At 39.1% G+C, this 72,089-nt stretch overlaps 4 protein-coding genes across 6 annotated transcripts; 1 reads left to right on the top strand and 3 right to left on the bottom strand.

Annotated features, from left to right (window-relative positions):
• Window positions 1-15,148: 15,148 nt before the first annotated feature.
• LOC122011375 (mitogen-activated protein kinase kinase kinase 17-like) lies at window positions 15,149-16,494 on the bottom strand. Its single transcript, XM_042567759.1, has one exon. It carries the CDS (start codon window positions 16,420-16,422, stop codon window positions 15,199-15,201), a length of 1,224 nt encoding a protein of 407 aa, XP_042423693.1. The 5' UTR covers window positions 16,423-16,494; the 3' UTR covers window positions 15,149-15,198.
• Window positions 16,495-45,843: 29,349 nt separating this feature from the next.
• LOC122008250 lies at window positions 45,844-46,763 on the top strand. Its single transcript, XM_042563916.1, has 3 exons — window positions 45,844-46,069; window positions 46,138-46,398; window positions 46,492-46,763. The coding sequence occupies exons 1-3, from the start codon at window positions 45,980-45,982 to the stop codon at window positions 46,546-46,548; spliced, it is 408 nt and encodes a 135-aa protein (XP_042419850.1). The 5' UTR covers window positions 45,844-45,979; the 3' UTR covers window positions 46,549-46,763.
• Window positions 46,764-46,848: 85 nt separating this feature from the next.
• Window positions 46,849-55,145, bottom strand: LOC122008249 (peptidyl-prolyl cis-trans isomerase CYP21-4-like). 2 transcript variants are annotated; one of them, XM_042563914.1, is made up of 8 exons: window positions 54,968-55,145; window positions 53,253-53,413; window positions 53,082-53,121; window positions 52,810-52,860; window positions 50,439-50,524; window positions 48,648-48,785; window positions 48,389-48,539; window positions 46,849-47,213 (listed from the first exon to the last, which is right to left on the bottom strand). In XM_042563914.1, the coding sequence occupies exons 2-8, from the start codon at window positions 53,402-53,404 to the stop codon at window positions 47,127-47,129; spliced, it is 705 nt and encodes a 234-aa protein (XP_042419848.1). In that variant the 5' UTR covers window positions 53,405-53,413; window positions 54,968-55,145; the 3' UTR covers window positions 46,849-47,126. The 2 variants fall into 2 exon arrangements, with proteins under 2 accessions (XP_042419848.1, XP_042419849.1); XM_042563915.1 differs by lacking the exon at window positions 54,968-55,145 and adding an exon at window positions 54,761-54,945.
• Window positions 55,146-58,605: 3,460 nt separating this feature from the next.
• On the bottom strand, window positions 58,606-63,674 carry LOC122008248 (probable glucomannan 4-beta-mannosyltransferase 9). Of its 2 annotated transcripts, XM_042563912.1 has the most exons (9): window positions 62,944-63,674; window positions 62,753-62,851; window positions 62,155-62,407; window positions 60,482-60,592; window positions 60,226-60,362; window positions 59,978-60,091; window positions 59,699-59,898; window positions 59,336-59,527; window positions 58,606-59,177 (listed from the first exon to the last, which is right to left on the bottom strand). In XM_042563912.1, the coding sequence occupies exons 1-9, from the start codon at window positions 63,256-63,258 to the stop codon at window positions 59,015-59,017; spliced, it is 1,584 nt and encodes a 527-aa protein (XP_042419846.1). In that variant the 5' UTR covers window positions 63,259-63,674; the 3' UTR covers window positions 58,606-59,014. The 2 variants fall into 2 exon arrangements, with proteins under 2 accessions (XP_042419846.1, XP_042419845.1); XM_042563911.1 differs by having other exon boundaries at window positions 59,336-59,898.
• Window positions 63,675-72,089: the final 8,415 nt, after the last annotated feature.

Here is a 72,089-nt window from a genome sequence, read left to right as displayed (position 1 = left end):
AATACTCAAAATTTGAAACAACTTCAACCTAAACTTCTACTTAGTCTTCGTTAACCAATCCATCATTGTTTTCAACATGAAAACACCCTTTGTATGTATACAAATGTATTTTAGGGGTTTGGAATGGTTACCTAGACTCAAAGAGGTTCAAAGATGCTGAAATCAAGCCTTCCCAGCCAAAATCAGCAACTTGGATCGATTGGAGTTGAGTTCCAATCGATTGAACCTTTCTGAATCGATCCACTAATCGATTCAGACTACCTGGATCGATCGGCTGATCGATCCAGCGAGCTTCTGCTCGCGGGAGACTTGCCTTCTGAATCGATCCACGGATCGATTCGGGCACTCCAATCGATCCATGGATCGATCGGAGCTCTGATAGTTGCTGAAATTCCATTTCAGTCAACTTCAGAAACCCCTAGAAAATTCTACAAAAATCCAAAAATCATGAAATTTCGTGTAGACATTATTTAGGGCATACTTAATCATGGAAAAATAGATTTCTATGAAAATACATCATATTTTCAAAGATTGACACAAACTTGAAAACTTGCAAAAACTTTAGTGTTTTTCTTCAAGTTTGTGTCTAACTATTCAATGGTGATTACTATCAAAAGATAGCCTTCACCAAGGTTTTCCAAAAACATTTTCAAAACCAATATCCCATCATGTTCCTTGGGCATAATGCACATGACTTGTACATTAGCTTTCCCAATGATGGGAAAACACATAACTATGTGCTTTGATGAACCTAAAACTCAAAAGAATGCACTAAATCAACATCTTGAGTTTTGTTCATCTTCCTAACATCTCACTTGTATCTAATGTACACTAAAACACGGACAAGTCACCTTATAGTCCTTGTGAGATGTGAGATTTTGATTTTTCCCTAATCTAGGGATCATGCATATCTATCTAGGCATTCTAGAGATATTAGACATCCACCTAGGATGTCACTTGCCAATAAGTGTCGTTAAATGTCATTCGTCCTTAATTACAAGGAATTAAACTTAATGCATGATTATGTTATGGCATACATCAAAAGAAAATAATTTTCAAAAGAAAATATCCTATTACTACATGATGTATGAATGTCATGACATGGTATTTTTTTTTTTTTTTTTGGATTTTTCATAATAAAACATGAATGCAAAACTAGACATGATGTCATGGCATATGATGGGCAAACAATCATGGCAAGATTTAGCATAAATAAAATATACCTAGATTAACTATCTAAGTATCCTTAAAGTCTTAGCTAAACTTACATCTTAAACCTAGATTGCCCTAAAGTGCTACAAGAGAATGCCAAAGCCTAAATTGGCATTTCTAATTTCCTTGATTTAATGTATGCCAATTGAAAATAAACATGTCCTCAAATGTTGGCATATTCCATTTTTCCTCAAGAGTGATTACATAAATCAATGCCCGGATTGCCTTAAATTTCCAAGAGAATACCAAAATCCCAACTTGGTATTTCTCAAGGTTTTCCCAATTTGTGTCATTTTAAGATAAGATCAATTTTTCACCATTAGACACATTTTACTCTTTCAAGGAGTAATCAATAATTCCATTTCATTTTCAAAGGTTAACTAAAACCTTGAAAATGCTCCTTGAGTGTCAATTTCCTCAAAGTTGGGTTAACTACCCTTCTAATCGGAGTTGACACTCTCTAACCCATCTATGGGGTAGAGAAGATGCTCCTAGGAACCCAACACCTATTGGTGCTCCTTGGATGGTCTAGGTACTCACTAGGGATAACTTCCCTAGATACCTTCCTAGTGACCTTGTTGGGCTTCTTAGAAGCCTTGGTCACAGTTTCTAGGTCAACTCTAGGGATAACCTTCCTTGTGACCTTGTTTGTGACTTTCTTAGACTTCTTAGAAGTCTTAGTCACATTTATTGCAAAAATACTCTTAGGGATGACTTCCCTAGTATTTTTGGCTTGACCACTAGACCTAGGGTTTGTTCCATAACTATATGGAACTCTATGGTAAGAGGGCACATCCTTCTTAGCCTTTGGTTTGTATCCCAAACCTCTATGACCATTGGATGACTTTTGTACCCCTAAACCTAGGTTATGCTTATTTTGCCCTAATAGGATATTTTCCATCCTTTTTAGGGTCTTTTCCATTTTATCAAGTCTTGACCTCAAGACTTGATTTTCTATCACTAAGTCCTTAGTTTTAGATTTTTCATTTGATTCATGAGCATATTTGTTTTTGGGCTTGTATCTAAAATCTTTAGAGTTATTGCCCAAGTGTCTATCTACCTTCCTAACCTTAGGTTGGGTAGTTTTGGCATGTAGAGCCACATGCTTTTCCTTAAAGCCCTCATGCTTTCTATTCTTATGGTAAATTGCATTAAAATGATAAAAATTTGAACTATCATGCTTTTTACCATAGTGTAAAGAGGTAGGCTCAATGAATGTTACCTTCTTCTTTACCTTGGAGGCCCCCCCTTGACTAATGCCTCCTTGAGCCTTGACCATCTTCTTCCCCTTGGGACATTGACTCCGGTAATGCCCCTTTTGATTGCAAGAGAAGCACACAATGTGCTCCTTGCTCTTCTTTGTTCCGGGGATGGTCTCCTTGAGCTTCTCCTTTCCTTTTTGTGCTACTTGGCCCTTCTTCTTGGCCAATTTAGGGCACTTGCTCTTGTAGTGCTCATGTTCCCTACACTCAAAGCATATAATATGATTTTTATTTTTAATTGAAATATTTATACCTTTGCTTGTAGGGGTGGCATCTTTCCCTTTGGATCCGGAGGTAGAAGCTTCCTCTTGATCCGATCTTGATTCTCCTCCATTTGATTTTTCTTGACTCGTGGAGGTAGAAGCTTCTTCAATCTCTTCATCTCTTGACCCGGATGTAGAAGCTTCTCCTTCTTCTTGATCCGGCGTCACCAAGGATTGCTCCCCCTCAATCCTAGAGGTGGAGGCTTCATCATCTTGAATATGAAACAAGGAGTATGCTCCCTCCTTGTTCCCTTCGTTGCATTCCCTTGAAGATGAAGCTTCTTCTTGAACTTCTTCTTCGGAGGTTGAGCATCTCTCAACCTCGGAGTCCTCCTCTTGGTCTTGATCCAATGAGTCGCCCTCTTTGGATTCTCCTTGATTTGGTACAGTGGAGGGGATCTCATGAATTCTTGCCAATTTGCTCCAAAGCTCCTTGGCATCTTCAAACTCTCCAATTTGTTCCAAGATGTTGCTTGGCAATAAATTGACCAAAAGCTTGGTCACTTTGTCATTGGCCTCACATCTTTGGATTTGGTCTTTGCTCCACTTGCTCCTTTTGAGTACTTTGCCCTTGGAATTAGTGGGAGCTTCAAAACCTTCCATGAGAGCAAACCATTGCTCTATCTCCATCATAAGAAAATTTTTGATTCTTGATTTCCAAGAATCGAAGCTTGTAGATGAATATGGTGGAGCCACCCTTGTGTCAAATCCAAGTCCATCTTGGAATTGCATCTTGAAGTTGAGCTTGATAAAATCTTGAACTTGAAGAATTTGCTCCAACTTCTTCACCCTCTAGCTTTTCTTGTTATGCTTGACCCTTCCGGCGATGATTCCGGTGAAGAGCGGCCTTGCTCTGATACCACTTGTTAGGACCAAAAGTAGCTAGAGGGGGGGGGGGGGTGAATAGCTCGTCGCGTTCGCTCGGTGCTTGGCGTTGCTTGTTTCTTCAAGAATATGCAGCGGAAAATACAGAAACAAATACAACCACGCTAACACTAGGATTTTACTTGGTATCCACCTCCAAAGGAGGTGACTAATCCAAGGATCCACACCACGCACGCACCCTCCACTATGAAACACTCCTTTTCGGTAACTACCGAGGGTGGAGAAGCCCTACAAGACTCTCGGTACAAGAAGAAGGAAAGGGAAACAAAATACAAGCACAAAGCTTACAATGAATGCAGAAAACTCTAACCCTAGCTTCTCTTCTTGCCTTTGATCCGCCTCTTGACTCGGAGAGCTTCCAAGAACCTTCAAGAACTGGCGATCACGAGCTTTGAGAATGCTGTGGAGGAGCTGGCGAAGATATGAGATGAAACGGTGAAGAGATGCCGAAGGAAATGAACGCCTGCGGCCTTTATCGACGCCAACAGTCGGATCCCGATTGATTCGAATGTTCCCAATCGATCGGGGAGGCTTTGGATCGATCCACGGATCGATCCAGAGCGCCTCTGTGCTCTGGAAAAGCGCCTGGATCGATCCACGGATCGATCCAGCGCTTATCGCGCGAAGCGGCCGCGTCCCAATCGATCCACTGATCGATTGGAACATCTGGATCGATCCACGGATCGATCCAGAGGCTCTCTGTTCGCTTAAGAGAAGCCTGGATCGATCCACTGATCGATCCAACACTTGGTTTTTGCCCAAAACCAAGTTCCAAGCCTCTCAAACCAACATCCGGTCAACCTTGACCTGTTGGTACATCATGCCTAGCATCTGGTCACTCCTTTGACCTGCTAGGACTTCCCACCAAGTGTCTGGTCACTCCCTTTGACCCACTTAGACTTTTCTATTCATGCCAAGTATCTGGTCACTCCCTTGACCTACTTGGACTTCCCAACACCCGATGTCCGCCATCTGGATTTTCCCTTGCCTGGCTTCACTCACCAGGACTTTCACCTAGCTTCACTCACTAGGATTTTCCATCTGCCTAGCTTCACTCACTAGGGCTTTCACCTAGCTTCACTCACCAGGACTTTCACCTAGCTTCACTCACTAGGGTTTTCCTTCTGCCTGGCTTCACTCACCAGGACTTTCACCTAGCTTCACTCACTAGGGTTTTCACCTGGTTTCACTCACCAGGACTTTCACCTAGCTTCACTCACTAGGACTTTCACTTAGCTTCACTCACTAGGGTTTTCACCTGGTTTCACTCACCAGGACTTTCACCTAGCTTCACTCACTAGGACTTTCACCTAGCTTCACTCACTAGGGTTTTCACCTGGTTTCACTCACCAGGACTTTCACCTAGCTTCACTCACTAGGACTTTCACCTAGCTTCACTCACTAGGGTTTTCACCTGGTTTCACTCACCAGGACTTCCCTGTCAAGTATCCGGTCAACCTTGACCTACTTGACTCTTCTTCAATCAATTTCTTATTGTCAAACATCTAAACTCAAACCAAGACTCAGCTTGGTCGCCCAGGTCAACCTTGACCTGAGGGATGTTGCACCAACAAAACTTACGTGGCCTGGGTCAAAGTCTCAGCTGACGGGGCGGTCAAAGGATAGGAGTATAAGTCGGACAAGGGCCAGCCCTGATAGCGGTCAAGGACAGAGCCCATGGGTCAGGTACAGTTGAAGATTGAGTCCACAAACCTAGTAAAGGTAAAGGAAGGAAGGCCCTGGGCGTAAAATAAACAGACCTGGCGTACAAGTCGGGACGTATAAGCCAAGGATAACGGTAAACAGAAGCAGGTCGGAAAATAGACCTGACGTACAGGTCGGGACGTACAAGCCAGGGATAACGGTAAACAGAAGCAGGTCGGGAAATAGACCTGACATACAGGTCGGGACGTACAAGCCAAGGATAACGGTAAACAGTGGCAGGTCGGGAAATAGACTTAGCATACAGGTCGGGACGTACAAGCCAATGATAACGGTAAACAGAAGTAGGTCGGGAAATATACCTGGCGTACAAGTCGGGACGTACAAGCCAAGGATAACAGTAAACAGATGCAAGTCAGGAAACAGACCAGTCGGGCAGGTCGGAACGTGCAAGCCATGGATAACAGTGGATCGAAGCAGGTCATGATGCAGACCTAGCATTTAGGCACTACAGGACAAACAAGCCAAGGAATCGTAATCGCTTGTCAGAGAATGTCAGAGAACAATCAATGTGTCAGGGAATATGCTAACAGTCGGGACTCGCTACGCCTTCAGTTTGGCCGCCAGCCTATTAGGAAGAGCCACGTGTCAATCATCGCCAGACAAAGCCTGACATCCGACATTCCCTGACGTCTGCCAGGTCCCAGAAGCATCAGTTGCAGTATAAAAAGAGATGCTTTGACCCTTATGCAGGTACGCTCACTCGTCATTTCTCACTAGTCTTTACTTTTCGTCCTTTCTCTGTTATTTCTGGGGAAAAAGTACCTGACTTGAGCGTCGGAGGATCTGACCCGGGGACTTTTTCCCTAGTTTCTAGTCTCTAACGACTCGTGGACTCGTCTGAGTGTGCGTAGAGCAACAACGTCATCGTCCTGGTCATCTTTCTTCGTCAGCCGCTTGTGCAAACTTTTACAGGGGGTACCAAGTAGATTCAACGCTTCAGCGACTTTCCGTTAACTTCCAGTCCATCAAGGCCCACCTCCATCCGACTCAGCTTCCGGACGGGATCAGTCGGCATAAGATAATATCAGCCAATCAGCTGCTACTTGAATTGCAATAAAGAAGGACCTTCAGCTTCTTATAGTTGCTTCCAGTAATGGATTTTGAAGGCCTGCTTATGTCATTGCAAAAGAGGAAGATGAGAATGCCTATGTCGTCAAATAGAGAACTAGCTAGTGATAAATTGCTTTGCTTAGTGAAGTATTACAATAAATCGTCACTACAAAAATTTCCTGGTTAACCAACTAAATTTTTTATCAGAAATTCATTGCTTTATTCGCTTACTTTCGAAATTCCAACAGAAAAATATTTGTTGGGATATTATTGGTCGGAATGTGGGTTTCTGACGAAATCAAAATTCCATCGGTATTTTTTCGACAGAATAAATATTCCGTCAGTACGCATCGTCGGGAACACTATTTGTCGCAACCAGGATTGTCGACGGAAATAATATTTTTATCGGTAATTACCGACGGAAATACTATTTCTATCGGTAATCAAAAGTCAGAATTATCGACGGAAATATTGTTTCTGTCGGTATTCCGTTGGTAAACATAAAATAAAATGGACATGTTTACATTCGGGATCTACTATTTTTACAATTTACATATCTATATAAAATCTGCACAGACGATGACATTTCATACATATATACATCATATTTTACAATACATACATATAATCACATTTTATACATCCTAACAATCTATACATATAATCATATTTTACACATTCTAACAATCCATATATACAAAGAAACTAACACAATTGTAACAATTCATATATCACAAATAAACAAATAGTATTGTGGATAGAAAAACAAATAGAAATAAACATAATCTAAACAAAATACAAACACAATAGTAGAAACAAATATCCATATATAAATCTAAATGTACATAATCAAATATATAAATCCATACCATGATAACAAATACTCCAACCAAAACTAGTAATATAAAATCTTGTAAAAAGTTAAATACAATATAATATGATTAGATTGATGTATAATTCAAAATGGTACATATATGTATAACGAATTTTACATGTAACAAAAAAGATACTTGGATAGAAAGAATATGATGATGATCATGATTAATATGTAAACCCTGACGCCTAAAATAAATAGTAATATAATATTTATAAATGAATAGATTAGAATATCAATATCAAATATATTTTGATCTCGACGAATGCCGAGCGACTTTTGTACTCGGGTCACTTGACTCTGTATTTTTGTTAGATTAGCCCTTTTTAGCATTTTCTCACCACCTTTCAGTAGTCCAAGTGGTTGTCCATGCACTCCATGTTGCCTCGGAAACATACGTCAGCCTAGTGCCCTTTTTCTTATATAGCACATAAGGTCTCTAAAAGTTTGACACAGTAGCTATCCCATGTAGTTTTAAATTGTTTTTTCTGACTTTATTCTCATGTATATCTATTCTGCAATTATAAATTGAGAATTTAGTATATGAAAGGATAAATATATTATAGAATACCAAATATATTAAATTTACTTACTACAAATTTATTATAATAGAATGTCTTCATCTCTTGGTTTACATGCCTCAGTGTAGTACAAGAAGTACATACTCGTCGTTTAAACTTTCCACTGATATAAGAGTCAATCCGGTGGTCATCAAGAACAAATCTGCAAGAAAAAATATTAAGGTATGAAAATATGAACTTGAATTACTAATAACAAAAAATACTTATGAATCTCTGACAACTCTAATAACCTTGTAACCATGGGGTGCTACTGCATGCTACTCAACTATAATAATATCTACAAAATAATATTACAATACAACATACTAAAGTTTACAAACATGCATGACATCAATACAAAATAATATTAAAATTAACATTTTCAACATCACATTAACATCTATCTAATCAACATTAATAGTTTTAAAGTCTTCATCGCTAGACTCTGTTAGTACAAATTCATTCTCATTGTTGGGCATTTCTCTATCATCTTTCTCTATCATCTATCTCTTCATAAGTGACATTAACATCTATAAGTAATTGAGATGTAGATTAGAGTTGTGAATCAACAAAATATCTCTCCACTTCGTCGTTTTGAAATGTATTGTGATTTTGAGTAGTGATGGTGTTCGTTCTATAATTGAGCAAGGCTTCATTCGACAAATAGACAACCATTCACTACTTCTTTTTCTCTTTGTAGGATATTCAAGATAGAAAACTTGTCCCACTTGTACCCCAAAAATGAAAGGTTCAAACTTGTTGAATTTTTTATTTGCATTAACTTCAACTAAATTATAGTTTGGATGTATTCTGGTACCTGTTATTGGAGTATGATCATACCATGAACATTTGAATAATACACACCCTTTTATAGGTAATACAGGATATTCAAGTTCTATAATTTCCTCAAGTCTACCATAGTAATCAAATTGAGTGTTATTGTTATCCATAGATCTTTTAACATTATAAACACCAAAATTATAGGTTAATCTCTGTGAATCTCATTGTGCCACGTGGAATTTGAGGTCATTAACATAGTAATTAGAATAGACATTTATTTTATGGAGGGATCCTGGTGTAAGATTCATTATCCTATTATCTTGTACATTTGCTATTCTACGATCTTTTACCTATAAAAATAGTAGACATTAAAATACTTCTTAATACACATGAACTTAAAAATTTGATAAATTCTCTAACTTATATATATTTGAAATCATAATACAAATCATTAAAATACTTCTTAGGCTAACCATCTAGAAAGTGATGTACCCATTAGCTTATCAGGAAACTTAAAAATAGAAAATATCGATGAGTATATCAGCTAAGAAGCATTATCAAAATTTCTAGGATACTTGTGATGTCTTATTTACACACTATCAACAAAATAATAGGAGAAAAAAGAAGATGCTTCTTCAACCAGATAAGTATTACATATTGATCCTTCAACTCTTGCTTTGTTATGAACATTATTATTTAATTTCTCAAAAACTGTTCGAATGGATACTTTAATCTATACTTCATAGGATCTACTATTTGTGCCTCGTATGATAAATATACTGGTAGATGTTCCATTAAATCAAAGAAACTAGGTGGAAATATGCATTCCAACTTACATAATATGAGAGGAATGCCTATTTCTAGCTGAAGCATATCATCTATCATAAATACACCTCATTGTCAAATCTCTAAAAAATAGATTTAATTCTATGAGTGCTTGTCAAACATTATAAGGAAGTAAATCATTGAAAGTTACTGGAATAAGTCTTTGTATGAATACATGGCAGTCATAACTCTTCATTCCAAATATCTTTAACTTGTTCGCATCCATGCATCGAGCCATATTTGAGGCATACCCATTTGAAAATTTGATTTCTTTCAACCAATTACATAAAACTTGCTTACCAACTTTGTCCATTGGTTGTTTTATCCTAATACAACTCTGGTCTGTTAACTAGTTCTTTTAATTCCTCATGTGATCTTACAGTGCCTTTAGTTCTTCCAAGCACATCATCATACTGTTGAAGATATTATCATTTTTTTTTTTGAATATGCATGACATCTAAATTATGTCGAATAAGTAGATATTTCTAATATGACAACTTCTAAAAAATATTCCTTTGCTTCCAACCACACTTGCACATCCTAACAATATATTTATTTAACTCATCAAAACCAGGTTAAGATACTGGTAGAAATTTATAATTATCTATTTGTTCAATGATTTCTTCACCTGAAGCATGGACTGCTGGAGAAGGTTTTCTGATTACAACATTCTTTAGGATTTTTTTTATTTCTCCTGAAAGGGTGATCAACGGGTAAAAATTTACGGTGATTATCAAATCAAGATACCTTTCCACTGTAAGATAATGAAAATGCATCAGAATCTGTCATACAGTGTGGACATGCTAATTTACTAGTTGTGCTTTATCCCGACAACATTGAGTATGCCAGAAATCACTAATCATCCATAATAATGCAACATGCAATCTAAAATTAATTTTACTTGCAATATCATAAATGATCGACCCTACATTTCATAATTCATTCAACTCGACAATCAAATGTTGTAAGAAAACATCAATTTTCTCTTTAAAATTGGTTAGACTAAGAATTAGCACAATAAAGAACATAAATTCATCTTTCATGTATATCGATGGTAGTAAATTATACAGTGTTAATATAACTGGCCAAGATGAATATTATTGTCATGACTGACTAAATGGCTGAAATCCATCTACGGAAAATCCCAATATGACATTACGTGGTTTCATTACTAAGGAGGAAAATACAGATCAAGATGTTTTCAAACAGGAGAATCACAAGGATGACACATAATACCTCCTTCGTGCTTATATTTATGATGTCACATCATGTGGCAAGCTGAGTGGAAGATGCATACAAGCATTGAAGTCTAGTAGTTAAAGGAAAGTAATACATCACTTTCTAAGCAATATTTTTCCTTTTCTTCCCTGGTATGTGAGTACGATGCTTATAATGAGGGTGAGTACACATTTTTCATTCAATCAAATCGTTGTCTTCATTCCAAAATATAATGCAATTGTTATACAACAATCAATCTTCTCTACAGGCAAACATAAACCTCTAACCAATTGCTTTGCACAGTAAAACTATTAGTCATTATGTTATCAGCAGGAAGCAACTTTGACATCAATTGACATATGACATCATAACATCTTTTTGAAAAATAATATTTTAATTTCATATCTAATAACCTTGTAGCAGCTGATAGTTGAAAATGACCGAAGGAATATCTTCCCACACTTTCTTTTCACTAGCCTTTAATATTTCATATAGTTGTTGATATTCAGGTGTTGATATTTCATCTATATTAAAATAATCAACTGCAATATTCATTGCATCGTGAACCATTGATTGCATTGGAACACCATTAGTTGATGATTCAGGCGCACTAAAAGTTGTGCCAGATGATGAACCATCAGAAGACCCAATTGGTTCATATAAATAAGGTTCTCTGTCAGTACCAATTATAGTAATTTAGCACAAAATCATTTCTATATATATGTACTTTCATGATATCCTCATCACGGAAGGCTCTATTTCTACATTTCGAATGATTATACGAACACCGTAACTCAACACGATTCATACATTCTATATGACTCTTAGCAAAGTTAACAAACTCTTCAACTTTAGTGATAAAATCATCTCTAATAAATCTATTTTCTAATCGATTATATATCCAACCTTTATTCATAGATATTTTCACCTAATGAGAATATAATTTAAAACACTATTAAACTTGTTCAATTTGATTAAGCTTAAATAAAAAAATAAAATATAAAATAGGAATTAAGAAAACTTTAGTTCTTTCAGATGATACTAAATATTCTTATCAATTTGAAATTTCAATAGAACACTTGTCCTAGGGTGCTCACACTTAGTTACATCCCTTACATAAGTATGTGTATCTCTAAATTGGTTAATATGTCAAGAACTATGTAACTCAATCACTTAATATGTTTAATACTTGTATTATTAAAATCAAGATGTCAACTAGCTAAAGTGTAAATTTACACAAACATAACAATTACCATAAAAAATAACAATCACCATAAAACATATATGTACTATTAATCTACAAATCATCATCAAGATGTCAACTATTTAATATAGCATATATGTAAATATATTTTTAAAAAATTACACCTGAAGACAGTAGTCTAATAGGAAAAGAGCAGTAGATGCATTACCCTATAAAATAAAAAATAATAAATAAATAAATAATAGCTAAAATTAAATAGAAATAATCACAATAAAAATTCAAGTTAAATTAGTTAGAAATTTAGCAAAAGGTTGATGATCGTACAAGCTCTTGGTCGTGAGCTAGCGACTTAGCACGTGGCTAGCCACATTTAACAGGTGGTGGCCGACCACGCTACCAATAGGTGATGACCAATAGCTGGTGGCCAACAGCCAGTACGCGGTCGACGGCTTACACAGCTGCCATCACGCGGCTGGCAGCTTGCACAGCTGCTAGCACGTGGCTGGTGGCTTGCACATCAACCAGTACATAACTGGCGGCCAAAAATGCCGCTAGCCGTGTGCTAGAGGTCAAACACGCTACCAACCAATTGCTGGCGGGTGGAAACGTCGCCGCACTTTCCGGCATGTATACCAGTAGGCGCTGAAGATCGGGAACAGAGGTAAAAAAAAATGGGGGAAGAAGATTACCTAGAGAAAATGCTGTCGGAGAGAAGTCACACTGCCAAAGAGAAACACGCGAGCACTAGAGGTGTTTTTCTTTACCATTTTATATCTATTATGTTAATTCAATGTTGTATGCAAGTCTTAATAGATCAGCTTAGTTAGATACTAAGCAAGGTCAGAGAAAGTCCAAATAAATCTGAAGGACTAAATATTTGGAAGGTAAGTGGTGTAAGGATCTAGAGCGCTAAACATGTAAAATGCGAAGCAAAAAAGTTTATTAGATCCTTTCTAGAAGATCCATACGAAGGAAAACCATACATATACTAAACATATATTAAGTTTTGCAAGGGAGTTATACTTTTGTTGCGTGCCCTTCGCAATCCCGACAATAACTTTTTTTTAGATGCAGATCTCAGTACGATTAAGTGTTCATGCCTCTATGGTATCTATACAAACAAGCATTTCGTTCGTCACACGAACTCACGAAGTAGAAAAGGAAATCGCCTAAGGTTGTGCGAGCAACCAATCAAGGTGGTTCAACCAAGATAAGGAAGAAGAAGATGAGGAGGAAGCTCAATGGACACAACACTTTTCTCATCTCATGAAATTCCATTAAAAGAATCCTATTTATATCCATCTAATGAGTACCAAAGATCATGTGTCTTTTGGTCTTCCTCTCTTTAATCCAATAGTTTAAAATTGACCATTTAATCCAATAATTCAAAATTGACCATAATTGACCATTTATCTTCCTTGGTGAATTCAAGTTCACCCAATGAGTCTAACTTATTGAACTTCATCAATCTAAATTGACTCCATGAATCTAATTCATTGCATGATTGGCTCTTAGAGCTAATACTAACAAGTGGAGGTAAGTCACTAGAGAAGAGTGACTCAGTGAGGACGCGCCCTGGTTGAGGGGACAGTAGGCGTCAGTCTAATTTAGATCTATATTAGAAATTTAAATTAAGACACTGACTAGATCCTAGTCTGAAGGACAAGGTGTAAGTCATAAATTAATCATATTATTATTATGCTAACTTTGTCTTACAAGCTATTATTTGTTATGTTGGACTAACACGTTTTATAGGGTAAAATGAACAAAAATTATCTCGGGTGAACAATACTCAAGGTGCTTTCCATGGTACGGAAGGTGTCTTCAATACTGTTCATGGAAGGCGCCTTTGGTGCTATAGAAGGCGCCTTCCAACAGATAAAAATAGACTTTGTCGACGATAAAGACCGAGCTATTCAGGCTCAAATTTTGCACATTGTTAGTGTCTTCAAAGCTATTGAAGACGCCTTCCATAGCTTATAAAAATGCTGCTTGACCAAGCATTCTTCGGCAATTCTTCTACGAGCTTCTACGTGTCTATTTGAACTTTGAAGTTCTGACTGCTCCAACTTCTTACTGTTGCTCCGCTATGACACTGTTGCGTCCGACTACTGCTGAGGAGCCGTGCAACACTGAGGCTAAGCTGATTATCTTCGAAAGTGTTGGGTAACAAAATTAAATTCTGTATTTACTTTCTGCAAAAGGAAAAGTATAGTGTGTTATACTTGTTCCTACTCTTTTTGTACTTGATCCCTTCTTCTGGCAGTTCCGGAAGAGGTACTTGGATTACCCATCAATAGGTTCGTGGGACCTAAGTCTTGGAATATGAGTCACCGAAGGCTTCGAACCAAGTAAAACTGCTTATGTTTTTGTCCCTTTTATTTCTGTTTTTATTTTCGCTACACTTACTTATTTTGATTTTAAAAAAAAAAAGAAAAGTTTTTCAAAACTACATGATTCACCCCCTCTCACGTGCGTCTCGATCCAACCATCAGGATATGAGACCGAGACCGGGACAATATTAGCAATTGAGGTAGAGTCAGGGGGGATGTCAACAACTGAAACTGAGACATGGAGGAAGTTGGGATTTGAGGCGAAGATAGGAGGATGCCGGAGACTGAGACCGGGATGATGTTGGCAACTAAGACTAAGCCATGGGTGATGTCAGGATCTGAAGCTGAGACAAGGAGGATGTCGGTGATTGAGGTTGAGACTAGGACAATGTCGGTGACTGAGGCCGAGCTAGGGGCGATGTCGATGACTAAGACTGAGACATGGAGGATGTCAGGATCTAAGGCCAAGACATGGAGAATATCGGGATCTGAAACTAAGACATGGAGGATGTTAGCAATTGAGGCATGGAAGATATCGGGATTTGAGACTAAGACATGGAAGATGTCGGCAACTGTGACCGAAACCGAAACGATATCGGCTACTGAGGCCGAGCCAGGGGTGATGTTGGCGATTGAGACTGAGGTGTGGAGGATATCGACGATTGAGAATAATCAGGCATTAAGGATATTGATGACTAAGTCCAAGCCAAGGGCGATGTCGCTGAGACAGAGACAAGGAGAATGTTGGAATTAAAGTGTGATAGCTAATTTATCCTGGATCAAACTCAAATCTTTGAGATGAATATATGAGTGGGTTCAATTATTTTTAAGTCCCTTTTAAACCGAGTTTGGCACCTAATGAGTTAAGTTTATCCCACCTTAACTTTAACTTACAGCTTAGAACAGTAGAACTACTTTTAACTGAGAGGACACATGAGGGTATATGATTCCGCCACATCAAAAAACAATCAATAACAATATTTAAGAAAAAGAACGTCACAATATTTTCACAAGTTAGAGGACAGATTTAAACTGTCAAATTGGATTAAATCCTTGTCGAGAAGAAAAACTTTTGTGTCGTCATAATTACAATTGTAATGGAACAACAAAGTATCGACTGATCTAACCAGAACAGATTCCACAGAAATGGGATCAAAGTCAAGCATGTCCGCTTCGGTGACCGAATCAGTCGCCGGAGAGCTTTCTTCGCGGCCATGGCTTCTCACTGTCACCCAGTTCTCGTCCCACGTCCAATTCTGAGCTGCATTACCGGCCAATCTCTTTATTCTTTCAAGCGGGTCCTCCTGCGGCACCTCCACTTGGTCCAGAACATCCTCGTCGTCGGAGATCAGCTCCCAGAACGACTGATCCAGAGTGGTCACCGGAGAAACCCGGTTGAAATTAGTGCCGCAATTCGACGTGGACTGTGGATCCAGAGATCCGGAAGAAACAACGAACGGGTGGCGGAGGAGCTCCGCCGCCGTCCATCGCTCCCGCGGGTTCCTCACCAAACACTTGCTCAAGAACTCTTTCCCCTGTTCCGACATCGAGCTCGGAATTTCCGGTACGTCGGTGGAGAACGCGATCCGGTGGAGAGCGCTTACGGGGTCTTTGGCATCCGGCCACGGCGACCGTCCCGTAGCCATCTCGATCACGGTGCATCCCAAGGCCCAGACGTCCGCCGGCGCGCCCTGCTCCTCCCCGCGCGCCACCTCGGGCGACATGAACAGGGGAGTGCCCGAGATCGAGCACTCTGCCGCCTCGTCCGCCAGTCGCGCGCACCCGAAGTCGGCGATCTTGGCGTGGCCGCAGCCGCAGAGCAGAACGTTCCGGCTCTTGATATCGCAGTGGACGACTCCGGCGGAGTGGAGGTAGTCGAGGCCGCGGAGGACGTCCCGCGCGTAACAGCGGATGGCGGGCTCCTCGAGCCGGCCGCCGTGCTGCTCGATCGCGTCGGAGAGGGATCCCCCCGGCGCGTACTCCACGAATAGGTCGAATCGTCGGCAGAATCCTGGCGCCGGACCGGCGATGTCGAAGCCCAAATAGGAGACGACGAAGGGTGAGTCGAGCGCGGAGAGGATTCTCTGCTCGCGCTGCAGCGCGGCTGAGCAGCCTATGCCAGCGGACTTGACGGCGAAGATCTCGCCGGAGGAGGCGTCAGTGGCGAGCGACACAGTTCCGCAGGCTCCTCGGCCGATCATCCGGCCACGACGGTACTCGCGGATCGCCATCGTTTGAAATCGAAGGCTCGAAGCGCAAGGGCTTGTGGACTTCGAATCTTCTCTTCTTTGGATTTTTAAAAGTCCAACGGCGGCTCCGGTCGTGTTCCATGCGCCACGTGTAGACAACGGAAGAGGAAATCGCGTCAACGAACGCAGGCACTAATGTTCAATCGAGTACTACTAATTCAAAATTCTAATTGAATTTATTCAAATTAATTATCGCGTTACAGAATTGAAGACTGTTTCCACTGTCTTGTCAATTTAATTAACTACATGAGTTTACCCGTTCTGATATTTAATTAATCCACGTAGATGTAAATTAAGGGATAATATTATAAATCCCGACAGCATTTTTAGGGGAATTAGACGAGATGATTAAGGAAATAAATGTGTGTGTGAATACATTAGTAATTATTGAACGGGGTCAAAGTCATCTCCAATTCTGCAATGTTTTTGTATTGTGAAACACCGGGGCTCGGTGCATTCGCATTGACGGCCTGGTCAACTCGTTTTCCACGACGCCGGCGGTCGGAGCCCCTGCGAAACTTCCGTGTCCGTGTAAGTGCGGAAAGGTCAAAATAGTCAAATGCGATTGCGGTCAAAATCCGGAAAGATCGAGTCAACCGTTACGGGACCCCAATGTTTAATCACGAGATGCGGAATCAGTCTGACGTCACTAATGACCGAAGGCCGAGTCCATATCAGGCCTGGCCCAAAAAAACCCAACAACTTGTCTCAAGTTCTACGCTATAATTTACATTATAATCCTGTGTTTGGATAGAGTGAGTGAAGCTTTATTAACGGAAGAGGAATAGAGGTAAAAAAGAGGAAAGTGAAGTATTTATATTCTCCTTATTTAGGAGGGAGGGAAGGTTTATTAACGTAACATGTGTTATCATGTTTGAAAGGAGGAAAGTGACGATAATAAAGATTAAATATATGAAGTTACAAAATTATCCTCACTTTTATTAAAGATATATGCGTTCAAAAATCTAGTGCATCTTGTATATATTTATTGGTTAAGATTTACGCATTCAAATAATTGTAACTCATTTATTAAAGTCAGCATCGGTGTTAACGTCGAAATCGATATCAACGTCGGCGTCGAAGTTGGCATCTGCATCGGTGTCAAAGTCCGTCTCGACATCGACGGAGTGTGATCGTTGGGGGCGCGAGTCGGCGATGCTAGTATTTTTCATCGTGACACAAAAAATACTTAAAATAATGATTTTTAGAATTAATATAATAAAATAGAGATAAAATTAGAGTATAATTTTTTTAATTCCCCTTACCCTTCCTTACACCTCAAATCGGGATATAAAAAAATCTTTCATTTCATAAATAAGAAAAATTAAATCTTACCCTTCTTTGTCTTTCCTTTCCATATCTTACTTCCTCCTAAATAAAGTTTTAAGTTTCTCTTCTTCTTTTTTTTTAACCTTTCCTCGCCTTTCCTCACCACCTCCCAAACAATGCGTAAAAATAAAGAAGGACTTTTTATCAAACGCCACTCTGAGGTTATGGAATTATGAAAAGACTCACCATATTTTAATTTTTACTAAGGGGATGTATGTGATTTCAATAATACTGTTTTTTCGTCAACAAGACTTGTTTTACACCTCAATTCTTCTCACACAAAATACAGATTTTGACGGCATAGCAACTCAGGAAATCTGATGAAATTTTTTAAAACGGATTGTAGATTGATTAGAGTTTCAATTATCCAATCCTCACCTAGATGAAAGCTGCTATTAATTCTCACTCACTCAGAGAAAAAGAAATTACAAATTGTAGGAACTCAAAACATGATCAATACATCATCCTAATCCTTTTGTTTTATTGTTTAAGGACACAACTTATTCTTCATAAAAATAACAATTTTTTCTAAAAAAACTTTAATTTTCTATTAAAACTCTTACAGAATTTCTTAAAAAAACTAAACAACTTTTCAAAAGTTTAAACTAACTATAAAAATTAATAATTCAAATAACTTTTAATAAAATTAAATTCTTAACTAATTCTTAACTAATTAAATTGTAGCGAAGCTCATGAGTGTCTTTTGCCAAGTCAAATAATTGTTGACTTGTTTCTTCAATTATTATCTTTTTTATACCAGTATAATTCCTTATTTGCATTATTATCCTCCCTTGAAAAAAAACTTGACTTTCGACGAGTTGTTGACTTTTTCTCCTTGAATTATTTGTCTGCGAACTTAGGAAATAATTGATTCGATAATTCTATATTTTAATTTAAAGATCTCTTCTTTTGATTGCCATTTTCAATGAGTAAAAAAATATGTGAGTTTGTTAATTATGCGATAAAAGTGATGTATATATCTTTATTGAAATTATATAATGTGAAGATGATAACTATGAGAATAATTCTACAAAACCTATAATAAAGTCAACATACGGAGATGAATGCTTGATTTTCTCCCAGTAATTTTTTGGATGTCCCTTCCTATGAGAAAAAAATAAATGGACTTTATTTTTCATTTTTGAGAGATCTTCTTTTCGTCATGCCTTCCAATGAGCAAGGCAACATCTAAGTTTGTTGTATGATAAAAATGATGTCCACGTCTTTGTTGAAATTATATAATGGGACGGTGATAACTATGAGGACGATTCTACAAACCTATAACATAGTGAACATATGGAGACGAATGCTTGAATTTCACTCGGTAATTTTTTGAAGGTCCCTTCCTTTAAGAAAGAAATAAGTGCATTTTGTTTCTCTTTACACAATTCAATTTCGATATATCTTGTTTTTTTTTTTGTCATCTTTTCCAACGAGTATGACAAAAATGATTTTCATGTCTTTGTTGAAATCATATAATGTGAAGGTGCTAATATAATGTAAAGGTGATAGTAATGAGGATGATTCCTCAAATTGCAGTAACAAAATCAATATACAAACAAGAATGCTCGAATTTCTCCTCGTAAATTTGTTAAATATCAACTCCAACCCAAATAAAGGATAAAACTTATCCAATAAAAGATAAGAGTTATAGATAAGATTTGCTATTTAATTATTTATTTTTCTAGTAGATAAAGATGACGACTTGGTAAAAGATAATATGTGGTCAAGAGTGTTTTTCTCATGGATAAGAATTAGAATTTCAATGGCTAGGATTTAATTTAATTGAACGGTCCAGATTATATGAAGAGTACTATAAATACTCTACCTTGTATTTAGTTTCAATCATCAATCAAGTATCAATTTGTGAGTCAAAGTTTTTTGTTTTTCTTCTTTGTCTTAGAATTATAAGTGATCCACAAAAAGGGTGTTGTAGTGTTGTTATTGTTAGTGTAAGACAAGTAATTTATTTACTTGTTTGTTGGTCCAATTTTCAACAATTGGTATCAGAGCCAGGTTAATCAGAGATTATTCTTGGTGGAGCTATCTTAGATTGTGAGGAGTTTTATGCTTTACAAGTTTTTTAATCAAACTTGTTTGGTATAATCAAAGCTTTTCGACGTGATGGGGGACCTTCAAGTAGTAGGAGATATCAAGAAGCTCAACAACAAAAACTACAACACGTGGGCAACATGCATGGAGTCTTACCTACAAGGTCAAGATCTTTGGGAGGTTGTTGGTGGTAGTGAAGCTACGCAGCCGACAGAAGACGCCAATGGCATTTTGCGAAAATGGAAGATTAAGGCAGGTAAAGCAATGTTTGCCTTAAAGATCACAATTGAAGAAGAAATGTTGGAGCACATCCGAGATGCCAAAACACCAAAGGAAGTGTGGGATATCTTTGCTACACTTTTTTCAAAGAAGAATGATACAAGATTGCAACTTTTGGAGAACGAGCTATTGTCAATAGCGCGATGTGACAAGACGATTGCCCAATACTTCCACAAGGTGAAGTTGATATGTCGCGAAATTTCAGAGCTAGATCCATCAGCTCCTATTGGGGAAGCAAGGATAAAAAGAATAATTATTCATGGATTGAGGCCAGAATATCGAGGATTTATTGCTGCTATACAAGGATGGCCAACACAGCCATCGCTTCTTGAATTTGAAAATTTACTTGCAGGTCAAGAAGCTATGGCTAAGCAAATGGGAGGACTCTCACTAAAAGATGAAGAAGAAGCGCTCTACACCAACAAAAATAAAGGCAACTTCAAACGGCACACTGGTGGATCTAAAAAGGATGGCGACAAAGGAAAAAGCTATCATGGGAATGGAGGCTCTCGTCCAGGGGGAGCCTCGAAGAATTATGGTGATCGTAAAAAATTTTCTGGCGAGTGCTACAATTGTGGGAAGGTGGGCCACATGGCAAAAGATTGTTGGTCCAAGAAAATGTTCGTTCAAAGCAACACTGCTACTTCCAATTCTAAAGAGAATAGCGAAGATAATTGGGATGCTGAAGCTTTGATGGCTACGGAGGAAAAAGACTTGGCTCTCATAACAACGCCAGAACAGATTGACTACAAAAATGATTGGATCGTGGATTCAGGCTGCTCAAATCATATGACGAGTGATAAAGAAAAATTGCAAACTTATCTCAATACAAAGGAGCTCGTATGGTGGTTACAGCCGACAACTCAAGGTTACCAATAGCACATGTTGGTAAGACGGTAATTACGCCTCGATATAATTCTAACCAAGTGCCTCTTCAAGATGTCTATCATGTCCCAGGAATGAAGAAGAATTTACTGTCTGTGGCCCAATTAACATCTTCAGGTCATTATGTTCTATTTGGTCCTGAAAATGTAAAGGTATATCGAAACATCAAAATTTCAGAAACACCAACAATGGAGGGTCAACGATTAGAGTCGCTCTACGTGATGTCAGCAGAGTTTGCATATATAGACAAGACAAGAAAAAGTGAGACAACAGTTATATGGCACATGCGGCTAGGTCAGGTTAACTATTCCAAATTAAACATGATGATGCAGAAGTCAATGCTCAAGGGACTTCCTCAACTAGACATACGAACAGACACAATATGTGCAGGATGTCAGTATGGTAAAGCACACCAATTACCATATCAGGAGTCAAACTTCAAAGCAAAGGAACCATTGGAGTTAGTTCACTCTGATGTATTCGGGCCTGTTAAGCAGTCGTCAATTGGTGGTATGCGGTATATGGTGACATTCATTGATGATTTCTCAAGGTATGTGTGGATTTTTTTTATGAAAGAAAAATCTGATACCTTCTCAATGTTCAAAGAGTTCAAGCAGTCAGTCGAAGGAGAATTGGGAAAAAAGATATGTTGCTTGCGCACAGACAATGGAGGAGAATATAGCTCAAGAGAGTTCTCTCAATACTTGAGAGAAAGTCGAGTATATCATCAATACACTTGTGCCAACACACCACAGCATAATGGTGTAGCAGAAAGAAAGAACCGACATCTTACAGAAATTTGTCAAAGTATGCTGCATGAGAAGAATGTACCTGGACGTTTTTGGCTTGAAGCAATGAGGACTGCAGCTTTTATCATCAATAAACTTCCTCAACCAAGGTTAAAATTTATTTCACCCTTTGAGAAGTTATGGAACAAAAAACCTACAGTTAGCTACTTTCAAGTATTTGGATGTGTATGTTATGTATTTGTTCCTGATCACTTACGAAGCAAGTTCGACAAGAAAGCTATTAGATGCATCTTTGTGGGATACGATAGCCAGAGAAAGGGGTGCAAACGCTGCGATCCAACAAGCGAAAGATGTTACACTTCATGAAATGTAGTGTTCGATGAAGCATCTTCTTGGTGGACCACAGAGAAGGAGGTCTTGCCAGAATCTAAAGACCTTGAAGATAAAGTACAACAAAAGATGAGGGAGCATATAGTTCAACTTCAATCAGGTTCAGATGAATCAGGAGGTCCAAATGATAATGATGCAGAGCAAACAGTGGCTCAGAGTCCTTGGCAAACCGGCATATATCAACATCCAAATGAAGAAGAAAGGCCTAATGAAGTGGAAGAATTAACTCCACAATCTCAACTCCGAAGGTCAACAAGAACACGAAGGCTAAATCCAAAATATGCAAATGCAGCCATAGTTGAAGAAGCAGTAGAGCCTGAGACGTTTGAAAAAGCATCACAAAGTTCTGAGTGGATGACAGCCATGAAACAAGAGATTGATGCACTGCAACAAAATCAGACTTGGGATCTCATACCAAAACCAGGAGATGTGAAACCCATTTCGTGCAAATGGGTTTACAAAATAAAGTGTCGTCCAGATGGGTCAATTGAAAGGTATAAGGTTTCGTGATCAACTCGGCATAGTACAAAGGATTGGTGTTGAGGGGGAGTGTTAAATATCAACTCCAACCCAAATAAAGGATAAAACTTATCCAATAAAAGATAAGAGTTATAGATAAGATTTGCTATTTAATTATTTATTTTTCTAATAGATAAAGATGACGACTTGGTAAAAGATAAAATTAAATATGTGGTCAAGAGTGTTTTTCTCATTTCATGGATAAGAATTAGAATTTCAATGGCTAGGATTTAATTTAATTGAACGGTCCAGATTGTATGAAGAGTACTATAAATACTCTACCTTGTATTTAGTTTCAATCATCAATCAAGTATCAATTTGTGAGTCAAAGTTTTTTGTTTTTCTTCTTTGTCTTAGAATTGTGAGTGATCCACAAAAAGGGTGTTGTAGTGTTGTTATTGTTAGTGTAAGACAAGTAATTTATTTACTTGTTTGTTGGTCCAATTTTCAACAAAATTAGCATATGCTCCAATTTAAAAATTAAACTTGTATTTAAATAAGTTGGTAAGCTAAGTAAACAAGCATTATAACCAATCTTGTTTATAATATCACGAAATGAAGTAAATATGAAAGAATTTATGAGTAAATATGAAAGAATTTATGTTAAGTGATTTGTAAAATTTTAAATTGTTGTCTTGCATTACCAAATTATATCAAGTTATTTATCAAGAATTTAGATCATATGTTTGTTTATTTAGTTTTCTCATTTATTTGATGACAAGAATGAGTTATAGTTTGAGAATTTAAGTCATGATTATTATAAGTCAATTAGTCTTTAAAAAGGCCAGGTAAACAAGAGATTTTTCAGAGGTTGCATTATTAAGAGACTTGTTTAAAGTGTCGTCGCAAGGCTCTTCTAGATGGTCATTATAAATATCTTTTATCGAGGTTGAACTATAAGAAGATTGTTGGACAATCTTATAGTGGGAGATAGAGGGAAAAGATCCGAATTTTCAAAATTTAAATTCTGACTTATTTGTTAAGTTGACCTGAATTAATAATCTCAGACTGTCAAGTAGGAAAGAAAGAGTTACTTGGGATGATTGAGTTGGATAGAAAACTGGGTTGTCTTATATGCCTCAGTGTAGACTCCCGGCTGTCGAGTCTGAGTGTCGAGTCCGAGTACAGACTTTTGACTCCTGAGTGTAAACTTCCGACTGTCGAATGTCGACTCCCGACTCTGAGTGCTGACTCTCGAGTCCGAGTGCGAGAAAGAAGATGTCAAGACTCGCTTTTAAGAAGTTTTCTTAAAACAGATTCATTCTTCTTCGGCTACGCTTTGAGGTTATGATAGACGTCCATTTTTTCAAAATACAATCACGTACACAACCAAGTACTGGTTGTTCATGGCAAACTGAAAAAGTACTTGATTGATATCACGAGCAAACCATCGAGCAAAACTACAAGTAGAAAGAAGATTTGGGGCCAGTCTTCAATGATCGACCATTACTACATCGAAGGTTACGAAATCTTTATTAATAATAGTTAATACTTCCATTACTCTCTTGAGGGCAAACAAAAAAAAATATTTGTTGGTCTACTTGAATAAATTTTATCCCAACCGATCCAACATTCAACATGTATACATAAGTCAACATGGTTCATGAGAGAGAGCTTCTCTCATGTATTTATTCACATCATACATGCATATGCAATAATATAAACCAACACTAAAGTCATAAAACTTCCAATGTAAAATTAAAAATTTATTCACAATGAAATCTCCTTTTTCTGTCTCTTATTTTCTATTCACATTTCTAACAAAGATTTATTGACCACAACTCTTTAGATGATGATTTTAAAAATTGACTTAGGAAGATTGTCTCTTAAAGTTTGGTACGAGATATTTTTTCATTAGTTGCTTTTTCATTTCATGTCAATGTATAATAGGGTCTTGTCCACTCTAGGCACATTGCCAATAAGTTTTAACAAGTCCAATGAGCGCGAATTTGGTAAAATTGTGTTAGTCAAAATAGTTTCAATATCAGGTAACCAATTAAGAAATGTGATTGTGATCTTTTATATATATATATATATATATATATATATATATATATATATATATATGTCATTCCTAAATTGAACAAGATTTGAAGAAAAACAATTATAATCATTTCTCATCTAAATCTCATATATATATTTGGTGGTAGACTGGTAGTTATAGTGTTTTCTTTTATGATCATGTCTATCTAAATATTAAATGATGCAAGTAAACATGATGGATGATACTTAAATTAAATGCAAGTGAAAAAATATTAATGATGATATTTTTTTATAAATGATGTGATATAGGTATGATTCATAAGGGAGAAATATTTTATACTGAGATGATTCGAGTTTCGTTGATGCTAAAATTGTTCTACAGGTAAATTTGATCTCCTTTGCTTGTGATAGATTATGCTGTAGGTTGTCGTTGCAAAGAAGCAAAGATGATAGCAGCGATAGTGATTGGATGATAAAGCACAACGATGATTAAGTGGATGATGTGTGAAAATAATAAGAGTGAACGCGAAGCCTATTTAAATCCAAGAATGGATAGGAATAGGGAATTAATGATGGTGGTGACGAAATAAACGGTGAAAGGTGGAAATGTAGTAGAGATAGGTAGAGGATGTTGTGGAAGAAACAATGTATGTTGATGATGGGAGAAGAAAATCTCTATAAAAGTGATGGTGGAGAAGATGAAACAGTATTGGTTCAATATGACAAACGGATGACGATAGTGGCGGAGGAAAGAAAAGTGATGATCGAGAGAAATAATAACTATTAAGATCCTTGCTAGATTATATATATATTTATTTATATATAATTTTTAAGATAATTTAATCTTTTTCTATTATATTTAGGATTTAGATTTTTTTAACTTAATTATATCAGATTTTATACTCTATATTTCTAATATTAAATTTGAATTTAATAATATGATTAGTGATCCGGTGATAAGACCGGGGGGGCCTCATAAGGGAAAGTCCAGCGACACGTGGAGGACGGCAGTCAAAGGGGGGTCAACCCCATGGACTCGAAGAGCAGGCGGGACATGCCGATCACCAGGCAATGACCCCTATCTGAAGGGACAACCATCTGACCGGGAGCCCATATTTCCATATGGTCGAGCGGATAATCCGCCCGGCCGCGATACAACGCACGACTGAAGGCTGAGCCATTTGCCTGCTTGACCAGGGTCTCAAGCGATACGAGCCGAGCGGACGGACGACCCTCAACCTTCCCGGACGGACGACCACCTATGCCGGACCAGAGACGAATGCTCTGGCCGAGCGGCTTGATGGTCGATCCGAGAAGAGGAAGTCAAAGAGTAGAGGACAGTGTGAACGTCATCTCAGTAATCCCTGTTGCTGACAATAGGCATGTTCGAAGACCAGACCATACTCAGTATAGTGCGATCGAATGTTCTGCTGTCCCATCAAGGAGACGCTCAGACTGTAGCGATATGGAGTCAGACATGCTCTTCTGACAAGTCCATGCTGCGGTATGGGATATGACACATGTACACCTCGGTTTGTGTGCACCAAGTTCCCATGGCTCTATATAAAGGCCATTAGACTTCACCGGAGGTATGAAATCTTCAATCCTTGGAGCCACTTTCTTGTTTTTCCTCACCTGACTTGAGCGTCGGAGGGTCGTCGCCGGGAACTCTTTCCCGGCTCGACTTATTTGCAGGTTCGCCGGAGCTCCACACGACTAGTTGGAGATCTACGTCAGCAACTAGGAGAGCGCCACGTGCCCAGCGTCCGTTGGTTCAGCGATTCGGACAGAATCAATTTGGCGCCGTCTGTGGGAACGCTCCTGCATCCGATCGGAAGCAATGGACGAAGCTGGACGACAGCACACGGTGACGCTTTCCACGGAGGAACTCGACGCTCTGATCGAGTCGAGGGCCGCTAAACTTGTGGAACAAAAACAGAAGGCACAAGTCGAGCGGCCTGAGCAGCAGGCAACATCAGCATCAGGCGGCCGAGCGGAAGCACCGCAGGCCACAGTTGCATTCCATCGGGCCCTATTCCGCACTCCTCCTGAAGCCGCAGCAACTAATCGTGATCAAGGATCTTCTTCGGATGAAATGCCAAGACGAGATAACAAAAAAGGGAAAGCCCCCCGAGCGGACGCCTCGCCCGAGCGGATCAACCGTCAATTTTTAGAGGCTATTCTAGGAGACCCTCTGCCCAAGCATTATGTGCCTCCAGCGATCGGTGAATACAATGGAACAACCGACCCGGATGATCATTTGGGTGAGTTTGATAACACGGCTACCCTTCATCAATACACAGATGGGGTAAAGTGTCGGGTTTTCCTCACCACCCTCTCTGGATTGGATCGGCTCAACGGTGGTTTCGGAGGTTGCCGGACGGATCCATCACAAGCTTCAAAGACTTCCGTACGACCTTTCTCCACCACTTCGCCAGCAGTCGGCGCTACCAGAAGACGAGTGTCAGCCTATTCGCCATCAAACAAGAGCCCAGGGAGTCGCTCAGGGCTTATATCCAATGCTTCAACCAGGTGGCCATGGACATTCCAACAGCTACCTCGGAAACCATGATGAATGCCTTCACACAAGGCTTGGTGGATGGCGACTTCTTCCGATCGCTCATTTGAAAACCGCCCCGAGACTACGACCATATGCTACACCGGGCCAACGAATATATCAACGTGGAGGAAGCCCAAGCGGCTCGAAGAAAGGAAACTCCCATCGAACGGGCTCCCTACGCCGAGCGGAAGCCGCACACTGCTCATCAGCCGCCCTGAGGACCGAGGGCTGAAGTAATCCGCTCCCCCCATGCTAGGTCCCATGTACAAGAGGTAGCTGCAGAGCGGCCCAGACCAAAGAAAAAGGTATGGACCCCTATGTTCTGTTCTTTCCACCGGACGGACACACATAACACCCGAGATTGTCGGAGTCTTACTCTAATCGGCCACCCCGTTCCCCGAAGTGGCGGCCGCCGATCGCCATCGTCCGATAGGCGACAGAGAACTCACGGAGCCGATCGGACTATCTGATCGCCGACAAAGACAAACTCCCGAACGGCAGCATACTCCTAGGCGTGAATCTAGGGAGCGGCCTAGACCGTCCGCTCGGGAAGAAGAAAATAGGAACAACACTTCCCGAGGAGAAATCAACATTATAGCCGGCGGGCCGACCGGAGGTGATTCTAACCGAGCAAGAAAGGCGAGCGTCCGGCAGCTCCAGATCCATGCGGTCGGCTGCAGCCAGGAACGGGCGAGCGGACCCGAAATCAGTTTCGGGCCCAGTGACTTAGAAGGAGTTGAAGTGCCCCACGATGACGCTCTTCTCATCAAAGCGGTAATAGCCAATTACACTATTCACCACGTTTTTATTGACACAGGAAGCTCGGTCAATATCATATTCAAAAAGGCCTTCAACCAACTACAAATTGATCGGGCCGAGCTGCTGCCCATGACGACCCTCCTCTACGGGTTTACGGGCAACGAAGTTCAGCCGGTCGGACAAATCCGACTGGCTATCTCGCTGGGAGAGGAGCCGCTCAGGAGGACACGGACATCAAACTTTGTGGTGGTGGACTCTCCATCGGCATACAACGTCATATTGGGGCGACCAGCTCTCAGTGAATTCCGAGCGGCCGTCTCCACTTTCCACCAGAAGATCAAGTTCCCCGTCGAGGACAAAGTGGGAGAAGTACGAGGAGATCAACTAGCAGCTCGGCGATGCTACGTCGAGATGGTCCGAGCAGAAGCCAATGCCGCTCGAAAAACGCCTCGGATCGAGGTGAACACTATCACTGAAAAGCCACCCTCTTTGATTTATGAAGAAAAAGAGGAAGTGCAGATTCACCCGACCCAATCGGAGGCCACGACATTTATTGCGCCCGATCTGGAGGCGAGCCAGAAGGAGGCAGTGATCCAATGCCTCCAGAGAAACCATGATGTATTCGTCTGGTCGACGCATGAGTTGCTCGGAATTTCACCAAGTATGGCGCAGCACGAGCTCCATGTCCGACCGGACGCTCGGCCGGTGAAGCAGAGAAAGAGGGACTTCAGCGCTGAACAAAATGCCATCATCCAAGCGGAGGTCGAGAAACTCCTGGAGGCTGGCCACATACGCGAGGTCCAGTTCCCGAGCTGGTTGGCGAACGTGGTGCTAGTCTCCAAGCCGGGCAACAAGTGGAGAGTGTGCATCGATTCCTGGGACCTTAACAAGGCGTGCCCAAAGGATTTTTATCCTCTGCCTCGGATCGATCAACTGGTGGACTCCACGGCCGACTGCGAGTTGATATGCATGCTCGACGCTTATCAAGGCTATCATCAAGTGCCGCTCGCCCGAGAAGATCAAGAAAAAGTCAGCTTCGTTACAGCCGACGACACCTATTGCTATAATGTGATGCCGTTCGGACTGAAGAACGCGGGAGTCACTTATCAGCGCTTGATGAACAAAGTGTTCAAAGAGCAGATCGAGCGAAATCTGGAAGTATACGTGGACGACATTCTCATCAAGTCCGTCCGAGCGGCCGATCTCTTTAAAGATATGGAGGAGACTTTCCGAACGCTGAGGAGGTATGGAGTTAAACTAAATCCCCAGAAGTATCTGTTCGGAGCAAAAGGAGGGCGTTTCTTGGGTTACATAGTGACCGAGCGGGGTATCGAAGCAAATCCCAGCAAGGTGAAAGCTCTACAAGATATGTCGCCTCCAAGAAATCTGAGGGAAGTGCAGCGCTTGACCGGTCGGATAACAGCATTGTCCAGATTCATCTCAAAGACCGCCGATCAGAATCTCCCATTTTTCAAAATATTGCGCAAAGCCACTAAATTTCACTGGGACGAAGAATGTGATCGGGCGTTCGAAGAACTGAAGGCATATCTGAATTCTCTGCCCGTGCTAGCCAAGCCAGCTGTGGGTGAACCACTTTGTATCTATTTATCTTCAACTGAACAAGCAGTCGGCTCGGCACTAGTGAGGGCGAGTGGAGAAGAACCTGTATATTTTCTGAGCCATATTTTAAAAGATGCTGAATCTCGCTACACTGGCTCGAGAAGCTGGCTTTCGCTTTGGTCCTCGCCGCTCGGCGCCTCCGTCCCTATTTCTTGGCTCATACTATCATCGTCCGGACGAACAGCCCATTGGGAAGAGTGCTGTTAAATCCAGAAGCGTCCGGGCGGCTCATCAAATGGACAACGGAGTTGAGCGAATTTGACATTCAATACCAGCCCCGCTCAGCAATAAAGGCGCAGTCCTTGGCGGATTTTGTCACCGAAGTACAAAGGCCAGAACCCGAAGCCATGTGGAAAATATTTGTGGACGGATCATCCACTCGGCTTGGAAGCGGGATTGGAGTACTACTGCTCTCTCCCCGAGAAGAAAAGATGCACTTATCCGTCCGGCTGGAATACAGAGCTACAAACAATGAAGCGGAGTATGAAGCCCTCATAGTTGGCTTGCAGGCGGCTCGGCATGTTGGGACCGGACGGGTGACGTTGCATTCAGATTCTCAATTGGCCGCTCAGCAACTCTCCGGTACTTTTGAGATTAACAACGCTCGGATCAAACTCTACGCTGAAGCCTTTGAGAAACTTAAAGTCAATTTCAGAGAAGTCATTGTCCAGAAGATACCCCGAGCGGAAGACCGTCGAGCTCCGACGTTAAAAATCGAGAGACGAGCCGGCGTCTATAAACCCTCCGAGCGGAAGACTGTCGAGCTCCGACGTTAAAAATCGAGAGATGAGCCGGCGTCTATAAACCCTCCGAGTGGAAGACCGTCGAGCTCCGACGTTAAAAATCGAGAGACGAGCCGGCGTCTATAAACCCTCCGAGCGGAAGACCGTCGAGCTCCGACGTTAAAAATCGAGAGACGAGCCGGCGTCTATAAATTCTCCGAGCGGAAGACCGTTGAGCTCCGACGTTAAAAATCGGGAGACGAGCTGGCATCTATAAACACTCCGAGCGGAAGACCGTCGAGCTCCGACGTTAAAAATCGAGAGACGAACCGGCGTCTATAAACACTCCGAGCGGAAGACCGTCAAGCTCCGACGTCAAAAATCGAGAGACGAGTCGGCGTCTATAAACCCTCCGAGCGGAAGACCGTCGAGCTCCGACGTTAAAAATCGAGAGACGAGCCGGCGTCTATAAACCCTTCGAGCGGAAGACCGTCGAGCTCCGACGTTAAAAATCGAGAGACAAGCCGGCGTCTATAAATCCTCCGAGCGGAAGACCGTCGAGCTCTAACGTTAAAAATCGAGAGACGAGCCGGCGTCTATAAGTCCTCCGAACGGAAGACCGTCGAGCTCCGACGTTAAAAATCGAGCGATGAACAGGCATTTATAAAGCCGCTGGACGGATAGCTGTTCGCATGGCGCGACCCGGTTGTAATCGCCGACCCATAATCGGTCCTACTATAAAGACAAGAGTAAGGCCATTGTACGGCCGAGCGGCTCCATTATAAAGAATACTCAGCGTGAAAAAATTATTATGACTGAAACAAAGGCTAAGAAGGAATATTGGTCTAGCAAGCAAATAAAAGCAGATTTCATTTACGTCGAACGGCAGACAGACAAAAATAGTAATAACAAGGGTATTAGCGCCGAACGACGGGCGTACAAAAAACAGTTCAAATACTCCTCACTCATCAAAGTTAAAGAGGGCGTCCGGGATAGAGCCCATCATGACTGCCAGATCTTCGGAGGGGACAGACAGCTCGACTGGTAGGTGGCCCTTAGTCTTCAGATAATCAACCGTCACCTTGATAACCTCTTCAAAAGTTAGGGACAACTTATCGCTGAACTTTTCACCAAATTCGTCCGAGCGGACGAAAGCTTTGCGCACTTCAGCCGACCGGCCGGGCTCCCCATCTTGATATTCTTTGAGCGTGGCTTGGGAAGCGTTAAGGGCAGCCTGAAGATCTTTCAAAGCCCCTTCAGATTTTGCCTGGTCAGCCGAGCGGCTCTCCCGTTCAGTGGCCAGCAAGGCGTCCAAGTCCTTCACGCACTGTTCCAGCCCTCGGTTTTCCACCTTCATCAAGTCCATATCGTCGATGGCCTTGAGCTTCCGGGTGGTCGCGAGCTTTATTTCTTTATCGCGCTGCTTGACCAGGGCGTTGAGCCGAGTCACTTCACCTGCCAAGTCAGAGGATCTATTCCGCTCGGCTTCCAAGAGCTTCTTGGCCTTCTCCAAAGCAGCCGTGGATTGTCCTCTACTTTCGTTCGAGGTTTTGAGTTTTTTCAGCTCGTCCTCCAACTCGGCCAGGCGGTTGCTGATGGCGATCTGCTCCACCCAGTTCTGCGAACGGATGTGATCAAGTTAGAAGCTAAACCAAATTAGTCAACTAGACAAAGGATATACCCCAGTCGTCTGCTGCAAATTGCTGTCTCCTAGTTGGCTGGGGGTCATAAGAGCGATGCGAAGCCGAGCGTCCTCCCAAGCTTTGGCCAGAGGACCCGTAAGAGTGATTTGCTGTTCGGGAACCGTTGGCCGATCGACAGCCAATAAATATTCCTCCGATGGAAATCCCAGAACAGTTTTTATCAACCGCGGGCCGCTCAGATCATCTTGGGGCGCAGTTGCTGTGCCAGACGGCTCGCCAATTGTGGAAGGACGGTCGCCCAAGCGTCTTAGGCGACGCAGAGTCCGAGGAGGACTAGTAGGTGGCACCTCGGAGGCAGCCCGGGGGGAGCCGAGCGGCGTAGGGGTGCTCTCCGTGGAAACCGCTCCGGAGATCAAGGGAGCATCATCACCTCGCTCGGAACGCTGCTCATCGGATGGGGTCGGCTGAGAGGCTTGCTCTTGCCGTCTGCGTTTCCGAGTCGCCAGAGGAACCTCATCTGCCGAGCGGCCCTCTACCTCGGCTTGAGCAGAGGACGCGATATCGCCTCCAGCCTCGTCTAGAGAGACAGAAGCGGTTACGGCTTCAGGGACCATCTGAGTCCCCTCACCCCCTCCAGCTGCTGAGCCAGCCAGGACCAATCCCCGTTCGACGACCTCCTTATTCTTCGCCGCCTCAATCTCAGCGGCTCTCAACTTTAGCTGCTCGGTAGCTTTGGCGTGCCACATAACTTCGGCTGCAGAAGCAAAGAATAAATCAGTTAGATCAAAAGAAAGAGGATGATAAGAGCACTTACTCATGCTGCAAGGCAAGTCGGCTGGGACTGGGGACAAGCCGAATATATACAGCACTCCCGGAAGGAGCAGCTTGTCGATGTGGTAGCGCTGGCCGACCAGCCGGTCGGCTGCATGAAGATAGGCCGGATCGCCCCTAAACTTGCCGAGCTCCGATTGTGCTGGCATCGCCGTCTGTCATTTGATACGGAAAGCCGGTGGCTCGGGGAAACACATATAGAAAAAATGCTCCTTCCAGTGTTTGTTGGAGGTCGTCATATTATCGAAAAGAACAAAACCTATCCTAGATTGGAAAACGAAGGTACCCCACTCGGCTTGCTTAGGATAGTAGAAGTAGTGGAAAACTTTGGGGTCCAAGGGGATGCTATTCAATTTAAAGAGAATTACCACCCCGCTCAGCAGCCTAATGGAGTTCGGAACTAGTTGGCCGAGCGGGATGTGAAAGTAGTTGCACACTTATAAGAAGAATCGATGTGGAGGAAATCGCAGCCCGGCCAAAAATTGGTCTCGGAAAAAGAGAATGGTGTCGGGCGGCGGGTCATGAGACCGGTCGGTGGGTGTGGCTAATACTATGTGGTGGTCGGTAGGCAGGTTATACGTCCGAGTGAGGCGCAGGGCGTCCTCCTCGTCAAACCGGCTCTCCATGGTCCTGTACCACAGACCAGGAGCGCTGACGGTCGGCTGGGAAGTGCTAGTCATGGTCGAAAGTAAAAAAGAAATGCGGGACAAAAAGAAAGGGAAATCAAGCAGGGAAGAAAGGTGGCAGAACGACAAGGGCAGCTAACAGAAAGCGTAAAGGAATGAGGAAGTGAAGAAAAGAAGGGCTTACGAGTAAAAGGATGATCGAAAGGGGTTGCGAGGTCGTCGGAGATCTGAGAAACGAAGTCGCCGGAGCAGAAAGAAGCAGCAGGGCATCGAAGTGCGATGGAGCAGGAATGCGGCGGAAAGAAGAAATCGAGAGCTTTATAGCGTTGGCCTTGAATAGACTCAGTCGTCCGATTCAGGTCGTAAAGAACGAGGCTGTCATCCAGCCGATCATTTCAAACGGCGGCTGTCCCATCGGAGGTGAGGCCAGAGCCGTACGATGATGACAGCGGGAGCGCCACGTGTCAGTAGGACACAGGGCGCATTTAATTAACGCCCCTTACCGCGCGCAGTGCGCGTGCTTAGCGTTAATGGAGAAGATTCGGCGTGAATCCCGAGGGGATATTGAAGGCGTCAGCATGATAGCGCCGAACGGGCATGAAGAAGAAGGTAAGCCGAGCAGATGAACTTCCTCGGGCCCAGCATAGTGGTGGTCACTCAGTCAGACCGGCAGTCCAGTCAGTTGGACTCCGCCTCCTTCGACTAGACTTGAGGGGGAGGCAAGTGATCCGGTGGTAAGACCGGGGGGCCCTCATAAGGGAAAGTCCAGCGACACGTGGAGGACAACAGTCAAAGGGGGGTCAACCCCATGGACTCGAAGAGCAGGCGGGACATGCCGATCACCAGGCAATGACCCCTATCCGAAGGGATAACCATCTGACCGGGAGCCCATATTTCCATATGGCCGAGCGGATAATCCGCCCGACCGCTATACAACGCACGACTGAAGGCCGAGTCGTTTGCCTGCTTGACCAGGGTCTCAGGCGATACGAGCCGAGCGGACGGACGACCCTCAACCTTCCCGGACGGACGACCACCTATGCCGGACCAGAGACGAATGCTCTGGCCGAGCGGCTTGATGGTCGATCCGAGAAGAGGAAGTCAAAGAGTAGAGGACAGTGTGAACGTCATCTCAGTAACCCCTGTTGCTGACAACAGACATGTTTGAAGACCAGACCATACTCAGTATGGTGCGATCGAATGTTCTGCTGTCCCATCAAGGAGACGCTTAGACTGTGGCGGTATGGAGTCAGACATGCTCTTCTAACAAGCCCATGTTGCGGTATGGGATATGACACATGTACACCTCGGTTTGTGTGCACCAAGTTCCCGTGGCTCTATATAAAGGCCATTAGACTTCACCGGAGGTATAAAATCTTCAATCCTTGGAGCCACTTTCTTGTTTTTCCTCACCTGACTTGAGCGTCGGAGGGTCGTCGCCGGGAACCCTTTCCCGGCTCGACTTCTTTACAGGTTCGCCGGAGCTCCACGCGACTAGTTGGAGATCTACGTCAGCAACTAGGAGAGCGTCACGTGCCCAGCGTCCGTTGGTTCAGCGATTCGGACAGGATCAATTAGTTTTTTACTTTTCTTAATTTCTACATAGTATCAGAACAGTTCTTCTTCTTTTATATAATTTTTCTATCACCCCCTGTTACTTTCTGTTGTCATTGTCGTCTCTTACTGCTGTTGTCAATTCCGGTGCCGACATCCTTTTATGCTGATTTCGATGCAAATGCCCTGTGCTGTCGATTTCAACGCTGGCGCTCTTTCTTGTCGATTTCGATGCCAACGCCCTGTGCTGCCGATTTCGGCGCCGACACTCTTTTCTGCCAATTTCGACGCTGATGCTCTGTGCTACCGATTTCAACACTGACGCCATTTTCTGCTAATTTCGGCACTGACTCCCTGTGTTGTTGATTTCTACGTTGACATTCTTTTCTACCTTGGATTCTTCGTGTGACCACGGATCATCTTGACACCAATTTTACGGATCGTACAGATGCGTATCCTTATAGTTTGGTTATTCTAAGTATTATTCGATCTGTCATCATGCTTCATGAAAACTTGATCTGTATATATTGGGGCAGTTTCAATAGTTTCTTACTTCACAATCCTCTGCCATATTAGCTTCCTCTCATATAAGTTTGTTATCATTTGATATTTCAGGTATATCTTCATCCTTGTGTATTTTGGACTCTAGTGTTTCCCATCATATGTCATCTAATTTATCATCTTTTATTTCTTTTTCTTCAAGTTCATCTATATCTATTGTAACTGTTGATAGTACTCTCATGTCATTAGTAGGTGTTGTTTCAATTGTTATATCTTGTTTATCTCATACTGATGTTTATTATATTTCAAACCTTACTTTAAATTTTATTTATATTAGTTAATTATGTGAGTCTGAATATCTAGTCTCTTTTTCTTTATCCAATTATTATATTTAAGACCCACAATCTCAGACGCTGATTGTGACAGGCCGTGGGCAAGGACTCTATGTTTTAGATCAACTCAAAGTACCAAAAGTTGTAGCTTCGAGTGTGAATTTATCATCTTTTCATTTGAGTCATTTATCTTCTTATTTGTATTTATGGCACTTTTGTTTAGGTCATATTTCAATGTTTCATTTGTAGTTATTAGCTTCTATAGGAGTATTAGGACTTTTAGAAAGTTCTGATAGTTCTAATTGTAGTTGTAAATTGGCCAAATTTTCTGTCTTATCATTTTCTAAAAGTCTTTCTTTTTTTCTGCTCTATTTGATTTTATACATTCTTATATGTGGGGACCCTCTCTTATTCCTACAAAAGGGGGTCAAGGTATTATATTTCGTTTATTGATGATTGCAAATATTTGCATATGAAGAACTGTTGCCTCAGTCTGAGCCTGTCGTCGCCGCATGTCTCGTATCTCTGCGTCCCTCCCGGTCATCGTCTGCTCCAATGACGATAGTCAAGTCCGCAAGTCCTCATTTTCCTCCCGCAATACTCGTACCTCACTAGATGAGGAGGAAGAAGTAGGACGCCCCATGATCCCTAGAGTCCTCATCTGCTCATACATAACTTTGGCCTGAGAGCCAAGCCCATAGAGGGATGTCTTCTTCTTTCCATCGATGACATCATAACAAATGTCATTAACTGCATCAGTGGAAAGAGGTTGTGACCCCTCTCCCTCTGCATTAGGCTGAGATGCCTTAGCAACCCTAGTGGGCATTGCTCCTTGGGTTAAAATAATATTTTTAGTAACCTTCACATAAAGTGTACAATTATATTCACGAAATTTAATATACTTACGTTAATTGCTGAGGAACGCTGATCAACGAATGCCCCCATTCTTCTTCTTATAAGTTTTATTAAATATCTCCCAACAAGTGGGAGGTCTCTATAATTCAGCACCTATGTACAGAAAATACAAATACATTAAAATGAATAACAAAACATATGTCAAAACTATTTATATAACTTAACTTTAAACATACAAAGTCAGAGGCATGCTCCACTATCGAACGAGATCTAGCGGTATACTTTGTGAATCCGGTGCTCGACCTAGCAAGCTTTAAATTACGATTGCTGCGTGCAATCGTTGAATTATCCTGCCAATGATGGGTAGCCCAAATGACTCTCCTGTTGGTTGCTACTCGGAAAACCTAGAGATTCCACTGTACAAAAATTTTGTACAAAGGTCTGAACCTTTTCCTAGCTACCATGTGTTCTTTTAAATTAAATTTTGGATCGCCTGCGGAACTTAACACTTTTGATCCAAAACTTAATCTATATGTTCTTTTAGGTTTAGACTTGGATCTCCTGCGGAACTTAACACGTTCGACCCAAATCACCTTAAGTTATTAATTCCATTAAACATTAATTTCCATAATTGGTTCCCAGTACTGACGTGGCGAGGCACATGGCCTTCTTGGATATGGGAGCAACCACCACCGACTAGACAAAACCTTTTATGGAAAGCTAATTTTTAATTTCCTAAAATAACTTTAGGTTAACCGAAAAGAACAATCAAATCACAAGGAAAAGAAAAACAAAAGAACACTATATCGAAAACAAATTCGAAACACTAGAATCGTAAGCCTCTTGTATTTGGTATTATTTCCAAAAATAACTAGTATGATGCGGAAAGAAAAAATACTAGTTATACCTTCTAGAAAGACCTCTTGATCTTCTACCGTATTCCTCTTCTAACCTCGGACGTTGTGTGGGCAATGATCTTCCGAGATGAGAACCACCAAGCACCTTCTTCTTCCTTCTAGGTTTCGGCCACCAAAATTCTCCAAGAGAAGTAGAGGTCCGACCACCACCACCAAGCTCCAAGGGATGCAAGAAACAAAACCTCCTTTCTCTCTTTCTTCTCCTAGCTAGAACCGGCCACCATCAAGAGCTCCAAGAGGGATTGCCACCGGCCACAAGAAGAAGAGAAGAGAAAGAAGCTAGGGCCGACCACCAAGGAGGAAAAGAGAGGAAGAATAGAATAGAGTTGTTCACCATGAAGCCTTCTCTACCCCCTCTTTTATAATCCTTGGTCTTGGCAAATAAGGAAATTTAATTAAAAACTTCCTTAATTATTTTGCCATGAAAAATAAAATTTTATTTAATTAAAAATAATTTCCTTTTTACAAATACAATGGCCGGCCACACCATTCCACAAATCAAGGAAATTTTAATTCACACAAGAATTAAAACTTCCTAATTTACTTTCGGAAATTTATAAAAATTTCTCAAATAATTTTCCCTTCATGGTGGTTAATAAAAAGGAAATTTTATAAATTAAAATTCTTCTTTTAAACATGTGGATAATTTCCAAAAGGAAAGTTATCTCTTAAAAATTAAAATCTCTTTTCAATCTACAAATAAGGAAAGATATCAAATCTTTTCTTAATCTTTTGTAGAAACTAATAAAAGAGAATATTTAATTTTTAAACTTCTCTTTTAAATTATTATCATGGTTAAAAAGGAAAGTTTTTCTTAAAAATAAAATCTCCTTTCAATCTACAAATAAGGAAAGATTTCAAATCTTTTCTTAATCTTTTGTAGAAAGCTTTTAAAAGGAAAGATTTAATTTTAAACTCTCTTTTAAAACTATGATATCCACATAAGAAATAATTTTAATAAAAAATTCTTTTTAATATGATGTGGCCGGCCACCTAAGCTTGGGCTTCAAGCTATTGGCCGGCCACCTTAAGATTAGGCTTAGCCGGCCCTAAGCTTGAGCTTCAAGCTTAGCTTGGCCGACCCCTATTGGTTGGGTAAGAAGGTGGGTATGTGGTGGGTATAAATCTCTATATACAAGAGGCTACGATAGGGACCGAGAGGAGGAATTGGTTTTGGTCTCCCGATAAAATTAAGCATCCCGTGCTCGCCCCGAACACACAACTTAATTTTATCAATAATAATTCATTCCACTAGAGAACTATTATTGAACTACCGCACCAATCCCAAATTACATTTTGGGCTCCTTCTTATCATGAGTGTGTTAGTCTCCCTGTGTTTAAGATATCGAATGTCCACTAATTAAGTGAGTTACTGACAACTCATTTAATTAATATCTTAGTCCAAGAGTAGTACCACTCAACCTTATCATCATGTCGGACTAGGTCCACCTGCAGGGTTTAACATGACAATCCTTATGAGCTCCTCTTGAGGACATTATCAACCTAGTATCTCTAGGACACAGTTTCCTTCTATAATCAACAACACACACTATAAGTGATAGCATTTCCCAACTTATCGAGCTTATTGATTCATCGAACTAAATCTCACCCATTGATAAATTAAAGAAATAAATATCAAATATATGCGCTTGTTATTATATTAGGATTAAGAGCACACACTTCCATAATAACCGAGGTCTTTGTTTCTTTATAAAATCAGTATAAAAGAAATGACCTCAAATGGTCCTACTCAATACACTCTAAGTGTACTAGTGTAATTATACAGTCAAGATAAACTGATACCTAATTACACTACGACCTTCTAATGGTTTGTTCCTTTCCATTTGGTCGTGAGCTACTGTTTATAATTTATAAGGTACTGATAACATGATCCTCTGTGTGTGACACCACACACCTGTTGGTTGCTACTCGGAAAACCTAGAGGTTCCACTGTACAAAAATTTTGTACAAAGATCTGAACCTTTTCCTAGCTACCATGTGTTCTTTTAAATTAAATTTTGGATCGCCTGCGGAACTTAACACGTTTGATCCAAAACTTAATCTATTTGTTCTTTTAGGTTTTGACTTGGATCTCCTGCGGAACTTAACACGTTCGACCCAAGTCACCTTAAGTTATTAATTCCATTAAATATTAATTTCCATAATTGGTTCCCAGTACTGACGTGGCGAGGCACATGACCTTCTTGGATATGGGAGCAACCACCACCGACTAGACAAAACCTTTTATGGAAAGCTAATATTTAATTTCCTAAAATAACTTTAGGTTAACCGAAAAGAACAATCAAATCACAAGGAAAAGAAAAACAAAAGAACACTATATCGAAAACAAATTCGAAAGTCTAGAATCGTATGCCTCTTGTATTTAGTATTATTTCCAAAAATAACTAGTACGATGCGGAAAGAAAAATTACTAGTTATACCTTTTAGAAAAACCTCTTGATCTTCTACCGTATTCCTCTTCTAACCTCGGATGTTGTGTGGGCAACGATCTTCCGAGATGAGAAACCACCAAAGCACCTTCTCCTTTCTTCAAATTTCGGCCAAGCACAAAGCTTCCAAAAGATGAAGATCTTTTCCACCAACCAAGCTCCAAGGGATGTAGGCTTTCTCTCCTTCTTCCTCAAGCTAGATCCGGCCACCAATTAAAACTCCATAAGCATGAAGAGGTTCGGCCACAAAGAGAAGAAGAAGAGAAGAAGGAAGGGTCGGTCACACCACCAAGGAAAAGAGGAAGAAAAATAGAATAGAGTCGTTCACCTTGAAGCCTCCTCTACCCCCTCTTTTATAATCCTTGGTCTTGGCAAATAAGGAAAATTTAATAAAAATTTCCTTAATTCTTTTTCTATTGAAAAGAAAAATTATTTAATTAAAAATAATTTTCTTTTTCAAATACAATGGCCGGCCACCTCAAGCCTCAAATCAAGGAAAGTTTTAATTAAAACAAGAATTAAAACTTCCTAATTTGTTTCCGGAAATTTATAAAAATTTCTCCAATAATTTAATCCCTTCATGATTGGTTTATAAAAAGAAAATTTAATAAATTAAAATCTTTCTTTTAAACATGTGGATAAAAAGAAAGTTATCTCTAAAAATTAAAACCTCTTTTAATCTACAAATAAGGAAAGATATCAAGTCTTTTCTTAATCTTTTGTAGAAACTAATAAAAGAGAATTATTAATTTTTAAACTTTCTTTTAAATCATGAAGATGGTTAAAAAGGAAAGTTTTCTTAAAATTTAAAATCCTCCTTTAATTAACAAATAAGGAAAGATTTCAAATTTTAAACTCTCTTTTAAACATGTAGATGATTTACAAATAAGGAAAGTTTTTACCAAAAATTAAAACCATCCTTTTAAACTACAAATAAGGAAAGAGATTAATCTCTTCTCTTAATTTTTTGTTGAAAGCTATAAAAGAAAATTTTTAATTTTTAAACTCTCTTTTAAAATCATGATATCCACATAAGAAATAATTTTAATAAAAATCCTTTTTAATATTCTAGTGGTCGGCCACCTAAGCTTGGGACCCAAGCTTTGGCCGGCCACCTACATGGCTCATCCACTTGGTCTTGGCCGGCCCTAGCTTGGGTTCCAAGCTAGCTTGGCCGACCTTATTGGATGGGTAAGAAGGTGGGTATGCGGTGGGTATAAATCTCTATATACTAGAGGCTACGATAGGGACCGAGAGGAGGAATTGGTTTTGGTCTCCCGATAAAATTAAGCATCCCGTGCTCGCCCCGAACACACAACTTAATTTTATCAATAATAATTCAATCCACTAGAGAACTATTATTGATCTACCGCACCAATCCCAAATTACATTTTGGGCTCCTTCTTATTATGAGTGTGTTAGTCTCCCTTGTTTAAGATAACAAATGTCCACTAATTAAGTAAGTTACTGACAACTCACTTAATTAATATCTAGCTCCAAGAGTAGTACCACTCAACTTCATTGTCATGTCGGACTAAGTCCACCTGCAGGGTTTAACATGACAATCCTTATGAGCTCCTCTTGGGGACATTCTCAACCTAGATTACTAGGACATAGTTTCCTTCTATAATCAACAACACACACTATAAGTGATATCATTTCCCAACTTATCGGGCTTATTGATTTATCGAAGTAAATCTCACCCATTGATAAATTAAAGAAATAAATATCAAATATATGTGCTTGTTATTATATTAGGATTAAGAGCACACACTTCCATAATAACTGAGGTCTTTGTTCCTTCATAAAGTCAGTATAAAAGGAACGACCTCAAATGATCCTACTCAATACACTCTAAGTGTACTAGTGTAATTATATAGTTAAGATAAACTAATACCTAATTACACTACGACTTTCCAATGGTTTGTTCCTTTCCATCTTGGTCGTGAGCTACTGTTTATAATTTATAAGGTACTGATAACATGATCTTTTGTGTGTGACACCACACACCATGTTATCTACAATATAAATTAATTGAACAACTACATTTATCACAAATGTAGACATTTGACCAATGTGATTCTTATTTCTAGATAAATGTTTTATACCAAAAGCTAGGCTTTTAGTATACATTCTAACAATACTTATACTAAAACACTTATGTTTCAACATGTCCATCAGATTCTCATGCCTTAAAAGCCTTATAAGGACCTTAGGTTATCATCTGATGCAATATAGGCGGCAACAACTTCTCCTCGTTATACAATTTCTCGTATTGGGTAGTACTTGCGCTCTATTGTGTTTACTTGCCTTATAGACTCATGGTTTCTTCGAGTTTGCTACTGCACCACTATTATTACAATAAATTGTAATAATCTTTGGACAAACCAGAAATCATATCTAAGTCTATCTTGAGGTTATTAAGTCATTCAGCTTTTATGGCTACCTCAGAGGCTTGCCATATACTCAGCTTCTATGGTGGAGTCCAGAAAAACACCTATGCTTATCACTCTTCCATAGTTATGACTTTACCTCCTAAAGTAAACACAAAACCCCGAGGTTGACTTAATATTGTCCCTATCCGATTGGAAGTCAAAATCTGTGCAACCCACAAAGACCAAATTAACTGCCTTGTAAGCTAGCATATAATCTCTAGTGCCTCTAAGGTACTTCAATATATGCTTTACTGCAGTTCAATGTCCTTGTCCAGGGTTACTTTGATATCTACTAACTATGCCCTTGGCAAAATAGATTTCTGATCTCGTGCATAGCATACATTAGGCTTCCGATAAAGAACTGCCTTTATTTCCTTTATCTCCTTTGATGTCTACAGAGACATATCTTTAGATAAAGTTACTCCATCCTGAAAAGTTAAGAAACCTTTCTTGGAGTTTTGCATGCTTAAAACGAGCAAGGATTTTTCCGATGTATGAAACTTGGGATAAGTAAAATATTCTTTTCTTGCGATCCCTTATTACTTTGATCTCAAGAATATATACATTCTCCCAAGTCCTTTATATCGAATTATTTGGACAACCATACCCCTACTTCTGACAATATTTTGATATTGTTTCCAACTACCAAAAATGCTATCTACGTATAGTACAAGAAATACCACCACGTTTCCATCACACCTTTTGTATACACAAGACTTATCCGTTTACTCAATAAATCTATAAGTCTGGATTACTTTGATAAACCGGATATTCCAAGACCTTGAAGCTTTGCCTCAGTCCATAGACTGACTGAGCTTGCACACAAGATGCTCTTAGCCCTTTGCAATGAACCCTTCTGGTTGCTTTATATGGATGCTTTCATCAAGACTTCCATTAAGGAATGCTGTCTTGACATCCACTTGCCAAATAGATAAAAGAATCCGGATAGACTTAAGCATGGCTACCAGTGAAAAAGTTTCCTTTTTCATCAAGCCTTGCTTTGAAAGTTACTACCTTCCTTTCTATCCCTCTTTTCCTATTATAGACCTTTTAACACCCAAAGGCTTTTACACCATTTGGTGGTTCTACAAGCTTCCAGATTTTATTAGAATACATATATTCTAATTCTGTTATTCATTACTCTTTGCCAAGATGTTGCATCTTTATCTTGGAGTGTTTCGTCATATGTCCGGAGATCAGGTTCATGTCCTCCAGGGATCGAGTCCAAAAACTCTCCCAAAACATGAATCTTTTTAGGTTGCCGAGCAACCCTCCCACTACGACAAGGTACTTTCTGTAATTGTGTATCATTTGTGATACGTGTTGCAGTTTCCTTGTGGTATCTCATCTTGTACAGTTGGTACTAGATTAGACATGCCTTTTATTATTTCCTTAAGAACAAATTTTCTTATGGGCACATGGTTTATTACTTAGTCCTTTTCTAAAAATCGGTCATTGATGCTAACAATGACCTTCTGATTTTTAAGACTATAATCCTACTTTCATTTCACTAGGATAACTCACAAACAAGTGAATTCCTGTCCAACTTATCATTGTCTCTCTTCTGCATATGTGCTGGACTACCCGAATCCGAATATGCTTCGAAATAGGCTTACGCCTATTCAGCATTTCTATATGAGTAGAGAGTTCTGACTTTAGAAGGTACTATATTCACTCCCGTTTCCAGAGTATATCCTTAAAATGATTTTGATAATATTCTTAATAACTTATCAATCTACTTATTTCCATAAGAGTCCTATACCTTCCTTTTCCTACACCATTCTGTTGGGGTGTACCAGGTGCAGTTAGTTGAGATTGAATCCCTACTTCTGTTAAATGACTCCTAAATTCTCCCAAGAGGTACTTGCCACTACGATCTTACCGTAATGTCTTGATACTTTTACTTTGTCGTTTCTCCACATCAGCCTCGTACTCTTTGAACTAATCAAAGTACTTAGACTTGCGACACATCAAGTAAATATATCCGTATCTCAAATAGTTGTCTATAAAATAGATGAAATATTTGAAACAACCTCTTGCCTGGATGCTCATAGGATCACACAAATCAGAATGAACCAATTCCAATATATCTTTGACTCCATACCCCTTAGACTTAAAAGCTTCTTGGTTATTTTTTCTTCCAAGTCAGACTCGTAGGTTGGAAAGATTTTCACTACTAATGAACCCAAAAGTTCATAAATTTGTCAATTCTCACAGGAATTTGTCAATTCTGATAGCAATTGATGTAGCAAAGTGAAGCAAACAAGAATAGGAAATTTGTCAATTCTCACAGGAGAAATGGAAATCATAAATTGTATTAACTCAAAACATGATCAATACATAGAATCCTAATCCCTTTTTTTTTATAGTAGGACACAACCTACTCTTGATAAAATAATAGACCCTATTTTTTTCTAACAAAAACCTAACAGACTTTTCTTAAAAAAACTAAAAAAACTTTTTAAAAGTTCAAACTAACTATAAAAACTAAGGACTTAAACAACTTTTAATAAAATTTAATTCTTGACTCTTACCTCATTCTATTTTCTTATTGATTCTCTTCAAAATTTCCTCATATATGTATTCTACTAGCTACAATTTTTTGTTTTTATGTAATCTAAATGTATATTTGTAAAAATAGTGTACACAAATATTATGTCAATATTGATTTGAAAATTTATTTGAAGATTATTTTATTTATATTTATTTAGACTATATTATTTTAGGATTTATTATCTATTGCTGTGTAGTTTAGGATTTTGGAAAGACGAGTTGATGGTGTGATTACAATCATTTGAATGTAAAGCATTCATACATGATAAGAAGTGTTATGTGTCCATTCAATATCAGAAAAATATATATATAATTTTTTAGAGATTTCTCCATCGCATTATCAATGATGCTGATTTTTCTAGATTTACTATATGATGTTAATTAAATTTTCAATGGTAGAAGTACAATAGTTTTGATTTTTTTTTCAATAACACTGTGGTGTTGATCTATGATATTAAACCTTTCAACCCAGCAATATTATAGGATTGATCAACATAAATCCATAGATGTTGAAATTTTTAATTTAATATCACAGTTCTGATTTCTTTAATCCAGCATCACAATGATACTGATGATTTCAACCCAATGTCATATTGAGTATTGAACTTTCTAATACAGTACTTCATCAAACAACGATTTTGATTATTCCAACCCAACAACCACCCCACCAGATTTTGCTAGTTGGATTTCCAGGCCACACAAAATAATGTACGAGCAACGTTCAGTATAAATGATTATGTCCCACCCCACCATGAAAAGAGAGGAGTTAGCTAGCTAGGGTTTCACTTTCAGGTGACAGTGCACGGGGCCACTGAATTGCAAGGATTTTAGACCTGCAAGTACTCGGGCGTCAACACCACCATAATGCACCACTTCATCTGCACAGGCACAGCAATGAGAATCTGGGAAACAGAGCCACATTGAAACCACAAACCATTCTGACATGTACCTCTGCTAATCAAAGAGGAAGGAAGACTCAAGACAAACCCAATTCGATGACAGCTACAAGTCCACCAGCTTCCGTTACTAATGCATCCCCAACCACCATCTGCCTCCATAGTTTGAGTCTTCTTCTCGCAATGGAGGTCTGCATGAATGTGCAGATCGATGAGTTTGAGAGCACTTGAGACTGACGTAAGTTTTATGGTTGCAGGGTGCGGTGAAAGGTCATCTACAAGTCCCGGCGTTTGGGTGTTGGAACCACCACTACTGCGACGACCTCCCCATCGGCCAGTACTTCGACTCGTCGGAGTTCTTCCGCGGCCGTTTCAATGTTTCAGTGGCCGGAAGGGCACGTCGCGGAGAGCTCCACAGGGAGGTAACCATGAAGCACCAGCAAAGTGGAGCTGGGAAGGCTGTGGACGAGGACCTGTACAAAGTCCCTCCGGAGATCCTCCACCAAAAGCCAAAGAAGGTATGCATCTTTTCTCTACTTGATCGTCTTCTAAATGATCAAAATATGAAGACGAGTAATTTTAAAGTGATTATGACAATTAATTGTTTGCAGAGGTTGCTGAGGAATCTGTGGGGGTGTATGAGAGTCAGCAGCATTGACATGGACTAGACTATAGTGTGGGAGTTTGAAGGAGACGTTAAATTAACTTTTACTGCGTGAGCTAAGGACTTGGAGCTTTGTTGTGCTCTTTTTTGTACTATTACCGCTGTTGCTTGTTGCTTTGAATCAATGGGATGTATCTTTGCATCAATGACAGCACAGTGAGGAAGAAATATCAAGCAAGCTATGGCGATCTCTTCCCTTGTCAGCTTTTACTTTCGCTAGGTTTGAGACTTAAAGATTATATATTTATAATGATATAAGAATAAATGTGTGTAATGGACGAAAATATAGAGCATGTACCGAACAAAGTACAAAAAATTGTTACATTTCTAAAAGCAACAAATGATAAAAATTCAATACACATACCGAACATCAGAGGATCCAATTTCTTGGATGCAAATACTGAGGCAACAAAATCCGTGTATAATTGGGAAAGTCTCTGAAAGACCCATTCAAAGAACTACTAATACAACATAAAGCCTGATACTATCCACATTGAGCTATTGATGCCAAAACTTGCTGAGCAGTGAGATGTGAGGCATTGTCAAATTCCAAACTGAACCGAAGAGGAACACAATTTTACTTTAAGCTTCCTGCTTCAGAATGACATTGGTGATGCCGACTGGTGACTTAGGCTGATAGCGTTGGTCAGTATCGACTTTCTCAATTTCCTATGGGAACATAGCAAAACAAATCAAATGGCATAAAAGAACTCATTATTACCTCCACATGGACTTCCAACGCTAAAAATATCCTAAACCTATCCAGAGATGTCAATGGCTATGCCTGGCCAGAACAGCCCAGAATATAAACAAGTTGTATGGGGTCATACAAAAATACACTGGGAACCAACCCAACCTTAGTCCAAAAGCAGAGGTGTCAAATGGGTCAGTGCGCTTGTCTGCCACCTGACCTGACTTGGAATGCTTTGGTCTGTGTCAGACCTATGTTGGACCTAGCATGGCTCATCCCATCTCAATCGAGGCTGGGCTTGCCAAGTATAGCCCAAACTGCTTTATGTTGGGTGAACCCATTTGACACCTCTAAACTTATAAAAAAAAAAATATTGCATTTTATCGTGTTTTATCTAACTGAAACAAATGCAAGAATCTCAAAGAAGCATGCTTATGCTTATAATGCCAAACATTACACACATCAAAGTTAAGGGCAATAAACCCATTCCTGATACTTTCAATAAATAGTATCTCCAGCAGTTTGGAATTTTACAGATCTTGCCATATTGTGAGTTTGTCGCCCTTGTTGTTCCAAGTTGTTAGTAATCTACCTATTTCATGTATGCCTCCAAATATTTTAATTCAGACCCAACTTCTTCCCTGTTTGACCTAATGGTGGGTCATCAAATTCTTGCTCACTTTTAAGCTAACATCAAACCCTTTTCATGGACCTTATGTTGAACCATAATGTGACTAGAGCTAATATGGCATATTTTAATATCAGGTAAAGAAGAAAGATGTATTTCTAGTATGAATCCATATGCCCAAGGAAGCACATCGTAACTCCAAGATGGTGCGATGTGGTCATTTTAAATTTTGTAGGGTAGAATTCACTGAAATATAAATAAATGGTGGTTTTGTTGTATTCTAACTCCAAACGGTTAGAATGTTGCAGAATATCTTACTATACCAGCCAAACATAAATAAATATTTCAGGAAAACCCCACCTAAAAAAGAAAATCCTAATAAACCATTACTTTGATGGAGACAATAATCATATAGATATTAATACAAGACAGTTAATGCCATGCAGCTAAAATAATGTGCTTAGACTAGATTTTTTAGCAACAAATAGCAAATAAGTTGACTAAAACATGGATTTACTTGATTACCTGTACAACTTCTTCGCCCTTGATAACCCGTCCAAAAATAATAAGTTTGTCATTTAGGTCAGAGATTGCTGCTGTCGTTATAAAGAGCTCAAATTCTTTATTGTCCTTGGTAGGCTTTCCAGTTCCAAGCACAAAGGTCTCGTGCTTTCCACTGTTCATATGCAATATTAGATGTTAATCACATTATGAGCTCGGATACAAAGAAACTACAGTAAGAAATCGAAATATGAAGTGCAAATAGAACTGAAAGGTACATAACCTTGTAGCAAGCTGGTGCTGCGATTTCCCTTTCAGTATCCACTCTACTGCAGCTCCAGCCTTCTGTGAATGCCCTCCTTGAATTATATAATTTTTTATTACATGATTGAAAAGCATTCCTTTGAAGTAGCCTTTCTGGCTGCATGAGAAATATACTCTTCATCAGCTTATTAATGAAAACAAGGAGCATGCGGCTTATGGTCAATAGTACACTGTACCACAACTAATATTTGCTTAAAATGTCTCAGCTAGCCATAAGTTATAATTTCTGCAAGATTTGAAATCTATATGTTTCCACTAACCAATCCAATAAATCATCACATTTTGAGCATTTGTTGATGCAGAACTTTCTGATTACATTTTTCATCTTCGAGGAAATAAATTTAACAGTTGACAAAAATAAACTAAACTAAAATATTTATTTTAAATTTTATTTTTTGGGACCGGCCCAACCTCACAAAAATTTTCACCAGCCACTAGGATAAATCCGTGAAACACCAAGTGGCCTGACAATCACAACCGGACTTTCTGAAATTTATGACGCTGACCCCAAATACTCCTATAGGTGCCACTATTGCCTTGTCACTTGCGTTGTGCCCCGAGGGTGGGCAAAGATGCTAAACAAATATTTTAGCATTAACATTAGGGTTTCATTAAAATAAATTTTCACAAACCAAATAATTTTTTCATTAGTCCTGTTTAAGAAGATGAGTATTTAAGAGTAGGTTATTTATTACCATATTAGTCTAAGTTATTTTAGGAATATGTTATTTATTTCCAAGTTTTTGGGTGAAAAGGTCATAGTGGGAGTTTACAAAATAGGGCCCAATCCTCTTGTTAATTCATTTTTCCGCTTAACAAAATTTAGTTTTCCTCTTTGTGAGTTTTGTAAATTTTGGTGCTGTATTATTTACCACCAGACCACCTTTCCTTTCTATACATTATTCAGTGATAAGAAACTTATCGTACCTGAACTCCCTACTTTTAGAATAATTTACTATATTCACTTAATTTTATAGTTAATATCATTGTTGCCTTTTTAGCCTATAAAAGGCACTACCGTTTTTACTATGCCCTGTTTGTTTCACGGAGAGTTTCTGAATTTTTTGAATGGCTACAGTTTTAGGAAAATGACTTCTGTTCCTTCTATAAAAAAGTCATTTTCAAAAACATTTATATTCTCTAATGACCAAAACTAAATTCTCCATTCATGATTTTCCATTGCACCAATAATTAGAAAATCCAAAAACATATTTTTCTAGAAAATATTTTCTGGTGAAACAAATGGAGCATCAACTATAATCAACAGAGTTATTATCTGTTGCAAAAAAACTGAATCATAGACTATGCTAGATACTTTGTAACAAAACCATATCTGTAGAAGCAAGAGGTTGCCTGTCTCATGTCCATAATCCAGCTTATATTGACAGTGGTATTCTTACTCCCTATACTCTTTTTTTTTTTTTTTTCCTTAAAGAACTTTCAGTTTAAACATTACATTATACAAATATTTCCCTTTTTTATCTTGCAATCATCAGTTTGTTCATCCAACTTTCAGTTTAAACATTACATTATACAAATATTTCCCTTTTTTATCTTGCAATCATCAGTTTGTTCATCCTCAATATCAAATCCAGAATTTTTAGGATCTCCATGCATATGGAAAAGTTCTCATATTTTATTGTGCTATGTTTATTTTCCATCCAATTTCTTCCACGAGCATTAAATACTCCTAGCTTGTTGTCCAGAAAATTTCAAAATGCTAAAATAGTAAGTTAAAAAAAATGCTTACCACAAATTAACAAACTTATCTACGACATCACGAGAGGAATCCTTGTCAAGTTCAATAGTTATTGGACCCTTTCCGGTAATCAGAATCTATTTCATAACAGAGAAGATAAATTTCAGCATCCGGGTCTCTATATACATTGAACAAAGCATAATGAAGAGAAAAATAAATACCTAATCCATATAGACAAAGAAGTAGAATGCAATCAAGGCAATCAGATAAACTGAATTACTCAGTCCAGATGGTCAGAAGGTTTACAAATAACAGATTTCAATGGAAGTCATATATTAAATTCCATTGCATTGATAGACTGCCATTAAAATTTCCCTAGTCCCTAAGAATAAGGATATACAATTAGCAAACTATGATTAGTAAAAAAGTTAAATAACAACTAATTGGCAAAGTTTTTTGCAGCAAGGAAAAAGCAAAGCTTAAAAGATAATCAAGGAGGAGGCGGCTTAACATCTTTTTCTAGTAATGCTATAGGCCGTTTGCACATTGTCCTTTTTTGGGGACAAAATGGAGAGCAATTAACTTCATAATCAAAGATTCACAAGTATATCAACAAAGTGCAAAAAGTATTCCTCAATCCAAGTAGTGCCAAACCAAGAAATATTGAATTTTGACATAAGATGATACTTATCAGTCTGTTAAAATAGAAACAATCCATATAGCTACAACATGCTAGGTTTTCTCTCAAAATCAAACCAGAATATAGCTGTCTCTGAAGTTAATACGAAAAAATCCATAAGTCACTGTCCCAAGTCATGCTACTCTCACATACTATGTTTTTAACACATTCGATTCATACATAAACTGTCCTGAGTCATGTTAGACACTAGAAATAACCTATGTTACTTGAACTTGAGATCAATTATTCGAAGGAGTGCCGATTCAAGCATCTAACATGGATGTTTTAAAAGTCTTTAATGTTATCAAGAAAAGGATGTCGAGTGTCTACTCAAAGTGTCAATATCTAGCATGGGTATGAATGAGGTAGACAAAGACTCCAAGCATATGAGGATAAAGCTACTGTATCCAAGAATTTCAAAATCACTTCCCAGTTTACTAAATGGTGAATATTCATAGTAATATCAATTACACTACACTTTCCAACTTTTATAAATAAATACAAATCCAATTAGTCTCACATCGCCACTGCATTAACATTAGTCTGCATGTTTGCTACATGAAATTGTCCGTATTGGTTCTCTTTTTGCAACATAGCTCATATTTGGGTCCAAGATATGGTGAAAACTTATTGAAAATTGACAGTATTCCTTGTAAACTGTTCATGGGCATGTAATAATGGACATCATAAGTGGTTTTTTGGGAGTGGTATTTATTTTCATGTATTCATTACTTGTAATTGATAATTTTAAACAAAACTAATTTTCTTCTTACTACACCTCCTATAGTTCATTGATTATGCATTCAGTTGAATAAGTGGATAAATACACAATATGGATTGCTGATCTAAGTTTGTGATATCACAAAATTATGAAAGAAAAAACTTGCATTATCAAGGAATAAAAAAAGAGATGGGAGCCTTTTTATTGACTTCATAATAACTTGATTTCAACAACTCATGCAAAATATAATAGGTAGGATGACAATAATAAAATTATAAATAAATAGAAGTATATTCTAGATTAAGTAGATATAAATTAAAATAAAATTACAATTTAGAACCAGATCTGACTTATTGTATCAACGGATTTATCTTAAAAATCAACTATTTTTATTTGCATCATGTGTTCTATCAGGTTCTTGCATAAATAGCTTGTTTGAGTCACTAAGTCTAATCTAGAATATAACTATATGAATAACCCTACTAAAAGGGAAAATGCTATAATACATCTCACAATTGCATTAGCTTGATCAAAACCATGACTTCATGTCTGGGTAAGATTTTTAGTAAACAACATCCTTAATGCATGAGTGGAAGGATTTAATGGTAGAACACCGTAAATTATATGGTTCATGATAACAACACATAAACCAACCCCAGATGGTTAGAACTAATGCACTTGATGTTAATGTTGAAATGATACTAACATACAGTTTCATTAAATACCAATCAACTGGATAATTACATTGAATATAATTTGCATATGTTTGATAAAATGGGGTGTCATAAGATACTCTATTGTTAGTTGGCACATTGTATGACTTTATACAGTAGTTCTCACTCGTCAAACAAAAGAACATACTATTTCATACATGTCTAAAGATGAACATGTAAACTAGTAGATGAAATCACATGAAGTAAGACACACTCTCACATTTTGAAAAATAAACAAAATAACTTTTACAAGATGAGGAGAATTTAAAATAAATACAAACTTCTCAAAACAAATTTGCAGAAACTTACAGCATAATTAGGTAGACCAGATCTTGTTGATTCTCCAAATGTTTCTAGATGCTACAAGAAATGAACAAACAGAATATGTGGATTACAATATCAAATCCTGGTTATGTTTTCTTGTTTTCATTGAAAAAATGATTTCAAGTAACTGAAATATCATTAAAAAAATGTAGAAAATTCTGAAAGATCAAAAATAAGGTAAGGAGTGTAGGGAAAAAAGAAGCAAAATAATTGATTTATGAAATATTTGAAGAAATGTAAAAGCACGTTGAATATACCTCAATATCTTCCATCCCAGTGCCAATTCCATTGCTTAGCCTTCAACAAAATTAGTCAATGTTAGAATCTTTACAAACATTAAACAGCATAATATGAGGAAAACTAAATAAAAATAAACCAGTAGTAAGAGAACTCATGCATGCAAGAAAATAGGATGAAGAAAGGCTTACCTGTAATGCCAATGCCTATAAGTAGCATACAAGGATAGTATGACCAGAACAATAATAATGTTGCAAATAATGATGGTACTAAGACTTATTCGGGATGGTGCCTTCTTCTTTTTACTCTGAAGTAGCAGTGCTTGTGGTTTAATTTTTGCCATGAAGTGCTTCTACAAAACAAAAAAATCATCTTTGAGCCGAAACACAAAAGAGCAAAACCATTGTTGATTTGCAAGGCCCAAATAAGTCAATGATCGATCTGAGTTGGGAACACTAATGTTGATTTGTTAAAAAAAAAAATATGACATGGGAAGTTTAAAGGTATCACCCATTTGAACTGGAATTTCTACTGTTATATATGTAATTTGTTATGTATAAAAAAATGAAGACAATTACATTATTTGCACTTACAAGAATTATATTCTACAATGGTTCTAGAATTGCATAGCATCTCAATAAACATTGTGGAAGACAATTATTTCATTGATCGAACTTATAACTAAACAAATAACTCTAGAAGCATTAAGGTCAGCAAAATTAAAATTCTCCATCCTAGTGCAGTTAATGTCAAGAAAATTAATGCACATGTAAAATACATACTACAAGGGCTATTGTAGATTTTTTTTTTTAAAAAAAAACGAACATCCATGCATGACTGTGACTGCAACAAAGTATTACAGATTTTATAGCGAAAATCACATGTTACATGTCACAAGTGAGATATAAGCTTGTCGTAGTTCAGCAGACCATCATAACTTCAAAGCTTAAATGCATATAAAGTGGGTAATGAGTTAAAATATCACTAATTGCTTCTCTTTAAGAATTCAACAGGCTAATCTTTGTAGAACATAGCTTAATATGGTTAAACAAACCTAAATGGAAAAAAAAAGGGATACACATACCTGGATTCCTCAAAATATCAATGACTAAGGTTGGAATTCTCTTATCTACAAACATCTATCTATTGCATAGACATTTGGCATACAATAGATAAAAATCGCAACTTCATAGAAATATTTTTCTTAAGGAAAAAATTGCAACTTCACAAAAATACTTTCCTTTAAGAGAAAAAGAAAGAAAGAAAAATCTTATGTTGATCTATAATATACACAGCCTCACCATGCTCCTTAATTGAAAATCCATACGATCACAATAGCAAAGGAACAAAAACTTAGGTTGACAATATTACATCACGAAAAGCAATATCAGGAGGGAAAAAAAAAACACGTCCATGAATCCCAGCTGTTGACTTCCCTTTTCTCAACTGAGAGATAGACAGAAACACACGTCACATTAAGATCACATATATCAAACGGAAGATAGAAGCTATCTAGTCTTCTTCCTTTTCCTTCCCAGATTACTTTTCAACCCGACCCTTGCCTCTAAACCTAACAAAACATACTGTTCATACTGCCTCTGCTCATTTAAAAAAAAAAAAATTGAGAAGAAAATAACAAGGAATCGCCGCTAGAATCGAATAGCATGAGCCGAGCAACAGATTTGGTAACACCACATACCCGGAGCGTTCAATTAAACAAGCAGTATTCGAATTCGAGTGGAAGAAGCAACGGCAGCAGCAAAACCGATGCCAATTACGAGAAATAAGGGCGTGGATTTCAAGACAAGAGCAACTAGATTGGCTTGTCCGATCCAAAAACAAAGACAGGCTAAAGAACCGGTTTAACGACGAGCACAGAGGAAGTGATTGAAAGAGAAACACTTACAACTTTAGCACGGCTTGAACAACTGTTCTTCGCTTGCCCTTCCGATCCTTATGCTGCTTCCTAGATCTGTCGAGGAAAAGAAGACGAGGGGAAGGAGAAGTTGCGTTTGCTTGCGTCGTAAGGATTTTGATTTCCGATCGCATCAGGTGAAAGGTCGTGGGGGAGATTGCTCGCATCCTCGATCTGATCGTGTAAACGGGCTCGGCCCATTTACCGTCAACGTGGGGTCAATCGAAATCCAATCGATCTAAAATTTAAACTATTTCGATTTTTCATCCGAAAATTTTGGATCGGATCGCCAAAGCCCTTGGATCCGACCCGCATTCCGGCAACGGATCAGGCAACGCAGAGGCGCATCGCCCCCGACCTCGACGCCGTAGCCACCCGATCGAGGCAGGTAATCGCCAGGATCCCGACAGAAACAGTCCGTGCCTCTCTCACCGACGTCGACTATGAAAGGGGACTCCTCTCTTGCTCACTGTCGCTCAATACGAGTTAGCAAAGGATCATTTTACTTTAGTCCTATTTTCTTTTTCTGTTTTTCTATTTTCAAACCCTAACTTGATGGATTTTCTTTTGAAGTGTTAACGTCAATTTGTTTCTTCAATGATCAACGCATAGTGTCTGTTTTAGTTGGCATCCGTTATTCATCCAATTTCCAGTGATTAATTTTGAAGTTATCGACTTGATCTAAAAAATTTCTATGGGAAATTATCTCTTAATTTATCGAAATTAGAACTCGATCCTTATATGTCTGAAAAATTAAAAATATGTCCTATTGTTATATCATTACTCTAGAGGCATGTGAAGTATTTTTTTTAGTTGGCATGTATCCAGCTTAAGTTAACTAATCTTGGAGTAGTGATCAGTTCAGCCCAATGAAAATTTTCTATCATCTACCAGGATAAATGAAAAACACTCACAATGAATGACTCATTAGCCTAACGTTTTTAGATCAATCATCTATTAAGAAAAATTCATCAATCAACCACTCATTAAGAAAAAAATTATCTATTAATTCGCTGAATCTATGATTCAATCCATAGATGTTTAGTGATGTGGTGATATTAAGATGAGGACATGCAGGTACTTTGGTCTTTCTATTGTTATGAGGCTTTTTAGAGAAGGGGTGAGCGTCGAGGAAAAAGGGATTTTGGCAGTTCTTAGGGCATCCACTCCTTCGGAGCTCCCACTGTTGATGTGGCAATAGGAAGAAGCTCTCTCCCATAGTGGGAGGGAGCTTCTTCCCCATTTGGGAAGGAGCGGCTCCATAGGTCTCCAAGCTCTCTCCCATAGTGGGAGGGAGCTTCTTCCCCATTTGAGAAGGAGCGGCTCCATAGGTATGGAGACCTATGGAGTCGCTCTTTCACCCTTTTTTTTTTTTAATTAAAATAAGTTTTTTTAATTTAAATGTAATATTTAAAATGTTTTTTAATTTAAATATAATATTAGAAATGTTTTTTTTAATTTAAATATAATATTAGAAATATTTTTTTAATTAGGACAGAGATATATATGGTGTGGAGGTTTAAAAAAAGTAGGACCCATGAAAGAGTTATTGAAAGGTTTTTTTGATAGTGGAAAGATATGTGAGGTTTTTTACTTTTGATGTGGCTCGGATATGGCAACGAAGGAGCTCTCTAAGAGGTCCAACGACTGTGGATGCTCTTAGTTTCCACCATCGGACTCAGCTGCCACCGTCGCCAAGCACACATGGTCATCTCTCCCTCTCCACGTCGACGCCATCGCGAGCAGCCTCCTCTTCTTCCTCTCCACGTGGATGTTGCCGACTCCTCCCCCTTTTCCCTCTCCACGCCAACACCATCACAAGCAGCCTCCTCTTCTTCCTCTCCACGCGGATGTTGCTGGCTCATCCCCCCCGTTCTCCTCTTCATACCGCCGCCAGTGCCACGTCTCTCTTTCGGCACGCTTGGGCCTCTCTCGTCGCCTTCGCCCTCAGTTGACGTTGCATCTAGCGGTCGCCGTCGCATTCAGCGATTGCCACGGCCTCCAGTGGCCAATCACCCCCCCCCCCCCCTTGTTGTCTGGCCGACCACGCTGCCCCAGCATCTCCTGTCTTTTAATCCAACTAGTCGGCAACCGCCATCTCCTTTCTCGTGTTGGCAGCCCTCTGTTGGCTGACTTTGCGACCCCATGCCGCCTACTCCGTTCGGCTCCTTGTGGTTACTACATTCAGCCTTCGAGCTATTGTTATATTTAAAGTCTGCGTGTCATGTTCCGACCTTCGAGTTGCTGTTGTATTCCAGTTTATGTGCTGTTGTCATATTCCGGCCTGCATGCCTTTGCCATATTCTGGCCTGCGTGCCTCTACCATATTCCGACCTATGTGTCACTGCTATATTTCAACTTGCGTGTTGCTGTCGCATCCCACTCTGCGCCATCGCCTCCGAATCCATGTCACATCTGGTTCTGTGTCGTCATCTCTTCCAGATCACGACGACTCGATAAACGTCACGACTAACTCACCGATCTATTAGAAAATACCCTTGGGCTAAGGTACTTTTTCTATACTTATTCTCTATGCACTTCATTATTCTACTATTTATTCGACTCTATATATTTTTAGGACCTATTTCGAGCATCGAGGTACGGGATCGAGACAACTTGATCGTTGTCTGTAGGTAGCGTTGACCAGAGACCTTCTGATGACTTGATTAACATAAAAGACAGCTCATCATACCCTTTCCTTCTGGGTCACGGCAATTCGGTCAAAATTTCAACCACATCATTCTGACCGTGCCATCTTCTCAGCTTCCGAATGGGATTACCTAAAAAATTGAGAAGATGCCCTGCTATTACATCATTATCCTGAGAACAGCTAAAGATCTTATTGGGAAAAAAAATTGTTATCACCCACTCAAAAGAATCCAATATCACCGACTCACTACATGTTAAACATCTTATTGAATCATGAGGAACTTGGTATGATGTGAATGTAACTTTGTTTTCTAATCAAAAGATAAGTTACTAAATCTTTACTTTGCTGATTTCATGTAGATAGAGCAAAATATGGGCATGCACTTTGAAAGGGAAAGGTGAGAATTGCATAAGCTGGGCCGTGCTAGTGTTGTTAAAAAAAAAATAAAGGAACAAGAAATGTCAAATTGCTCAACTTCAGAAGAAGAATTTTTCCTTCTTACGTGGATCCAATTTTGCATGGTGCATTAGAACTTGGTTTTGTGTTCAAAATTGGTTCACGTCAAGATTAGCATTGTCATAAACCCTACCAACCAGTATGTCTCTCCTCTATCATAAACCTTGATTGGCATTGCCATGTGGTTTACAGATTGTATGATTGGTATATCAAGGTATCTATGCTTCTCAGATATATTTTAGGTGATAGATTAAGACAGAACCCATTCAAAAGCTGTGTCAAATGTAGAAGTGAGTGCAAACCATGTCGATTGTTGATGCTAGAATGTTTCATACAATAAAAAGATCTTGGGCAAAAATCGAAAGAGTGCCCCTTTTTATTTGAAATTGTCAAACTGGCTGCAAAATATGCAGTACTGAAACACAAAAAGGGATTTCATTTACCAAAATGAGAGAATACTAAATGACATCTTGCGAGAATGATTACAACATCTTCATATTTGAGGATAAAACACATCAATAGCTAAAAATTAACTGGATGTTCCCAGCTGGCTTCTTTGGGCTTGTTCTGGATACAACAATACAAAGGAATATAAGGGAAATTCAATAATTATAAATAAACTAGAATTGCTAGCTTGCACACATCACAAAGCTAAATCTTATCTCTCTCTCAACTGCCGTTGCCTTAGCTTCTGCAGAAGAGATTCAGGCCCTTCTATCTATTACATTTGGGTAGACAATAATATTTATACTGACTCACTATTCACACAAGGCTCCTATTAGATAGAAGTCTGCCTTCAAATATGATGAGTGGTTCTTTTCTTAAGTGAATGGTTTCAGACAGGTGCTTGAGCTGATGCAAACCCGTGTATTGGATATAATACTGACGTAATGTATATTGAAAGCAGTTGGTCGTATAAGGAGTTATGACCATTAGGATTGTGGAACAAAGGTGCCAACATAACCAAATCCGACAATTATGAATGCGATCGCTTGAAGATAGAGGTAGATGTAGTAATGGTTTTTCCCATGGGCCAGGTCATAGCACCCGCAGAAGAAAAGATATAACCCAGTACAGAGCTCCATTAGATGCAATCTGTTTTTGAGGACAAGAAAAGGATCATATCAATGTGATATTATTCGTGCGAAGCTTCTCCTCAAAATGTTGCAGACTTTGCTTCTAAGATTTTTAGAATTAAGCAAAGCAATCAGATAAACTGAGTGCATGAGATGGAATGGAAGAACTGTGATTACCTGTCACCAATTCTAAGCCGTGGCTTCCTAGCTGCTTTAGATTTTGTCTTCATAATATCTCCAAGCTTTTCGGTCACCACCCATTCATTGACTTTCCCTCCTGCTTCCAAGAGGCCACTTAAGGTTGCTTTTGTTCTATGCAGAGACATGACATTCTCAAAAAGGATCCAGAACATCAGCAAATGAAAAGACCTGCGACAATTGATCGAGTGATGGATCTTTAAATTTAGCCAAAGAGGGGACAAGAATTGTGCCTTTATTTGATGATTAAGGAGTTTTTCATCTCCGTGATCATCAAATAAGTTGGCAAGACTAACAAAACAGCAAAATGAAGATATATAACTCTTTGAGTTCTTCTCATACCTTGGTGTTCCAACTGAATTCAGCAGAGTAATGATTGAAGGAATGTACACTAAACCCCACTTTGGTATTTGTACTTCAGGAATGAAGACTGTCATTGGTATAACAATGCAGTAAAATATGAAGGTCACAATATGACCTACAATCTTTCTGATAAAGAAAAAACTGTATATGACGTAGATCTTTGTCCAGAGAGTCACTTTCTGTATTGATATAGGATTTTGATCAAAATCTATAGAAAAAATAAGTGTTTTGCAGTTGCAATATTGAAAGGCAAGTGACCTTATTTTTGCATATTTCCATCACCATTTTCCTGAACAAGTTTGCTGGGCCACAGGACCATCTGTGTTGCTGATGGCGGAAGGCCTTGAAGGTGCTTGGTAGTTCACTTTTGACCTTCACATGTTCAATAAAATTCATGAAATGGATTAGGGTATTATCATAGCGAATCAGTAGTAAAACTTCTGATTTAGTTCATGCTTAGTATCGCATTTGATATTTTCTTAACTAATCTCAGTTAATGTATATACCTCGAGGTCTTTAAGGAATATATATTTCCATCCCTTGAGGCTTGCTCGAACAGACAAATCCATGTCCTCTACGGTCGTCCGGTCCTTCCAACCTCCAGCCTCATTGACAGCAGAAATCCGCCATACCCCAGCAGTTCCTGTGAGAAAATCGGTTCAAGCATTTGGAACAAATCTCTACACCACTCTTACAGCGCAATGATCTGCACCTTAGCCTACTTCATTGATTTAATTACTTCAAGGTGCGTCTAGAACTAACCATTGAAGCCGAAGAAGCCATAGGTGGAGGATCCCACTTGCTGCTCAACAAAGAAATGGTAATCCAAAGACATCTCCTGCATCCTTGTCATCATATTTTCATCCGCGTTTACTGCAGTGAAATCAATTGCATCCAAGGATGGTAAGCAATGTACTGTTCTAAATATTTTTATTTTTTTATCTAATTATTATCTCCTGCAACTAAGAAAATAAGTTTGGATGTGGGAACAAGTTGCCCTGTTTGTTGCAGACTGGATTAGATGAATCAAATTCAGAAAAGAAAATAGAGGCAGTAAATTGTAGTGTCGGTGGCATGAAAACAAAAAAAAGTGGAGACAATTAGCTACGATGTGTTAGCAGCGAGTATAATTGCACATGGGAAAAGCAGAAAGAAGAGGGAAGGTAAAACTTAAAGCCGATTTCGGCAGTACCAAAGCTAAAAGATATGTTCGACCTTTACTTATTTAATCTTCCTATCTAAAGTTGTGGGAATCAGACGACAGTTGTTATCTAGCTGCTACTTTTTTTGTGTGCTTTCTTCCTCTTGCTAGCAGAAGAACAGGTAAGGAAGGAAAACCTGAAATGAGAAAAATTATTGGGGAGGAAGGAACAGGACTGAAGAATTATTTATCACAAGCTGTTGTCACCGGAAATATATGCATGTGATGTGTCAGTACCTCATAATACTGGAATCTTTCTTACCCTTTCGTAAAATAAAATTCTTACTGTGGTTGCACCTCCCATTTATGAAGTGTGCTTCTTTTAGATCCGGAGCTAAAACTTTTCATGTGATCTTGGATCTGTAATCACTCATTGCCCTTTAGAATCGATGCACACGTTTCAAAAGAAAACAATGTTTGCCTAACATGTGATTTTGATTAAGGTCCACTAAGAATCTAACGAGACAATGATAGTGATGAAATTAAGGCACAAAAAAAAATGAAAAAGAAACATGAATCTCACCAACTAAGTCTATTATGTGGGGCTTATGACCTACTCCACAAAATTAGAACCTCGGCTGTACGGTTGTCTACAAATATGCAGATCATAATTATCCATGACTCCTCGATGATCTTGTATTTTGTAGGTCCTTAAGCATCATGCAACTTTAACAATTCAAGTCCTCTCCTACTCAATCTACTCTCAAAATACTTATGTAAGAACAAAAAAGAAGAAAATTACTATTTTTTTCTGGGTAAAAGTGACATATTAATAAACGTACGGAATTTCTAAAACTAGTGATCAAGGATTCAGAATCCATAACTATGTTTTACAACTACGACGAAAAATAACTTTGCATTAAATAATAATCTAATACAAAGGAGGCCACCGACACAGTTGCTTGATCTAACTCTGAGCTACTACTCTGCCTCTCTCGTATAGAGGCAACTACTCGAGGGACCACTTCCCGCTCCATGTCTCTGCTCACGGCCCTTTCCTATCATCTAAAAGACAAATCTACGTACTCAGTTTCTTCTCCTCATGCAGTAAAACATCAATGTTTTCACCGAATTGAGGAATCAGGCCAAACTTTTCTGAGATAATTTAAACTTCTCTAAGATAATCTCATCAGAAAATTTACTTTTTGCCTTGATTTGGTCAGTGCTATTCTCTCTCGGTGTTGAAAAATTACATTTTTGCATAACATAAGAGAAGGGAAGGGAGGGATCATACCGAAAGTCCAGCGGCCCTGGACGAGGGCGACCTTGGGGTTGTGGATGAGGAAGGGGATGGTGCGGAGGAGGAAGTCGGGCTCGGGCTGGAAGTCGGCGTCGAAGATCACAACGTACTCGCACTCCTTCACGTAGCCATGCTTGAGCCCCTGCCGGAGCGCGCCGGCCTTGTAACCCACCCTGTCATCACGGATAGCATACTTTATGTTGACCCCCTTGTTCGCCCACTTCCGGCACTCTATCTGCACCAGCTCCTGCCATGTAACCACCAACCAGCCATAGCGTTGTCAGATCCATTGCAAGTGCATGCCAAAGTTGTGATTTTTCTCGCAGCGCAGTCACTAACGATTACTATTTATTTTTCTAACCAGATGAGCTAAATTGTGGGGAGGATGAATTTTTTTTTTTTTTCACCAGAATATGTCGGTGCCAAGCAGGAAATGGTCAAATTAGGCACAACAAGTGGATGTGTTAATTCGCAAAGAGGGAAAATAATTACAGCAGTTTCAAAAAAAACTGACATTATTGGAGAGATCTATTCGTCTTTCGGGAATCGAAAAATAATAATAATGGACTTTGAAATCAGTTTGATCTCGTACCTTAATGGAGTCGTCGGTGGAATCGTCGAGCACTTGGATGATGATGCGATCCGAAGGCCATGAGAGCCCACAAGCAGCTCCGATCGAGAGCTGGTAGACCTGAAATTTCAAAGAAAATTAAGACGCGCGGGTCGCGGAAGTGGCGGCGAAATTTAGGGCGGGGACTTTAGGCGACCGAAGGCGGAACGGACCTCTTTCTCGTTGTACATTGGGATTTGGATGAGCACCATGGGGTAGGCGGAGGTGCCGAGCTCGGCGTCGTCGCCCATCGGCTCCCACTTGTATTGAGTCTCCGGGCGGCGGCCAAGGAGCCGAACGGTGGTGATCACGACGGCCATGTAGACCTTCTCGACGAACAGCATCACCGACAGGGTCAGGCAGATGTACACCGCCAGCTGCAACAGAGGCACGATCACCGGCGCCTTCACCTGCTGCCACGCCATCCACATCTGCTCCCGCGCCTGGATCACGCCCGGAAACATCGACGCCGTAGAAACCCTATCCATCTCCGCCTCAAAAGAGGACTTATCGAGCAATGGGGCTAAAAATCACGAAAAGTGGATCGGCGCAGGACTGGCACAGTCCTCGCAGAGACAGGAACAAGATCGGCGACAAAGAAGGGACACAAAGTCGTCGTTCAGGTGGAAAATTCTCACACTCTGTCAGCTGCTCCACACACCATTAATGAGGGAGAAAAGGGCCTCCTTTTCGCTCACGAAACCCACCAAAACCAACAGAGCAACAAGCATCAGGGGAAGCAGAGCTCACCAGATCCGGAGAACAAACGCCGGAAAAAGGACAGTGAAGTGCTTGCGCAATCGATCCCCGGCCTTGTTCCTCTCTCTTCTCTTCTCCCCAAGCAATGCGAGCTCAGGGATCAGCGAGGGAGGGAGCGAGGCACACTGAGGAGGGAGAGAAGCCCGGGCATATGACACAAGGCTTCTGAGCACTGCCCTTAAATAAACCGCCTCGTTAACACAAAGTTTAGTAGTTTAATTACCGGCCATTTCGTTAATCATACCGGTTCATTTACTGCTAAATCACCAGAAATATTACACATTATATTTTAGTCCCTCTAGTTTAGGAAATATCAAATTTCACCCGTACTTTTTTAGTTTGTCACCTACCACTTCTTTAATGCGAGTTTACGTATAATTTTAGATGGAAATAATTTACAAAAATAGAAAAATAAATAAATCTTACCATCATCGTTTTAAAAATATATTTATTAATTTATTTAATATGATAGTACCATTTTATTTTATTGTAAGAAGAATATTCCCAAGCATCTCAAAGGTCCAATTTCTTGGTGAGAAGTTGAAAATAATGTGAAACCGCATTCACCATCCCTAAATAATTTATTTAATTATTACCAAAATACTTGTAATGCCAGTATCATTCTCCAATTTCATAGAAAAACAAATGAAATTTGTTTGTCCGATTGCTATTTTAGACCAAACCTAATTTTTCCTTTCTCTAGAAACTAATTAATATCATGTTTAATAAAAATAAGATAGAAAAAAGGATAAGAATTAAATCATTTATTTATTCATTATAGTTGTAGTGATTCTCATTCCTAATTTTGACATTCCAACAAAAACAGTTCATTAATGTTTTATTTTACAAATACATCTTTATTTTTTATACATTTTAGAGAAAAACCGTACTTACGTTCTTTAATAGTGTATTAAAGGATATGGGTTGATTCTTATAAATTGATAATCTGATATTTATTTACCATACATTTAATATCTATGTATTTATATTTACCTCCTTCTATACTCGTAGTACTAGCACTAAGGGATTGTTAAGGTAGTGGATCTATCTTTTTTAATAGTGTATTAAATGTTGATGTGATCATACTCGGGTCAAGGTTGATCAAGTTGACTAACCTTGGATTAACTTGAGTTTGAATTACGATATTTGACAATATGTGAGAGGAAAGTTAAGTAGGACAGGAGAGAACCAGATACTTAATTGGGAAAACTCTAACTGAGTTTAATAAGGAAAAGTCCTAATAAGAGATTAGACAACAGAAAGTTATAACTTAAAGTTAGAACAGAAAATTCTAACTGAAGTTAGGTAACAGAAAGCTTTAGCTAGAGGTTAAGCAACAGAAAATTCTAAGAAGGAGGTGAAAAGTCTACCAAGTAACTAGTTTTAATCGGAGGTTAGGTAAAAAAAAGTCCAATGGGAAAGTTGGCAAGAGAAAAATCCAAGTAGATCAGGGAGAACCAAATATTTGGTGAGAAAGTCCAAGTGAGTCAAAGGTTGATCAGACACTGGATGATTGAAGTCTAACGAAAAGTTAGCAAGGTTAGAACCGGACACTAGGTAAAGAAACTCTGGTAGGTCAAGGTTGATCGAATGCTAAGCAACCGAAGTCCCAACGAGTTATGGATGACTTTAGGGTTGGGCAAAGGAACCCAGAACTTGGGTTCAGAGTTTATGGTTGGGCAAATGACTAACTCAATTGATTAACCTAATGTCAATTGATTAAGCTAATCGATTGGGAGTCTTTTTTGCGAGAGTACAATGAGAGCCGGAATCGATTGATCAATCAATTGGCTTAGGCCAATTGATTGAAACAATTGATTATAGTGTTTTTGCGAAGAGAACATAAGGTTGCTAAATTGATTGACTTAATTGATTCAGCAACTCCAATCGATTGGAGTGTTTTTCGCGAGAATAGAACGTTTTTGAATCGATTGAGTCAATCGATTAAAAGCTGTCAATCGACCTGTATAACTCACCGATTGATTGGATGGATGATAAGAGTTGTTTTGCAGATTTTGAACGGTTGAGTTGACGTGATAATCGATTAGGGATTAGGTCAATTGATTAAAAGACATCGAAAACCCCTAAAAAAAGGGATTTTCATGTAGTTTCTTCAACATCCATTCTTGAGAAATTACAAACGAAGTGCTCTTACATTCCCAACCGATCAAAAAATATTTCCAAGCAATAAGAAAGCGCTCAAAGTAAAATTCATGTAAAGTTATTTTTATTCATTGTATTTGTTTTTACTTTTATTATATTTTTCGTGTTTAAGATTATTCAAGATTTCACTGCCTCCTCAAAAAATATTTTCATAGTAGAGCGTAAAAGAGAGCCGAATTTTTAGATTAATTATCTTAAAAAGATAAATACCAGTTAAAATCTAAAATATTAATGAAAGAGCTTTTTACCTACAGTTTTCTACTGTCATTTAAGTTCAACCGAAAAGAGCTATTCATCCCTACCTCTTCTTTTTCTTTTTTATTCTTATTATTGTTTTAAAATTTTCAAATAGATTCGTTCATTTATTCTTGACGAAAATTATTGAGGAAACTAAAATTACTACATAATTTAGAGTTATCTTTTATTTCTTGTGTAATAATATTTGTTAGATCGATCGGTGCAATCTCATTCTTTTTTATTAATAATTTATTTTAACTAATAAGAGTTAATTATATTAAAAAATTAATTTACTATAACAAACGATGATTACGTTTATTATGTCTCTCCGAATCCGTCCTTAAATTCCGTGAAGATGTTAAAATTAATTTATTGATGTTTAATCTAATTGGGTTTGATTAGATTTTTTGATGGCTTAAGCACTCAGATAAATTATAAACGTTATAATTTATTAAAATGATAGTGATGAATAAAAATATGTTGGACTATAATAAAAATAATTTATTAATTTAATCGATCTTAGTCTGATAATTTTTTATAGCTAGTAATTAGGTTCAAAACGCCTTTTAAAATAGTTAACGTGAAATATATAATAATGTCTTTATATAAATCAATCAACTATCTTCCTTAATTTAAAGTTTTCTACGAAACTAAATTAGTATAGTTGGAGATGCGAATGAAAAATAACTAAAATGAAATATTTTTAATAAAAAGGATATTTTAAAAAAATGCGCCTTTGCTTGTCGAAAAGTTTGGAAATTTGAGTCCGCTCTTTCCGAAAATGCCAATAATTCCACATTAAAAAATTAAAATAAATAGATGGATTTATTTGGGTGTGCTCTTTATATATTTTATTTTAATTTAATTTAATTTTGGATTTTGCCTGATTATCATATCATAATCTTTTGACTTAGCATCTTTATTAGATTAAAATTAATGGAAAAAATATATTTAAGAAACTTGACCCAATTCAATGACAATATATGAGTCAAATTGACCCATTTAGTAAACTGTCTTTGGAGAAATAAATAATATTTTTTATATTTATATGAATTATTTCCCTGCGCAAATCATGGCGCGTTGCCATTTGCTTTGTCAGTTGTCACTCATCTTGTCACCGTCGTCGACAACCTCCGTCTTTAGTTTTTCAAAAAATGGGAAAAAATTAAAAGGCCATTCTCACCTAAAAATCCAAATGTAAATATTTTCAAATTAATTATTATTTTTTCTATTTAAAAAAAAGTCTAAACCAAATTATAATTTATCTTACTAGCTTATTTTATTTTATCTTATTAAGAATATATACTCTTTACTAATTAATTTCAATAAAGTATAAAATTAAATTATGTTAATATTTTTTCTTTTCATATTAAAAATAAATTTAAAATTTTTTAGTAATTTTTTTAATCTTATATCTTAAGATTGATAACACCATGAGTGAAGAATTTTTTATAAATATTTTGGGTTAGTGACGTTAGAAATTCTACATTTTTTAGGTTTTTGATTAAGATTTATTTTTTTATCAATTTAATATCTGATATAAAAAATTAAATTAAATTTTATGAGGAAGAGTCCGTTAACTTGTTGTTGGAGTTATCGAGTATCGTCCTTATGTTACACTACTGTATGGACTTGACACATCCTCACCAAATCTAATTTATAGATTTGAGCTACTAATCTACGTGTATTTATACATTATATTATATATACAATGCGTGTGCACGGTAGTTAATAAAATATTAAAAATTTCTATACTACTGTTGAGAAAGGTGGAGTATGGCTCCCGTAGGTATAGTCGAATTGATCATTGGGTAGAGTTTGCCACTATAGAGACATAATTCGATTTTTGATAAGTACAAATAATATTTATTATTTCAGATTATCTCGAGCCGCCTAGTTAGGAAGACTGAATAAGTCACTAAGATTGAATAAGTCACTAATTTACTCCTTTTCAGAATAGGTAAGGTGGTCTGTTACCTAAAAGGGCTGTTAAGGTCATTTATCTTAAAGGACCGTTAAAGTGATGGCTATATCTTTTGCTACTATAAAAGGTGAAGCATTCATTATCTTAAAAAAAAAGTGTGAGACATTCACTCTTATTAAAATTTTATTTCACTAGATTACTATTAAGAAAAGTGAGGCATTGCCTATGAATGGCATAAGAGATGACCATATACGAGAGAATGTCTAGAGTCTTAAAAAATAAAATAAATAAAGTGGCATTAGAATTTTGATTAAAGTTCAGACATCACATGTATGATCTATTATACATGAATGATATGGGTGCTGGGCTAACAAATCATCTTTTGCCATATTATAGATGAATAATTAAAAATATAAAACTTTTCCGAATGAGAGGACGGATATAAAAAAGCACTCAGGTAAGATGGGCTGTAACCACTACCAAATACTTTCAATCAATTGGATATTAGTAGGGTTGATCTCCTTTGGGTCAGGTTTTCATTACGTCGATCGACTTCTCGATAGGTCAGATTTTCATCAAGTCGGCTTCTTGATGGGTCAACTCTCCAGATATCGAGCACCATGAAGATCTTTGGTGAAGAAGACTGAAAAGACTTAAGAAAAAATATTATAAGAGGGCTAAGATGAATCTTAGAAAGATCCTTCTGATACTCAAGTCAAACTTTACAAAAAAAAAATGGTTAGAGAAAACAAAAAAGAGATGAATAGTAGATGAGTTATCAAAAAATTAACCCTTGATGTTGTCACATGTTATCTTTAAATAAAAAAGTGAAAGAAGAGTTTGATTATCAAAGGGCGCACCTCTTTCTTCTCTATCGAGAGACGTGCCCTCTCGATGATCGACATTTTAGTAATCATCAAGTCAAATCAAAGTTTATAAATGGGGGTGAACCAAACTTGGATGTGACTTGGATAGACTTAACTTGACTCGAGCTCTGTTTGACTTGACTTGACTTGATCTCAATTCTGACTTTTGACTTGGACTGTGCCATGTGGTCTCTGTTGTTTCTGTCACATCACAAATCTCTCCTCTAAGTCTAGTCGAAGAAGGTTGTAATTCGATTTATTAGACATGTGCTACGTCAACATCAATAGAGTTGATGACATTAGGGTCCATTTGGCCTGTGTTTCGCACTATGCCTCCTTAACTTGTCTGGTAACCCGCAAGAGCTATCTATTGGTCATCAAAATCATGCCTTGGGTGATGAGAGAGAATTTAAGGCAGGTGATACACTATGGATCCCTTATCAGGCATGCACATGAATGCCCCATTACTGAGTTAATGCAAGAATGTGAAAGTCCCGTAAACCGTTGATGTGATCGTCGAGATCGTGTTAATTAAAGTGGGCCACATCCAAGGACTCAAGTGAGTAGTCCGCCTTATTCTGTGCTAGATCAGAAGGCATTAGACGAATGAGCGGGGCTTTAGTAGGGTTAGCTGAAGTCGAGTCTTGGTTATGCATTACCTCTATCCTCCTACTCTGACCTAGTGAGCTTGGAAATACCTCTTGACCACCGAATTTGTATCCCATGGTCATCCCAATGCCCCCATCTGCCCCAGCTGGCTACATCACCTTCTTCTATGGTCAGATGGGCGGCAAAATTTGATTCCCTCTCCCTTTATTCTTTTTAGTACTCCAAGCTAGTTTTGATGTGATCAATCAAGTCAGGTTATGTCCTGTTGGTATTTGACCTTTGTGTCTAAGTGTGTAAGAACTTAGGAGTACAGGAAGTCGAGCGAAAGACACAACTAGCGAAAAGGACGACACGGAAGAGAGCCGATGAGTTTGGTGCGTCTGAGGGACGAGTTGCTGCGGAAGAGTACGCGGGCGGACAAGAAGGAGGCACACGACGATTCTGAGGGACGAGAAGCGGGAGCGGAAGATTGCTCGAAGGCCGGAAGTTAGGTTCGGGTGAGGTCTATTTCGAATGGTTGAGATAACCCAAGCGAGTGGAGTCGGAGCAGAAGACCAGGACCAAGGCGAGCGGAACCGAAGTGGAAGACCAAGACCGAAAGTCAACAGGATGTTAACTTTCTTGGTCCGGGCGCTCGGACCCAGTTCGGGCACCTGGACTCCGCAAACTCCGGGTGCCCGGAACCCTTCCGGGCGCCTAGACTAGGACTTTTATCCAAACTCAACGTGGTACGAGCCGTTGCGATGGGGATAAAATTTTATCCCCCTCCAGATCCCTGGAACCCTTCCAGGCGCCCCAAACAAGGCTATAAATATAGCCTTGATCCCATTAGTCTACAACAATTGGTATACGAGTTTCTTTAAGTGTTCTACTACTTTGTGTGCTTCTAATTCTTATAAGAGGCTTCTCCGCCTATGATGAAAGGATAATTTGAGTAGTGCTTCAGAGTCTTGGATTAACAACCTTCCCGGTTGTAACTAAGTAAAAAATTGGTAACTTCTTTCTTTTTAGTTTATCAATTCTTTTTATACAAGTATGTTATTATTTCAAAAGATCAAGAAAGATTTTTTTCGTTATTATTGTACAAGCAATTTGTCCCATTTTATCGGCCGCACCGGTCCTAACAATTCTTTAGTGAGATTGCAGAGTATTACCAGATTCCTCTATAACAATTTACTTTGAATTCCTTCGCGCCCTTTTCTGGCATGGTCATCATATTTCAATTTTGTTAGATTCCTCTTAGCCCTGTCATTTTTCATTACTTCTTTTATCCCAAAAAGGTGGAAGCCGGGGGCTTTTACTTCACCGCTCAACATTCTTCTCAATTCTTGGAGAAATACCCCACATCCCACAAGTATGAGAAAATCCACTTACCACTCCTTTCACATGGCTAACCGAAGGATAGATAGATATTTCTCCTCAACCCAATTCATGGATACCCTAACCTGCCTACATTTTAATGTCAACCTCTTTCTTATGGAGGGAGGGTCTTCTCTTCCACTTTGGGCCAAGTTCTGGAACCATCTCCATCTGTAATGACTTGTTGATTGCGTCCTGTGTCTTTTAGCATACACCATGTGGTGAACTTTGGTCAACAAGCTATTGGATATATGTGAATAGAGAAAAGGTGAAAGAGGGAAGAAACTTCATTGTGAATAAGACTTTAGTCCCACATTGGGAGTTTTAAGGTATTTTAGTTGGTTTATATTGATTCATATGCTTTGATGATGTGAACAAATGCATGGGGAGAGACTCTCTCTCACGCATGGGTGCGCAGGATGTGCAAATTCAGGGCCCGAATTGCACTAAATCAAGTTGACTCATGTGTGAGTACGACCTGCAAACGCCGAATGTTGGATCAGTCGGGGTAAAATCATTTTGCCACATCCATGTAAACCTTTTTGCTGCTTCTATAACGAGTGCATTAAAGAAAGATTAATGCAGCCGAGTGAAATGCTGACATTTCATAGTTGGCGAATAATGATGATTAATTTATCATTAATGTTTCCCATTGGTCTGAGCTCTTATATAAGGAGGCTATGACCATAGGCAAAATGTTACACACTCAAAAAGTTAAAGCTCTCCACCTATGTTCCCCTTCTCCTCTGTTGAGCATCTCTTACTCCGTGGAGTGCCCGTGATAGCAGTCGGGTACCTCTCAATTCGCCGTGACTATTAGCGCTTGGTGGAAATCATGATTCACCGTTATATCTTGGGAAACAGATGACCCAAGAAAGTCTCGAAGCACAACCAGAGGTGGGGCGAATCTGTTTCAAGGAAACTGTGTATCGCAAGCCTCGGTTCACACATTCGATCGCTCGTATTGCTTGCCCGATTGCAGCGCTTGCCCGACCTCATAACCTGTTTGGCTACTCGTATCGCTTGCCAGGTTACAGTGCCTGATCGGCCTCTCGGTCAGCTTGTCTGCTCGCCCGATCGGCTTTCGCTCGATCTATCTACTCACTCGACCGACCTCTCGCTCAACCTTTCTACTAGCCCGACCAGCCACTCGCTCGGCACGCTTGCCCGACCTATCGTCCTCACTGTCCGTCGGCTGCTCTGTCTGGTCGAACTTGCTCGGCCTTACTACCCGGTCGACCTTTCTGCTGTGCGACTAGACACTGAGTTGATCACTCACCCGTTCGGTCTAACTGCCTGCTCGACCTGTCTGCTTGGTCGACCAATCTATTGCTTGCTCGCCTAGTCCTTCAGTCCGCTCGGACCTTGTTGCTTGGACTCGGAGCTCAGTCTGCACTCAGCA

The sequence above is a fragment of the Zingiber officinale genome, chromosome 8A, assembly GCF_018446385.1.
Source record: "Zingiber officinale cultivar Zhangliang chromosome 8A, Zo_v1.1, whole genome shotgun sequence".
Taxonomy (NCBI): Eukaryota; Viridiplantae; Streptophyta; class Magnoliopsida; order Zingiberales; family Zingiberaceae; genus Zingiber; species Zingiber officinale.
The sequence above is the reverse complement of the archived record's forward strand: the minus strand, read 5'-3'. Positions and strand labels throughout refer to the sequence as shown.

What these genes read in the sequence shown, in the direction of transcription:
- LOC122011375 (XM_042567759.1), bottom strand. Translation starts at nt 16,422, where the DNA reads ATGGCGATCCGCGAGTACCGTCGTGGCCGGATGATCGGCCGAGGAGCC.
- LOC122008250 (XM_042563916.1), top strand. Translation starts at nt 45,980, where the DNA reads ATGACAGCTACAAGTCCACCAGCTTCCGTTACTAATGCATCCCCAACC. An exon ending in GTCTTCTTCTCGCAATGGAG is followed by an intron (nt 46,070 to 46,137) that starts GTCTGCATGAAT and finishes TTATGGTTGCAG; the next exon opens with GGTGCGGTGAAAGGTCATCT. An exon ending in TCCACCAAAAGCCAAAGAAG is followed by an intron (nt 46,399 to 46,491) that starts GTATGCATCTTT and finishes AATTGTTTGCAG; the next exon opens with AGGTTGCTGAGGAATCTGTG.
- LOC122008249 (XM_042563914.1), bottom strand. Translation starts at nt 53,404, where the DNA reads ATGGCAAAAATTAAACCACAAGCACTGCTACTTCAGAGTAAAAAGAAG. An exon ending in GATAAGTTTGTTAATTTGTG is followed by an intron (nt 48,786 to 50,438) that starts GTAAGCATTTTT and finishes TTTCTCATGCAG; the next exon opens with CCAGAAAGGCTACTTCAAAG. An exon ending in AGGGCGAAGAAGTTGTACAG is followed by an intron (nt 47,214 to 48,388) that starts GTAATCAAGTAA and finishes ATGTTCCCATAG; the next exon opens with GAAATTGAGAAAGTCGATAC.
- LOC122008248 (XM_042563911.1), bottom strand. Translation starts at nt 63,258, where the DNA reads ATGGATAGGGTTTCTACGGCGTCGATGTTTCCGGGCGTGATCCAGGCG. An exon ending in CAATGTACAACGAGAAAGAG is followed by an intron (nt 62,852 to 62,943) that starts GTCCGTTCCGCC and finishes TTGAAATTTCAG; the next exon opens with GTCTACCAGCTCTCGATCGG. An exon ending in TGGAAATATGCAAAAATAAG is followed by an intron (nt 59,899 to 59,977) that starts GTCACTTGCCTT and finishes ATATCAATACAG; the next exon opens with AAAGTGACTCTCTGGACAAA.